Source organism: Delphinus delphis, chromosome X (assembly GCF_949987515.2).
Source record: "Delphinus delphis chromosome X, mDelDel1.2, whole genome shotgun sequence".
In the NCBI taxonomy this organism is placed as follows: domain Eukaryota; kingdom Metazoa; phylum Chordata; class Mammalia; order Artiodactyla; family Delphinidae; genus Delphinus; species Delphinus delphis.
In genome coordinates, this window is record NC_082704.1 from 102,462,245 (window position 1) to 102,534,333 (window position 72,089).

General features: G+C 37.0%; 1 pseudogene; it reads right to left on the reverse strand.

The window, feature by feature from the left end:
• Positions 1 to 3,734: 3,734 nt before the first annotated feature.
• On the reverse strand, positions 3,735 to 47,898 carry LOC132418237 (programmed cell death protein 7 pseudogene; annotated as a pseudogene).
• Between the last annotated feature and the right edge of the window lie 24,191 nt (positions 47,899 to 72,089).

The window sequence follows — 72,089 nt, forward strand, 5'->3', positions numbered from 1 at the left end:
AAGAATCCAAGGCTCACAGAATTTGGTAATGTGCTGAGTTCACATAGCTAGTGACAGGGCAAAACTAAAGCCCTGGTCGAAATTCCTCCAGAGCCCATACTGTTCCACTCCTCCCAGCCTGAGGCAGCCCTTCTGTCTCTTAATTCATTTCTCTTCTCACTGCTCCATGATGTCTCTCAGGCAATAAGAAAGAGGAACTTGTAGCCAAAATATTAAAAGCAGGCCTAAAGAAGGAAGGTGAACATGAGAATCAGACACCATTTGGGGATTGTCTGTGGGCTTCGTTTACCTAGGATCCTCCTGCCCCTTGCCCTAGGCTTCCCTGAGAGCTGATTGCCCCGGTCCCGGCACGGGGGTCCAGTCCCAGCACTTTGCGGCATCACAGCGCCCTGCCCCTGGGTCTTCCCCAGTGTGCCCTCGTGTCCAGACTGGAAGCTGACCTGCTGGCCAGCTCTTCTCTGCATCTTCCTCTGGAGGCTGCACTCAGCTCCCGGAGGAACGGACAGCCCATATGCCCTGCCCTCCCCTGACTCGGAGCATCCCGACTCCCCGCAGATCCCGTTCGTCACCGTGGACCCCTGGGACAGCAGCTGCCCTTTCCATGTATCTGTTCACTTCAGACAGTGACGTTTACACACCTCCTCATCCCCACTGGGTGCCTCCACCACATTCTCAGTGTTTGCAAACCTGCTGGTGATGAGACTCTGATTTGGCTCAGAATCTACTGGTTGTTAGGGTAATAACCCTGAAGTTAGAGAGGAGGTTTTGGAAACCACCCTGGCATTTGCAGTAGAATTTTAATGGGCTGAATTATTTGAGATTGGCCACTGACCACATACCAATGGTTGAGTTTACCTTTTTGGTCAAAACCAAAGCCTCCTCCATAAGAAGTAGATGAGAAAAGATCATCTACATAGACAGAACTCCTAAAAACTCAGGTGTACTTCTAGGAGGTGGAAAATGGTTCTGTGGCAGATGTGCCATCCTTGATAAGAAAAGAAAAAGTCAACATTCTTCCACTGCCTCTTGTCTCTATGTTTGCCCCTGAGGAAAATTTTGGTTTTAAGTAATAGTACAAATGCTCTTACTGCCCCCAGATTCTAATAGTATGGATAACTCACAATTCCCCTTCCCTATCACATTCCTCTAGAAGTCATCCCTCTCCTCAGAAGCAACCACAATTAAAATTTTGTGTTATTTTAAAATTGATTCTAGACTTTTCCTTACATAGATGTGTTATAAAAATACATTGTGAGTTTCTTAATATACATGGATAACAGTGTACATATTGTCCTGTCTCCTGCCCTTGTCACTTACTAAAACGAATGCAGGGTCTTTCCCTGAGAGCACATATAGATTCATCTCACTCTTTTAACTGCTCCTAAGTATTCTGAAGTGTGTATGTGCCATAATTAATTTAAACATTCTCCTCCTGATGGACACATAAATTATTTCCCATTTGTTGCTATGATTAATAGAACTTGTATCAACATTACTGAGCATGAATTCTTGGGCAAATATGTGTGTTTTCTTATAGGAAATACATAGCAAAGTGCAAACTGGATTGAATTGGAAAGAATGTGATGATTGTAAATTTTTATGAATATTGCTGATACTCTGTTCAAATAAAGCTGTACTGATTCATATTCTCACATATTAACGTATGTAATTTGCACTCTCACAGGCATTTTATTGTATCAACCTTTTAAATTTTGGCCAAACTTTTAGGTGAAAACATATTGTCTCACTGTTATTTTAATTTCCAGGTTTTCTAAGTAGGCTGAGCAGAAAATTAACTTAAGCCCTCATCCATAGAAAGTGGGATCTCTTCAGTGATGCTTTGAGTATCAGAATTCCTCTGGGCATGCTTTAAAATTCTGAAATGTCAATAAGATTTTTCTCTTTACTTTGAGAAAGAAGAATTTGATCAGACCGACCAGGTGTCAGTGAAAGGGTTCAGACAGAACACCCCCAGCCAGTGAGGAACATTAGAAAGAACCGGGGAGAGAGCAGTGACCAGAGTCCATGAGAGGGAATATGAAGTCCAGAGAGGCCAGAATTTCACGACACAACCTGTTATCTAACTGGTCTATAGCAGCTATAAACATTTTAGACTTAGGGCCTCTTATTCCAACTTAAGCCTTCCCCAGAAATCCAATCTGTGATTTGAAGGCAGTTAGGATGCTGTTATGGTAGCCATTATTTTTGGACTACATTCATCCTATTCCTACAGCTTAGACTTGTCTGAAACTGTACCAAATTACTTGGGGTGTTCAAAGAGGATGCTCCCCTCTGGCTGTTCAATATTTAAAAGTCTCCCAGCCATGTTTGTCTTCCAATAGTTGTTCAGCTCACTGCTCTCCAGTATTTTTTTTAACTCCCCTGGTAGTTGCCCTTTGCCCAGTCCCATGGAGTCCTGCCCTTTACGTGAGCAGCTTAATGTTCAGTGAAAGACCCAAGGGGACCTTCTACAGATTTCTGGAGCATTAACTCCACCCAGCTCTCTTCTCTCCACCAACTTGCTCTGCAAATTTCAGCAGCTTTACTATTCCCAAACTCTACTTACTGTATCCTCAGTTCAATGAGTCCACCACGCTCTGTTGTGGCTTATCCTCCTTGCACTACAGTCTACACATTGCCTCTAAGCAGAAATGCGGGGTCATTTGGGGAGCCTACCTCATCTGTTTTCCTACTTTTTGGGATCATAATCTTGTGCTGACTGTTTTCCAGTCACTTCATATATTCTGCCTATTTTGAAAGTTGTTTACAGCAACTAACGTGGAAGTCCTCCTGAATTTTTTATAATGGCAATTTTTTTAATGAGTATAAAAAAATAAATTTTATTATTTTTATCTGCTTTTCCTCCAGCTTAAACTACATGTATATTTTTGGAAGCTTGAGTTCCTAAGAAAATTCCACAATTTCCACTATACCAGCTCCCACAATGTGACTGAGTGAGGTTAATCAACGTCCTACTCCCATAAGGAAATTAATTTTTATCCTTGCGGATTCTGAACAAGCAGACCTCTAGGAACTTAAAAAGCAGGTGCTTTCATTAGGATCCTTCTAATATGGGGAAAATGCAGCCATCATCCATTAAAACACAATCCAGTTTGGGTACAGGTACTCTTCAGGCTTTCCAAGTTCTCCACTTGACTACCAGACAACGCCACCAGCTTTTCTGGCAACCCAGCCTCTCCAGCTGCACCAAAAGTGGGATTCACAAAACTGAAGATAAAGCATTTCTGACCTTTCTTCCTGGAAGTTAGGAGGCTCTCTGGGTAAGAAAGGTAAGGAGGTTTTGCATCAAGCTTGCCTTAACAAGGAGTACTGGGGGAGGGACTGCTAAATCTACCCAGTGCACACTTGTGTCGATGGTATGAGTGTATAGCGTATACTTATCCATCACCACACAAGAAAGATAAGAGTAAACTTATAAATCAATCTGGACCAAGCCCCTCAAAACAGAGGCGAATTTCATGAACCAAGGCCACTGCCTGTCGTAAAAACCTCAGTTCACCTAGGTCCTTTCCTGAGGAACCATATTAATCTCCTGATTCAAGAGGCACCTTGGCCAGGACAGAGGACAGAGGGGAAACGTAACTTCTGGGTAGGGCAATGCCACATGGAGTTTAGAGGTTGTGATTTACACTACAGTACAAGAAGATGGCAGGGTCACTAATACTTAGAGCTGGAAAGAGCCTTGGCTGGACGACACTCCTGGAGCATCTTTACTAATGCAGCTTAATGGCGGTTGCCCAGATGTCGTTGCTGGGGAGCGGGGGAAGAACCCATCCTTGGGGAATGGGGTTGCCTTTGGGATGATCAGATGGCACCAGGTACTGATCCCAATCATGTCTTATCTGGATGAGCGCTGGCAGCGAGTGCTTAGCCTGGAGGTAATACTGCCGGAAAGGCTGCAAGAGGTGAGCAAGTGGGAACTCATCTGGATCCCCAAATAACTTGGACTCAATTTCACGCTTCTGTAGTAAAAATTTCTCTTTTTCTTTCCTCTGTTTCTTCTCTAATTCTCTTTTCCTCTCTTCCTCTTGTTCTCCTTCCAACATAACTCTGAGGGCTCTCTCTTCAGCTTCATATAATTCAGAGCGTTTTTTAATGAGTTTTCTCAGTCGCTGAAGGTGATGCTCAAAGGTCTCATCTGCTGAGGCTGGAGGAGAGACCCCTTTCCTTGCTGCAGCCTCTTTCCTGAGTTTCCTCAATTTCTCCAAGGCCCGAAGAATGTCCACCATTCTTTTGGTGTCTGCTTGTTTTTTCCTCACTTCAGATAGGACACCAGCAGCAGCAGCAGCTTTAAGTTCCTGCTCCCGCTTCTTCTCCTCCACCTCCTGCACGCACTTGACCCTCCAGCGGTCAATCTGCTGCTCGCGCTCCGCTGCCCGCGTGGCCTCCCCCTCCAGCTCGGCCTCGCGTTCCCGGGCCCTCTCGCGAAGCCGCAGCCGGCGGCGCCGGACCCTCTCCAGCCTGCGCCGCGCCTCGCCCACATAGGCTGCCTGGGTCAGGAGCTGAAGTCGCTCGGCCAGCTCGGCGCGTAGCGGCTGTGCCTCCGCATGCAGCTGTGCCCAGGCCACGCCGTCAGCCTCGGCCTCGCGCAGCGCATGGCCCAGGTCGCGCAGCCGCCGCACCAGGCGCAGGGACCCGCGCAACCGGGCCCGCACCTCGCCCAGGTTGGGGCCGGCGGGCGCGCGCGGAGGCACCGGGCAGCCGGCCCGCCGCGGGGTTCCGAACACCGCCTCTAGCCACTGCCGGTCGCGCAGGCGCTGCAGGGCCGCGTCCCCAAGCACGTCGTACGGCGGCGGTGCTTCAGGCCAGCGCGGGCTCCAGGGCGGCCCCGGGCCTGGAGGCGGCGGCCGCGGGCGCTCACCGGCGTCGTTCCCTAGGAAGGGCCGGCACTGGGGCGGCGGGGGTATAATGACAATTTTTAAAAACGTTTTATTTGAAACTACTTTTAGACTTATAGAAAAGTTGCAAAAATAGTGCAGGGAGTTTATCCCTCATCCAGCCTTGTCCAATGTTAACATCTTAGGTAACCATCATACGAGTACTAGAACAAGGTAATTATTTTTGTCTTAGTAGCATTAACCAAACTAACTACCTCATTTAAACTTCATAATTTTTTCCACTATTATCCTTTCTAAAGATCCTAATCAGTGTCCCACATTGCGTTTAGTTGTTATTTCTCCCTGGACTCCTACAATCTACAATAGTTCCTCAGTCTTTCCTGCTTTTTCAATACACCGTCAGCCCTGAAGAGTATTGATCAGTTATTTTGCTGAATGTCCATCACTTTAGGCCTATCTGGTATCTTCTCGTTACTGGACTGAGGTCATAGTTCCTTGAAAAGAGAACCACAAAGGGTCTTCCTTGGTGGCACAGTGGTTAAGAATCCGCCTGCCAATGCAGGGGACACGGGTTCGAGCCCTGGTCCAGGAAGATCCCACATGCCACGGAGAAGTTAAACCTGCGTGCCACTACTGGGCCTGCGCTCTAGAGCCCACGATCCACAACTACTGAAGCCCGTGTGCCTAGAGCCCGTGCTCTGCAACAAGAGAAGCCACCGCAATGAGAAGTCCATGCACCGCAACAAAGAGTAGCCCCCGCTCCCTGCAACTAGGGAGAAGTCCGCGTGCAGCAACGAACACCCAACGCAGCCAAAAATAAAATAATTTATTTTTTTAAAAAAAGGAGAACCACAGAAATGGTGCCATTTCTTTCAACAGTGCACCAATATCACAGGGTTCCTGATTTCAATGCATCTTACTACTGGCAACAATGACCTTGATCACCTGGTCAAAATGATCTCTGCTGGGCATTTCCACTGTAAAGTTACTATGATTTCTCCTGTAGTCAACAAATATCTTGCAGGGAGATAATTTGAGACAGTGCAAATATGTTCTCTCCTCAGATGCACTGATTGTATCACCCATTAGTAGATTAAGTATGCAGTAATCACCACTGTGATATATGCCTAATAGTGGCTTCCATTTCCCTTTTTTAAATACTTATTAATTGCAATTCCACTATGAGGAGGAGCTGTCGTGTCTCTTCCATCTACATATTTAATTATTTATATTGTTATGGACTCAGGAATTTTTTTTATTCTTTGGGTTATAATCCAATATTAGCATTATTTATTTTGTTGCTCAAAGCTTTGGCCATTAAGAGGTCCTTCTCCTAATGTTGTCTTCTTTCAACAATGCTCTCTTCCCTGTATCTTTTGAGAATATTCTTTTTTTTTTTCTGGTTCTACAAGATGTTCCAAGCTCATTTTGATTTTTTCCATCTCAGCCCTGAAAGAACCACCTTTCCAAGGATGCTTGGTTCCTTTTATAGAAGAATGATGCTTAAGAAACCAAGATCTTGTCTCTAGGTATGCTGATTACTACTGGAATCTCATTGTTTCTAGGCTCTCTCAGCAGCCAGGACTGGGAAATATTTGTGTATTAATCCATGTATACACACATATCTATTTTTATATCTGTGTGTGTGTGTATGTGTGTGTCTGTAATGAGTTTATACTAATACCTCAGATTCCAATTTAACACCATAGGAATCTTTTTAATCTCCCCAGTTTATTTAATTGTAATTTCTTTCTCCAATTGTAAGAAATCTTAGTTTTATTGTTAACAACTTATTTACTTATTTGTTCAATTCTAGTATTCACATAAATTAGTTTCAGAATGTCTTATCAATGCCTCTATGAGAAACATATTTACTGACTACATAACATTTGTGCACAGTTCTTTTCATTTTTATCCTTTTAGCATCCAGTCAAGTTATTGTTTTCTAAGGTTATTTGGGTTAGTTCTTTCCCCCTTACCTTCAGTATAGTTATGTTATTGATTTTTATTACCAGTAGTTTCATTTGTTAGTGTTTGTATCTCATGTTGGGTTTCTCCCACATCCTGATTGGTTTTAAATATTCATTTATTAATGGCAGCATTTCTTAACCAAGTATTTATTTCTATTGATTAATGCTTTACCAACAGACATCATCATACACACAGTAGATGACCTCATAATATCCATATCAGCTGGCCGTGATCATAAGGATGTGCCAAAAATATGCATCCAGATATTTAAATTAGAAAAATCTGTTTGTCTTGTGCATTCCAGGGGTACTTTGTTTATTCAGGTGAATGCCTCATGTTTATTCACTTTTTTCACATACTAATTCACATACAACGGCTAAAATGTTTTACATTGCTGCACATACCAGAGCTCAATCTGATCTTATGCACTGGGCTTAATTCTTGAAGGCAAGAAATTTAATGTCTCCATATGGCCATTAAAACCAGCTGAGGAACTACTATTTGTCATGATGTTGATGATGGGTCCTTTACTGCTTGTGTTTTTTTTTTATTATTATTGTTGCCAAGTAACTGAAAAACTCATGCAGCAATGCTGAGGATAAGACCTTTCCCTATTAAGAAGAAAAAGATGACAGCCTGCTGTGTGAACAATAGGGAAACTACCCTTATCATTCCCAGCACAAACACTTCATCAGTAGGGGTGCATCTTTACAAAAAAAAACTCTTTTAAATTTTTCTGTAAAATATTCTGTTCCTGTTCACTGACATGAAACTTTTAGAGCTTTTAAAGAAAAAATAATATGTTAACTGGCAGGAAAAAAAAGGAGATAAAAATCCAGAAAATGTATTACACATCTGTCTTTACCAAATAGTTGGTATCTTAAAACTTCACATTAGGAGAGATAGAAGCAGTTATTATTATCACATGGCATCTTGCCCCACTTAATTCCAGCAGAATAAGCCGCCTCCCACTGTGCTGTAGAGAAGGATAGTCTCAAGTCAGATCAAGGGCCAAGCTGTGATTATTGTGAAAAGAAGAGAAGAGGATTGCATACTCTTTTTTTAGCTATCTATCCTCTCAAGATATAATTTCCCATTTGAAATATTTCTACATGAATGTCAAAAAAGTATCAGATGGTAAAACAGTATCAATAGCTCAACTTTGTGAAAAATAGCCTTTGAAAATGGAGGTCCATGGAAACACAGTTACTAAGCTCTTTCAAACCAAATCTTCTTAGCATTCCACAGTGATTCCTTCAAGAATAAAATTACAGACTTAAACTCTCATCTGACATTTAATCCCTTTTTTATAAATAAGAATTAATTTTTTTCATATAACATGGAAATGTAGAAAATTTATGCTTTTAGATTTATCTTCATGACTTGGATATTATTAAAAGTTAGAGATTAATCTTGCTCTATCCTCGAATGGACAATATGATGCATATGTTTAACTGTATTATAAACAAGAATACTATAGGAATTTAATATGTATAGCAAAATTGATGTGTGCCTCTTTAAAGCAGATATTCACCTTTAAATGTTCCCATGTGCTAAAAAATACTGACATCTTTATTCATACAGCCTTTCCCAGGAATAACTAAAATTCTCCCTTTTCCATGCCCTCTAAAGAGGCAGTTGAATACCATGTGCTGGTTTATTATCAAACAAATGAACAAATATATGATACTGTATTTCGAAAAGTAACCCAAACTACTTATTGTACATATGATGAATAGAAATTAATTCTCCCCTCCTTCTGGGTATCTAAGTACATATTCTTTTACATAAATCACATATTAAAATATACAAGATAAAAATCTTTGAAAAGTTCTAACCTCAAATAAACAAAAATTAATAAATCCAGTATATATATATATATATATATATATATATATATATATATATTTTTTTTTTTTTTTTTTTTTTTTTTTTTTTTTGGCCACTCCGTGTGGCATGCGGGATCATACTTCTCGGACCAGAGATTGAATCCACATCCCCTACAGTGCAAACACAGTCTTAACCACTGGACTGCCAGGGAAGTCCCAAAAATAAATCCTGTATTAAGACCAGTAACAAAACATATTCAAGTCACGTGATCAATGACAGAATAAATGAGCTTATATTCATCTGTGATCCAATATTTCATTTCTCCAACCCAATTTTCAAACCAAGAACTGGAATTTTTTAAAGCACTTTATTGTGGTATGACTGACATACAAAAAACTGTGCACTTTTAATGTATACAACTTGATGAATGTAGAGGTAAGAATATATCAATGAAACCATCACCATGATTTATGCCATAAAGCTATCCATGACCTCCAAAAGTTTCCTACTGCCTTTTTATTTATAATAATTATTATTTTGTGATAAAATGCTTAATATAAGATTTACCCTCTTAACACACTTATAAGTATACAGTACAGCATTATTAACTATGCTGTACAGTAGATCTCTAGGTCTTATTCATCTTACATAAACAAAACTTTGTGCCCTCTAATATCTCCCAGTTTCCTTCTCCCTCCAGGCCCTGGCAAACATCATTCTTTTCTCTGCTTCTATGAGTTTGACTATTTTAGATTGCTCTTATAAGTAGTATCGTGTAGTATTTGTTCTTCTATGTCTGGCTTATTTAACTTAGCATAATGTCCTCCAGATCCATCCATGTTGTCACAAATGGCAGGATTTCCTTCCTTTTTAAACTTGAATAGTATACCATTTTATGTGTATACTTTATGTGTACATTTCTTCAAACCAAACTTGAAAACAGATTCTCCCTCACTAAAGAATAAGGATATCTGTTAGACCCTTTAAAATTGGGGGGGGGGGGGTGCTTCAAGATGGTGGACGAGTAAAACATGGAGATCACCCTTCTCCGCACAAATACATCAAAAATACATCTATGTGCGGAACAACTCCTAAAGAATACCTACTGAATGCTGGCAGAAGACCTCAGACCTCCCAAAAGGCAAGAAACTCCCCACGTACCTGGGTAGGGCAAAAGAAAAAAGGAAAAACAGAGACAAAAGAATAGGAATGGGATCTGCGCCTCTGAGAGGGAGCTGTGAAGGAGGAAAAGTTTCCACACACTAGGAAGCCCCTTCACTGGCGGAAACGGGGGTTGGGTGGGTGGGAAGCTTTGAAGCCATGGAGGAGAGCGCAGCAACAGGGGTGCAGAGAGGGCAAAGCAGAGAGATTCCCGCACAGAGGATCCGTGCCGACCAGCACTCACCAGCCCCAGAGGCTTGTCTGCTCACCCGCAGGGACGGGCGGGGGCTGGGAGCTGAGGCTCGGGCTTCGGAGGTCAGATCCCAGGGAGAGGACTGGGGTTGGCTGTATGAACACAGCCTGAAGGGGGCTAGTGCACCACAGCTAGCCGGGAGGGAGTCCGGGAAAAGTTTGGAGCTGCCGAAGAGGCAAGAGACCATTGTTTCAGGGTGCACGAGGAGAGGGGATTCAGAGCACCGCCTAAAAGAGCTTCAGAGATGGGTGCGAGTCACGGCTATCAGCGTGGACACCAGAGGCAGGCATGAAATGCTAAGGCTGCTGCTGCTGCCACCAAGAAGCCTGTGTGCAAGCACAGGTCACTATCCACACCTCCCCTCCCGGAGCCTGTGCAGCCGACCACTGCCAGGTCCCGTGATCCAGGGACAACTTCTCCGGGAGAACACATGGCACTCCCCAGGCTGTTGCAGCATTAAGCTGGCCTCTGCCGCCGCAGGCTCGCCCCGCATCCTCACCCTTCCTTCTCCATGGCCTGAGTGAGCCAGCGCCCCCTAATCAGCTGCTACTTTAACCCCCTCCTGTCTGGGCAGTGAATAGACGCCCTCAGGAGACCTACACACAGAGGCAGGGCCAAAACCAAAGCAGAACCACAGGAGCTGTGCAGAAAAAGAAGAGAAAGGGAAATTTCTCCCAGCAGCCTCAGGAGCAGTGGATTAAATCCCCACAGTCAACTTGATGTACCCTGCATCTGTGGAATACCTGAATAGACAATGAATCATACCAAAATTCAGGAAGTGGACTTTGGGAGCAAATGTAGACTTGGGGTTTGCTATCTGTGACTGACCTGTTTCTGATTTTTATGTTTACCATAGTATAGATTTTAGTACTTGATATCTTTGGTGGATTTGTTTATTGGTTTGGTTGCTCTCTTTTATTTTTATTACTTAAAAAAGTTTTTTTATTTTAATGATTTTTTAATTTTAATTATTTTACTTTATTTTATATTTTTATTTTTTAAAATTTATTTTCTTTCTTTTTTTCTACCTCTTCTTCTGAGCCATGTGGCTGAGAGGGTCTTAGTGTTCTGGGCTGGTGTCAGGCCTGAGCCTCTGATGTGGGAGAGCCGAGTTCAGGACATTGGACCACCAGAGACCTCCTGACCCCATGTAATACCAATAGGCAAGAGCTCTCCCAAGATCTCCATCTCAAAGCTAAGACCCAGCTCCACTCAACAGCCAGCAAGCTCTAGTGCTAGACACCCCATGCCAATCAACTCACAAGACAAGAACACAACCCCACCCATTGGCAGATGGGATGCCTAAAATCATACTAAGTTCACAGACACTCCAAAACACACCACTGTCTTTCTGGTGGGCCCTGCCCAGCAGAAAGACAAGATCCAGCCCTACCCACCAGAACATAGGCACTGGTCCCATCCAACAGGAAGCCTACACAAGTTCCTGAACCAACTTTACCCACTGGGGGCAGACACTAAAAACAATGGGAACTACGAACCTGTAGACTGTGAAAAGGAGACCCTAAACACAGTAAGTTAAGCAAAATGAGAAGACAGAGGAATATGCAGCAGATTGAAGAGCAAGATAAAAACCCACCAGACCAAACAAATGAAGAGGAAATAGGCAGTCTACCTGAAAAATAATTCAGAGTAATGACAGTAAAGATGATCCAAAATCTTGGAAATAGAATGGAGAAAATTCAAGAAACTTTTAAAAAAGACCTAGAAGAACTAAAGAGCAATCAAACAATGATGGACAGCACAATAAATGAAATTAAAAATTCTCTAGAAGGAATCAATAGCAGAATAAATGAGCCAGAAGAACGGATAAGTGACTTGGAAGATAAAATAGTGGAAATAACTACAGCAGAGCAGAATAAAGCAAAAAGAATGAAAAGAATTGAGGACAGTCTCAGAGACATCTGGGACAACATTGAACATACCAACATTCAAATTACAGAGGTCCCAGAAGAAGAAGAGAAAAAAAGGGTCTGGGAAAATATTTGAAGAAATTATAGTTGAAAACTCCCCTAACATGGTAAAGGAAATAGTCAATCAAGTCCAGGAAACACAGAGAGTCCCATACAGGATAAATACAAGGAGAAACACGCCAACACCTATGTTAATTAAAATTTCTAAAACTAAATACAAAGAAAAAATATTCAGAGCAGAAAGGGAAAAGCAACAAATAACACACAAGAGAATGCACATAAGGTTAACAGCTGATCTTTCAGCAGAAACTCTGCAAGCCAGAAGGGAGTGGCAGGACATATTTAAAGTGATGCAAGGGAAAAACCTACAACCAAGATTACTCTACCCAGCAAGGATCTCATTCAGCTTTGATGGAGAAATTAAAACCTTTTCAGACAAGCAAAAGTTAAGAGAATTCAGCACTACCAAACCAGCTCTACAACAAATGCTAAAGGAACTTCTCAGGTAGAAGCCACAAGAGAAGGAAAAGACCTACAATAACAAACCCAAAACAGTTAAGAAAGTGGTAATAGGAACATACATATTGATAATTACCTTAAATGTAAGTGGATTAAATGCTCCAACCGAAAGACATTGACTGGCTGAATGTATACAAAAACAAGACCTGTACATATGCTGTCTACAAGAAACGCACTTCAGACCTAGGGAAACATACAGACTGAAAGTGAGGGGATGGAAAAAGATATTCCATGCAAATGGAAATCAAAAGAAAGCTGGAGTAGCAATTATCATATCAGACAAAATAGACGTTAAAATAAAGACTATTACAAGAGACAAAGGAGGATACTACATAACGATCAAGGGATCAATCCAAGAAGAAGATATAACAATTGTAAATATTTATGCACCCAACATAGGAGCACCTCAATACATAAGGCAAATGCTAACAGCCATAAAAGGGGAAATCGACAGTAACACAATCATAGTAGGGGACTTTAAAACCCCACTTTCACCAATGGACAGATCATCCAAAACGAAAATAAATAAGGAAACATAAGCTTTAAATGACACATTAAACAAGATGGACTTAATTGATATTTATAGGACATTCCATCCAAAAACAACAGAATACACTTTCTTCTTAAATGCTTATGGAACATTCTCCAGAACAGATCATATCCTGGGACACAAATCAGGCCTTGGTAAATTTAAGAAAATTGAAATCGTATCAAGTATCTTTTCCAACCACAATGCTATGAGACTAGATATCAATTACAGGGAAAAAACTGTAAAAAATACAAACACATGGAGGATAAACAATGTGCTGCTAAATATCTAAGAGATCACTGAAGAACTCAGAGAGGAAATAAAAAAATACCTAGAAACAAATGACAATGAAAACACGATCACCCAAAACCCATGGGATTCAGTAAAAGCAGTTCTAAGAGGGAAGTTTATAGCAATACAATCCTACCTCAGGACACAAGAGAATTCTCAAATAAACAACCTAACCTTACACCTAAAGCAATTAGAGAAAGAAGAACAAAAAAACCCCAAAGTTAGCAGAAGGAACAAAATCACAAAGATCAGATCAGAAATAAATGAAAAAGAAATGAAGGAAACCATAGCAAAGATCAATAAAACTAAAAGCTGCTTCTTTGAGAAGATAAAGAACAGTGATAAACTATTAGCCAGACTCATCAAGAAAAATGGGAGAAGACTCAAATCAACAGAATTAGAAATGAAAAAGGAGAAGTAACAACTGACATTGTAGAAATACAAAGGAACATGAGAGATTACTATAAGCAACTATATGCCAATAAAATGGACAACCTGGAAGAAATGGACAAACGCTTAGAAAGGCACAACCTTCTGAGACTGAACCAGGAAGAAATAGAAAATATAAACAGACCAATCACAAGCACTGAACTTGAGACTGTGATTAAAAATCTTCCAGCAGCTCTCTTAGGCTCCAGCGGCCGCCTTGAGTGCCGCCACCCGCAGTCTCTCCCACGAAGTTGCCTGTGTCTGCCGCTTCCAGCACGCTCTGCTCACCTCCTGCACCACTGTGAAGAGTAACCGATCATTTGCTCAGGCAGAAGCACTTATCAGCGTCCAAAGAAGTCCAGACAACCTTATACAGGTTCCATGTCACAAGGAATTGAGATCCCTACAAAAACCAGTGCTTACTGACCAGATTTATGCCCAGGAGTGGGATTGCTGGATCATATGCTTTCCCAGCACCACTTCCTGAAGAGACTGTCTTTTCTCCATTCTGTGTTCTTGCATCCTTTATCAAAGATTAATTGAGAAGATGGAGGAAGAGTAAGACGCGGAGATCACCTTCCTCTCCACAGATACACCAGAAATACATCTACACGTGGAACAACTCCTGCAGAACACCTACTGAAGGCTGGCAGAAGACCTCAGACCTCCCAAAAGGCAAGAAACTCCCCACGTACCTGGGTAGGGCAAAAGGAAAAAAGAATAAACAGAGACAAAAGAATAGGGACGGCACCTGCACCAGTGGGAGGGAGCTGTGAAGGAGGAAAAGTTTCCACACACTAGGAAGCCCCTTCGCGGGCGGAGACTGCGGGAGGCGGAGGGGGGAGCTTCGAAGCCGCGGAGGAGTGCACAGCAACGGTTGCGGAGGGCAAAGCGGGGAGATTCCCGCACAGAGGATCGGTGCCGACCGGCACTCACCAGCCCGAGAGGCTTGTCTGCTCACCCGCCGGGACGGGCGGGGCTGCGAGCTGAGGCTCTGAGGCTAGGGTTTCGGTTTCGGACGGAGCGCAGGGAGAGGACTGGGGTTGGCGGCTTGAACATAGCCTGAAGGGGTTAGTGCACCACAGCTAGCCGGGAGGGAGTCCGGGGAAAAGCCGGCACCTGCCGAAGAGGCAAGAGACTTTTTCTTCCCTCTTTGTTTCCTGGTGCGTGAGGAGAGGGGTTTAAGAACGCTGCTTAAAGGAACTCCAGAGACGGGCGCGAGCCGCGGCTAAAAGCGCGAACCCCAGTGACGGGCACGAGCCGCGGCTGAAAGCGCGGACCCCAGAGACGGGCGCGAGCCGTGGCTGAAAGCTCGGACCCCAGAGACGGGCGCGAGCCGCGGCTGAAAGCGCGGACCCCAGAGACGGGCGCGAGCCGCGGCTGAGGGCGCGGACCCCCAGAGACGGGCGCGAGCCGCGGCTGAGGGCGCTGACTCCAGAGACGGGCGCAAGCCGCGGCTGGAGGCGCGGACCCCAAGGCGGGCGGGAGACGTTGGGGCTGCTGCTGCCGCCACCAAGGGGCCTGTGCGCGAGCGCAGGTCGCTCTCCACTCCCCTCTTCCGCGGAGCCTGTGCAGCCCGCCACTGCCGGGTTCCCGGGATCCGGAGACGACTTCCCCGGGAGAGCGCACGGCGGGCCTCGGGCTGGTGCAGAGTCACGCCGGACTTTGCCGCCGCAGGCCCGCCCCGCATTCCGTGCCCCTCCCTCCCCGCCGGCCGGAGTGCGCCAGAGCCCCCGAATCAGCGGCTCCTTTAACCCCGTCCTGTCTGAGCAAAAAACAGACGCCCTCCAGCGACCTACACGCAGAGGCAGGGCCAAATCCAAAGCTGAGCCCCTGGGAGCTGTGAGAACAAAGAAGAGAAAGGGAAATCTCTCCCAGCAGCCTCAGAAGCAGCGGATTAAAGCTCCACAATCAACTTGATGTACCCTGCATCTGTGGAAAACATGAATAGACAGCCAATCATCCCAAATTAAGGAGGTGGACTTTGGGAGCAAGATCTATGATTTTTCTCCCTATTCCTCTTTTTGTGAATGTGTATGTGTATGCTTCTGTGTGAGATCTTGTCTGTATAGTCTTGCTTCCACCATTTGTCCTAGGTTCTATCCGTCCATGGTTTTTTCTTAAAATTTTTTTTCTTAATAATCAATTTTAATTTTAAGAACGTTATTATACTTTACCTTCGTCCTTTCTTTCTTTCTTTCTTTCCTTCCTTCCTTCCCTCCTTTAGACAACGAATCATCCCAAATTGAGGAGGTGGTCTCTGACAGCAAGATTTATGATTTTTCCCCCTTTACCTCTTTTTGTGAGGGTGTATGTGTATGCTTCTGTGTAAGACTTTGTCTGTACAGCTTTGCTTCCAACATTTGTCCTAAGGTTCTATCCGTCCTTTTTTTTTTTTTTTCTAATTAAGAATTTTTTAATTCAATAACTTTATTATACTTTATTTTATTTTTACTGTATCTTCTTTCTTTTTGTTTTTCCTTCTTTCCCTCCTTCCTTCCTCCCTCCCTCCCTCCCTCCTTTCGTTCCTTCTTGCCTTCTTTCCTTCTTTGCTTCTTTCTTTCTTTCTTCCTTCCTTCCTTCCTTCCTTCCCTCCTTCCTTCCCTCCTTTCCTTCTTTCTTTCCTCATACGTCTACTAATTCCCTCTACTTTTTCTCCCTTTTATTCTGAGCCGTGTGGATGAAAGGCTCTTGGTGCTCCAGCCAGGAGGCAGGGCTCTCCCTCTGAGGTAGGAGAGCCAACTTCAAGACACTGGTTCACAAGAGACCTCCCAGCTCCAGATAATATCAAACGGCGAAAATCTCCCAGAGACCTCCATCTTAACACCAGCACCCAGCTTCACTCAACGACCAGCAAGCCACAGTGCTGGACAACCTGTGCCAAACAATTAGCAAAACAGGAACACAACCCCACCCATTAGCAGAGAGGCTGCCTAAAATCATAATAAGGCCACAGACACCCCAAAACACACCACCAGACGTGAACCTGCCCACTAGAGAGACAAGATCCAGCCTCTTCCACCACAACACAGGCACTAGTCCCCTCCACCAGGAAGCCTACACAACCCACTGAACAAACCTTAGCCACTGGAGACAGACATCAAAAACAGGAGGAACTACGAACCTGCAGCCTGCAAAAAGGAGACCCCAAACACAGAAAGATAAGCAAAATGAGAAAACAGAAAAACACACAGCAGATAAAGGAGCAAGATAAAAATGCACCAGACCTAACAAATGAAGAGGAAATAGGCAGTCTACCTGAAAAAGAATTCAGAATAATGATAGTAAGGTTGATCCGAAATCTTGGAGATAGAATGGACAATAGAATGGACAAAATGCAAGAATCAGTTAACAAGGACCTAGAAGAACTAAAGATGAAACAAGCAATGATGAACAACACAATAAATGAAATTAAAAATACTCTAGATGGGATCAATAGCAGAATAACTGAGGCAGAAGAACGGATAAGTGACCTGGAAGATAAAATAGTGGAAATAACTACTGCAGAGCAGAATAAAGAAAAAAGAATGAAAAGAACTGAGGACAGTCTCAGAGACCTCTGGGACAACATTAAACGCACCAACATTCGAATTATAGGGGTTCCAGAAGAAGAAGAGAAAAAGAAAGGGACTGAGAAAATATTTGAAGAGATTATAGTTGAAAACTTCCCTAATATGGGAAAGGAAATAGTTAATCAAGTCCAGGAAGCACAGAGAGTCCCATACAGGATAAATACAAGGAGAAATACGCCAAGACACATATTAATCAAACTGTCAAAAATTAAATACAAAGAAAGCATATTAAAAGCAGCAAGGGAAAAACAACAAATAACACATAAGGGAATCCCCATAAGGTTAACAGCTGATCTTTCAGCAGAAACCCTACAAGCCAGAAGGGAGTGGCAGGACATACTGAAAGTGATGAAGGAGAAAAACCTGCAACCAAGACTACTCTACCCAGCAAGGATCTCATTCAGATTTGATGGAGAAATTAAAACCTTTACAGACAAGCAAAAGCTGAGAGAGTTCAGCACCACCAAACCAGCTTTACAACAAATGCTAAAGGATCTTCTCTAGGCAAGAAACACAAGAGAAGGAAAAGACCTATAATAACGAACCCAAAACAATATAGAAAATGGGAATAGGAACATACATATCGATAATTACCTTAAATGTAAATGGACTAAATGCTCCCACCAAAAGACACAGATTAGCTGAATGGATACAAAAACAAGACCCTTACATATGCTGTCTACAAGAGACCCACTTCAGACCTAGAGACACATACAGACTAAAAGTAAGGGGATGGAAAAAGATATTCCATGCAAATGGAAACCAAAAGAAAGCTGGAGTAGCAATTCTCATATCAGACAAAATAGACTTTAAAATAAGGACTATTAAAAGAGACAAAGAAGGACACTACATAATGATCAAGGGATCGATCCAAGAAGAAGATATAACAATTGTAAATATTTATGCACCCAACATAGGAGCACCTCAATACATAAGGCAAATACTAACAGCCATAAAAGGGGAAATTGACAGTAACACATTCATAGTAGGGGACTTAAACACCCCACTTTCACCCATGGACAGATCATCCAAAATGAAAATAAATAAGGAAACACAAGCTTTAAATGATACATTAAACAAGATGGACTTAATTGATATTTATAGGACACTCCATCCAAAAACAACAGAATACACATTTTTCTCAAGTGCTCACGGAACATTCTCCAGGATAGATCATATCTTGGGTCACAAATCAAGCCTTGGCAAATTTAAGAAAATTGAAATTGTATCAAGTATCTTTTCTGACCACAACGCCATGAGACTAGATATCAATTACAGGAAAAGATCTGTAAAAAATACAAACACATGGAGGCTAAACAATACACTACTTAATAATGAAGTGATCACTGAAGAAATCAAAGAGGAAATCAAAAAATACCTAGAAACAAATGACAATGGAGACACAACGACCCAAAACCTGTGGGATGCAGCAAAAGCAGTTCTAAGGGGGAAGTTTATAGCAATACAAGCCCACCTTAAGAAGCAGGAAACATCTAGAATAAACAACCTAACCTTGCACCTCAAGCAATTAGAGAAAGAAGAACAAAAAAACCCCAAAGCTAGCAGAAGGAAAGAAATCATAAAAATCAGATCAGAAATAAATGAAAAAGAAATGAAGGAAACAATAGCAAAGATCAATGAAACTAAAAGCTGGTTCTTTGAGAAGATAAACAAAATAGATAAACCACTAGCCAGACTTATCAAGAAAAAAAGGGAGAAGACTCAAATCAATAGAATTAGAAATGAAAAAGGAGAGGTAACAACTGACACTGCAGAAATAAAAGAGATCATGAGAGACTACTACAAGCAACTCTATGCCAATAAAATGGACAGTCTGGAAGAAATGGACAAATTCTTAGAAATGCACAACCTGCCAAGACTGAATCAGGAAGAAATAGAAAATATGAACAGACCAATCACAAGCACTGAAATTGAAACTGTGATTAAAAATCTTCCAACAAAGAAAAGCCCAGGACCAGATGGCTTCACAGGCGAATTCTATCAAACATTTAGAGAAGAGCTAACACCTATCCTTCTCAAACTCTTCCAAAATATAGCAGAGGGAGGAACACTCCCAAACTCATTCTACGAGGCCACCATCACCTTGATACCAAAACCAGGCAAGGATGTCACAAAGAAAGAAAACTACAGACCAATATCACTGATGAACATAGATGCAAAAATCCTCAACAAAATACTAGCAAACAGAATCCAACAGCACATTAAAAGGATCATACACCATGATCAGGTGGGGTTTGTTCCAGGAATGCAAGGATTCTTCAATATACGCAAATCTATCAATGTGATAAACCATATTAACAAACTGAAGGAGAAAAACCATATGATCATCTCAATAGATGCAGAGAAAGCTTTTGACAAAATTCAACACCCATTTATGATAAAAACCCTGCAGAAAGTAGGCATAGAGGGAACTTTCCTCAACATAATAAAGGCCATATACGACAAGCCCACAGCAAACATCATCCTCAATGGTGAAAAACTGAAAGCATTTCCACTAAGATCAGGAACAAGACAAGGGTGCCCACTCTCACCACTCTTATTCAACATAGTTTTGGAAGTTTTAGCCACAGCAATCAGAGAAGAGAAGGAAATAAAAGGAATACAAATCGGAAAAGAAGAAGTAAAGCTGTCACTGTTTGCAGATGACATGATCCTATACATAGAGAATCCTAAAGATGCTACCAGAAAACTACTAGAGCTAATCAATGAATTTGGTAAAGTAGCAGGATACAAAATTAATGCACAGAAATCTCTGGCATTCCTATATACTAATGATGAAAAATCTGAAAGTGAAATCAAGAAAACACTCCCATTTACCATTGCAACAAAAAGAATAAAATATCTAGGAATAAACCTACCTAAGGAGACAAAAGACCTGTATGCAGAAAACTATAAGACACTGATGAAAGAAATTAAAGATGATACAAATAGATGGAGACATATACCATGTTCTTGGATTGGAAGAATCAACATTGTGAAAATGACTCTACTACCCAAAGCAATCTATAGATTCAATGCAATCCCTATCAAACTACCACTGGCATTTTTCACAGAACTAGAACAAAAAATTTCGCAATTTGTATGGAAACACAAAAGACCCCGAATAGCCAAAGCAATCTTGAGAACAAAAAAAGGAACTGGAGGAATCAGGCTCCCTGACTTCAGACTATACTACAAAGCTACAGTTATCAAGACAGTATGGTACTGGCACAAAAACAGAAAGATAGATCAATGGAACAGGATAGAAAGCCCAGAGATAAACCCATGCACATATGGACACCTTATCTTTGATAAAGGTGGCAGGAATGTACAGTGGAAAAAGGACAGCCTCTTCAATAAATGGTGCTGGGAAAACTGGACAGGTACATGTAAAAGAATGAAATTAGAACACTCCCTAACACCATACACAAAAATAAGCTCAAAATGGATTAAAGACCTAAATATAAGGCCAGAAACTATCAAACTATTAGAGGAAAACATAGGCAGAACACTCTATGACATAAATCACAGCAAGATTCTTTCTGACCCACCCCCTAGAGTAATGGAAATAAAAACAAAAATAAACAAATGGGACCTAATGAAACTTCAAAGCTTTTGCACAGCAAAGGAAACCATAAACAAGACCAAAAGACAACCCTCAGAATGGGAGAAAATATTTGCAAATGAAGCAACTGACAAAGGATTAATCTCCAAAATTTACAAGCAGCTCATGCAGCTCAACAACAAAAAAACAAACAACCCAATCCAAAAATGGGCAGAAGACCTAAATAGACATTTCTCCAAAGAAGATATACAGACTGCCAACAAACACATGAAAGAATGCTCAACATCATTAATCATTAGAGAAATGCAAATCAAAACTACAATGAGATATCATCTCACACCAGTCAGAATGGCCATCATCAATAAATCTAGAAACAATAAATGCTGGAGAGGGTGTGGAGAAAAGGGAACCCTCTTGCACTGCTGGTGGGAATGTGAATTGGTTCAGCCACTATGGAGAACAGTATGGAGGTTCCTTAAAAAACTACAAATAGAACTACCATATGACCCAGCAATCCCACTACTGGGCATATACCCTGAGAAAACCAAAATTCAAAAAGAGTCATGTACCAAAATGTTCATCGCAGCTCTATTTACAATAGCCCGGAGATGGAAACAACCTAAGTGCCCATCATCGGATGAATGGATAAAGAAGATGTGGCACATATATACAATGGAATATTACTCAGCCGTAAAAAGAAACGAAATTGAGCTATTTGTAATGAGGTGGATAGACCTAGAGTCTGTCATACACAGTGAAGTAAGTCAGAACGAAAAAGACAAATACAGTATGCTAACACATATATATGGAATTTAAGAAAAAAAAAATGTCATGAAGAACCTAGGGGTAAGGCAGGAATAAAGACGCAGACCTCCTAGAGAACGGACTTGAGGTTATGGGGAGGGGGAAGGGTGAGCTGTGACGGGGCGAGAGAGAGTCATGGACATATACACACTAACAAACGTAGTAAGGTAGATAGCTAGAGGGAAGCAGCCGCATGGCACGGGGATATTGGCTCGGTGCTCTGTGACAGCCTGGAGGGGTGGGATAGGGAGGGTGGGAGGGAGGGAGACGCAAGAGGGAAGAGATATGGGAACATATGTATATGTATAACTGATTCACTTTGTTATAAAGCAGAAACTAACACACCATTGTAAAGTAATTATACCCCAATAAAGATGTTAAAAAAAAAAAAAAAAAATCTTCCAGCAAACAAAAGCCCAGGACCAGATGGCTTCACAGGCGAATTCTCTCACACATTTAGAGAAGAGCTTACACCTATCCTTCTCAAACTCATCCAAAATATAGCAGAGGGAGGAACGCTCCCAAACTCATTCTACGAGGCCACCATCACCCTGATACCAAAACCAGACAAAGATGTCCCAAAGAAAGAAAACTACAGGCCAATATCACTGACGAACATAGATGCAAAAATCCTCAACAAAATAAGAGCAAACAGAATCCAACAGCACATTAAAAGGATCATACACCATGATCAAGTGCAGTTTATCCCAGGAATGCAAGGATTCTTCAATATACGCAAATCAATCAACGTGATACACCATATTAACAAACTGAAAGATAAAAACCATATGATAATCTCAACAGACGCAGAAAAAGCTTTTGACAAAATTCAACATCCATTTATGATAAAAACTCTCTAGAAAGTAGGCATAGAGGGAACCTACCTCAACATAACAAAGGCCATATATGACAAACCCACAGCCAACATCATTCTCAATGGTGCAAAACTGAAACCATTTCCACTAAGATCAAGAACACGACAAGGTTGCCCGCTCTCACCACTATTATTCAACATAGTTTTGGAAGTTTTAGCCACAGCAGTCAGAGATGAGCAAGAAATAAAAGGAATCCAAATTGGAAAAGAAGAAGTAAAACTGTCACTGTTTGCCAATGACAATATACTATACATAGAAAATCCTAAAGATGCCACCAGAAAACTACTAGAACTAGTCAATGAATTTGGTAAGGTTGCAGGATGCAAAATTAATCACAGAAATCTCTGGCATTCCTATACACCAACAACGAAAAATCAGAAAGAGAAATTAAGGAAACACTCCCATTTACCATTGCAACAAAAAGAAGAAAATACCTAGGAATAAATCTGCCTAAGGAGACGAAAGGCTTGTAGTCAGAAAACTATAAAACACTGATGAAAGAAATGAAAGATGACATAAACAGATGGAGAAATATACCATGTTCTTGGATTGGAAGGATCGGTATTGTGAAAATGACTATACTACCCAAAGCAATCTACAGATTCAATGCAATCTCTATCAAACTACAATGGTGTTTTTCACAGAACTAGAACAAAAAATATCACAATTTGCATGGAAACACAAAGACCCTGAATAGCCAAAGCAATCTTGAGAAAGAAAAACGGAGCTGGAAGAATCAGGCTCCCTGACTTCAGACTATACTACAAAGCTACAGTAATCAAGACGGTCTGGTACTGGCACAAAAATAGAAATATAGATCACTGGAACAGGATGGAAAGCCCAGAGATAAACCCACGAACCTATGGTCACCTGATCTTTGATAAAGGAGGCAAGAATATACAATGCAGAAAAGACAGCCTCTTCAACAAGTGGTGCTGGGAAAACTGGACAGCTACATGTAAAAGAATGAAATTAGAACACTCCCTCATACCATATACAAAAATAAGCTCAAAATGGATTAAAGACCTAAATGTAAGGCCACACACAATAAAACTCTTAAAGGAAAACATAGGCAGAACACTCTATGACATAAATCACAGCAAGATCCTTTTTGACCCACCTCCTAGAGAAATGGAAATAAAAACAAAAATAAACAAATGGGACCTAATGAAATTTAAAAGCTTTGGCACAGCAAAGGAAACCATAAACAAGATGAAAAGAGAACCCTCAGAATGGGAGAAAATATTTGCAAATGAAGCAACTGACAAAGAATTAATGTCCAAAATATACAGGCAGCTCATGCAGCTCAACATCAAAGAAACAAGCCAATCCAAAAATGGGCAGAGACATTTCTCCAAAGAAGATATACAGATTGCCAACAAACACATGAAAGGATGCTCAAAATCAGTAAGTATTAGAGAAATGCAAGTCAAAACTGCAATGAGGTATCACCACACACCGGTCAGAATGGCCATCATCAAAAAATCTACAAACAATAAATGCTGGGAGGGTGTGCAGAAAAGGAAACCCTCTTACACTGTCGGTGGGAATGTAAATTGATACAGCCACTATGGAGAACAGTATGGAGATTTCTTAAAAAACTAAAAATAGAACTACCATATGACCCAGCAATCCCACTACTGGGCATATACCCTGAGAAAATCATAATTCAAAAAGAGACATGTACCACTATGCTTATTGCAGCACTTTTTACAATAGCCAGGAAATGGACGCTACCTAAATGTCCATTGATAGACAAATGGATAAAGATGTGGCACATATATACAATGGAATATTACTCAGCCATAAAAGGAATGAAACTGAGTTATTTGTAGTGAGGTGGATGGACCTAGAGTGTGTCATATAGAGTGAAGTAAGTCAGAAAGAGAGAAAACAAATACTGTATGCTAACACATATATATGGAATCTAAAAAAAGAAAAATAAATAGTTCTGATGAACCTAGAAGCAGGACAGGAATAAAGACGCAGATGTAGAGAATGGACTTGAGGACATGGGGAGGGGGAAGGGTAAGATGGGACGAAGAGAGTAGCATGGACATATAGACACTACCAAATGTAAAATAGATAGCTAGTGGGAAACAGCCACATAGCACAGGGAGATCAGCTTGGTGCTTTGTGACCACCTAGAGGGGTAGGATTGGGAGGGTGGGAGGGAGATGCAAGAGGGAGGAGATATGGGGATATATGTATACGTATAGCTGATTCACTTTGTTATACAGCAGAAACTAACACAACATTGTAAAGCAATTATAGCCCAATAAAGATGTAAAAAAAATAAAATTTTATAAATCATGTGCATTAACAATTTTTTTTTTCTTAAACCATATCTTGCCGTATCACTCAGTCTGAGAATCCACTATAGTGTATGCAAGCTTTTGTATGTATTGATGCATTGTACAGTTTTCCTTCATGGGAGGGATTCAGTGCCTGTCATTATATTTTTTTAAAGTGTTAATGATTCCAAGATAGTTGAAAACTTCTTTTCCAGTATCTATCACACTACTGGAATTTTAAGTTAAATTCTAAAATTTATTAATTTTATTTTTTTAATGGCTCTGCAAGCAGAAGTTGACTCATTTGTATATGGTTAGGAGAATTGATAAAGAGGCAGAAAGGGTCAATTCAAGTGTAAAGAAGCATTTGATTTTGGATATTAAAATATGAAATGAAAGAACGCAAATACTTTTATTGAGTTAAAATGATTAAGTTCCAAAAGAATATTGTCAGATATAATTGTCACCTGAGCTGATAAATAGATATAGCATATAGATTATTATGCGGGAATTTTCAAAATATTTATTAGTATTTCAAATGTTTAAAATTATATATATATATATGAATAGAATATATATAAGAATCAAGTATAAATATAGTAAGGTTGGGAACTAGTTATATATATGTATATATGCATATTTACACACACACCCCCAACATTTTGTATATTGATTTAAGATGTTTCTGGCAGCCAGTGAAAGAAAACACAACTTAAACTGACCTAAACAATAAAGAATTTTATTTGCCCATATAACTGGCAGTGAAATTGTAAGTTAGGTTTCAGGTTTGGCTTATGCCAATAACTTCTGCTTTATTTTATTGAAATAATCTTGACACTAGCCAACCCCCTTCTCCGTCTTTAGTCTGCTAGCAAGATAGCTGTAGCAGTTCTGGGCTCCACAACGGCATATAACAATTTGCAGAGGATAAGAAAGAACTCTGGTGTTCCGGCACTCGAAGAGACGTTTTTATCACCCCCCCCCCCATTACCCATTTATCTCATTTGCCCACTTCTGTCCAGTTTCTAGGAGGTAGTATGTGCTAATTAACTTAAGCCAATCAGACTCTCACACCAACGAGATTTGTAGGGTCAGATTCCTCTGAGGCACATGGAATGAGAGTACTAAATGTTTGACCTACATCAAGATTCTGTTAGGATTCAAAAGAGAGGAAAGGATGTTGTGAGAGCTTCAACAATGCCCACTACTGTTGAATACTGCTGCATATTTTACCAGATCAATAATATTTAACATTTTGATGGACGAGTATCTATAACGTGATAAAATTATATTTTACTTGCTGTTGCTGTTCTGTCATAGCTGTGGTGGTTCTAAATACATCTCATTCTATTACTATTTCATACCTTTAAAGACTGAAAAACCTCACTGAATCAAAAAAAGGAAATATTTAATTAGAAATAAAATGTATTCTGAATATTTCATGACTGTATTCTGTGCAGGGAATTCTTGATAATTTCCTGTATTATGAGAGATAATGTCAAGCTCAATTATTTTCGATCAGGCTAAATCTTTCTACATTAAAAGTGCTGAGATAAAAGCTCTTCAATTTACGGGTATTTTACTTAGAGCATAGGCCTCAGTCTTTGAAACATTTTAAGTGAAGTTCATTTTTCATTATGCATTAAAGTTCTACAAAGTTTCTCACATGGGACCTCAAATTTGGTTTGTCTTTAATGAGGCTGGCAGGTTTTTAAAAATGTGTCCGTTGTTCCTCTGTTTGTTCTCAACTACATTCCTCTCCTTTTTTCCATTTTATATCATTGGGGCTGACCCCAGGAGAAATATTTCTCCTAGATTCCTGGGTCAGCTGACTTCACCTGTAGTCTGCCAATGGGAGGCACTATCAGAAGGAGGGAGTATAATGGGTATTTCTCACTCTCTCTGCCTGCCAATGGGGCATTTTTGGCATCAGCTGCTTCTCCTCTGTGGCTTCAGTTCTTACAAGAATTGAATCCAACTTTAACCAGGAGGACCCCCTGGTTTCTGGGCTTCTCCTCCCTTCGTTCCTTTAGCAAAGGCACTGCAGCAGCTTTTGAGATTGCTAATCTCTGAGTTGCCTCATTATCTCCTATTAGGTTTTTCACCTATCACCTATGTAATCACTTCCAATATTAAATTCCCTCTGTCTTAAATATTCTGAAATATTTCTGTTTCCAGAATGGAACGTAACGTGTGCATACTTAAACACAGTTTTATTTAATTTACCTGTACTTAACCCTCTGTTATATGTTTTCTGCTTCCATGCTCCCACACTTGAAATTGCTCTGGCAACATCATTAGTGGCAAAAAATATTGCTAAATCCAATGGACAAATTTTAGATTTGGATATTTCTGCTTTGTTTGACACTTCTGACTATTTACTTTCTTAAACTATTTGTTTCCTTTATTTCTACAGTGCTAATCTTTATTATTTCTACCTCTCTGATCATCTTGCTTAATTTCTTTCATGACCTTCTAATCCCTTTCTCATTTTTTTTTAAAAAATGTTGTTTCCTTTCATCTCATTTTTATCCTCTACTTGGATGAACTTTCCTAATCTTAAAATATAAAGTACCATTTAAATGCTGATGATTCTCAAATCTATTTCTCCATCATTAACATATTAATGTACCTCAGAAGCATATTATTTGGTACTTGCTGATAATTTCCAAAAGTGAATTTATTACCTTCTAACTTTCTAGAAACACACACCAAACAAAGCAAGCACCCACAATAACTCTGCTCCTCTTCTATTGCTTATCTTGTAGATGTCACTATAATCCAACTGAACACTGAAGACAAAAATGTGGGCTCTATTATTGACCACCGTGTCTGCAATGAGTCTTGCCTCAGGTTATTCATGCCTATGTGTAGTCATCTTGCACGTATGCAACTAATAGGATATTGCCCAAATGACTGTGCTTGACTTCAAACACAAAAAGATTTGCAGCTTATACCTTTTCCTTTTTCTTGGATAACTGGTTGTTAGGGAAAGTGAGCTGCCATTTCATGAGGATACTCAAGCAACTCTATGTAGATATTTATTGGCAAGGAAATTAGTCCTCCTGCCATGAGCCAGCAAGGCACAGGCTTCCTGCCAACAGCCATGTGAGTGAGCTATCTTGAAAGCAGATCCTTCAGCACTAGCTGACATCATGACTGCAACCACATGAGAAGACCCAAGCCAGAACCATGTAGGTAAAGCTGCTCCAGATTCCTGACTCACAGAAACTGAAATAATAAATGTTATTGTTTCTAGCTGCTAAGTTTGGGGGTAATTTGTTGTGTGGCACTGAATAACCAATACAACTATTCTGTCTCTCCTTACTAATCATCAAGTTCTGTCAATGTCATTGCACAAATATTAATGAAATCCACTTTTCATCTTCAAATACTATTGTCCTAGTCAGGTCTTCATCAACTCTGGATTGGATTTAGCCCTCAAAATTATCTCTTCTCCTAGCACGATACTTTTCAAATCCATTCCCCATTCCACTTTCTAAGTGATTTACAGAGAATTCAAATTAACCATTCCACTTTTATGCAATAAAGATGTTAAAAAAACCAAAAAACTCCAGTGGTTCTTCTGCATTAATATGAAAGTAAAGTATTTGCCATGATGTAAAAAGTCTTAGGTAACCTGAAAGCTTTTATTTTCCTATCCAGTTTTATTTCTCACTACTTCTCAGAACTCACTTTGTACAATAGAAATAAATACTGGACTGTTTTTTGACCTTGACACACAGCAGCTACATACCTCTATGTCATTTCTCCTAAGTTTCCTCTTCTTATAAATCCTTCTATCATCTTCTTCCTGACCACTTCATTATCAACTTTTGAGACCTAACTCAAGAATCATTTCCTCCAGGTAAACTTCTATAACTCCTGGAGGTCCGATGAAATAAACTCCTTTTGTTAACCTATAGGACTATTTAAATCCCTCTATCATAGCACTTACCACGTCATAATAAAATTCTTTGAGCATCTGTTTCTCCTACTACTATGTGTGTGCAATGAACTGAATGCTTGTGTCTCCCTAAAATTCATATGTTGAAATCCTAACCCCGTAGGTAATGGTATTAGGTCGTGGGACCTTTGGGAGGTAATTAGGTCATGAGAGTGGGTCTCTCATGAGTGGGATTAGTGTACTTGTAACAGAGACCCCAGTGAGCTCTCTAGCTCTCTTTCCACCATGTGAGAATAAAAGGAGAAGTCAGGAGTCTGAAACCTCACCAGAACCCAACCATACTGGTACCATGATCTCAGACTTCCAAGAGTGTAAGAAATAAATGTATGTTGTTTAAGACACCCAATTTATATTTTTGTTATAGCAGACCAAACTGATGAAGACAGTGTGGAAGAACAAATCTTCACATTGATTTTGAATAGAAATCTACTGATTGCATATTTTATTTACTTGTAGTTTGCAAGTCTGCAAATGGAACAAAGAGACTCAGGGGATTGAGGTTTTCTGACTAGCAGAAGGAGTTATATGAGAGAGAGAGAGAGAGAGAGAGAGAGAGAGAGAGACTAGACAAATTTAGATAGAAATAGTGGTGGATCAAATTAGTACAAGGACAGTGGGTTATTTTATGTGCTAAGTGATCAATTTACATTTCTAAAAGAAATATTTAACAATATAAGTAAACAATATATCCTGCAACAAACATGATTTACAAGTTTACATGGATAAACTATTACATTTATAAATCTTGCTTCTTTTTACTACTTATTATGCATAAGAAGAGGTTCTTGTAACTCAGACAACAGATTATGCATAGTTTGATCTTAAATAGATTTTTCTTACATAGTCCTTTCTTTACAGTATTCTGAGTTAATCAGAATATGTTATCTAAAATTTACTTCCTTATTTTTAATGAGATATGTTGTACCAATTCCAGCATTTTAAGTCAAATAATAAATATAATTGTAATTCCCCTTTTCTTTAATTATAGGTGTAAAATAAAAACAGTTTATAATTGTTAATGTCCAAAATAGGAAACATCTGAATATCAGGGATTATGTCAATCATTTCTATACATTCAGTACGTAGATAATACCTAGCCTATATCAGATACTCCATAAATATTGTTTATATAAGAGTGAATTGGATCAAATGATGGATCAATGATATCACTAATATATTAACACATCATATATGGGATAATATGAGTAGATTATCATTTATTTAAGGCTTGAGTTTTGATCCAATTATCTGAGAAAATAATCATTAAAGACTAAAACATATTTTAATAAACTGTACACTGTAACTTAGATTTGCAACAAATTTTAATAATATTGATTAGGGTCACACACATGGTAGTTAGTGACATCAACTCTAGGAAGTGAGAGAATAAGTGTAACTGATCCCATGATACACTTTTCGGGGGTTGGGGAATGAAAGATATATGCAGGTGTAATGAGGTCATTAATTTAGGATGATGTCTAAAATATTAAGTAGGATTGTTGATCTGTTCATTTCCTATCAACCGTAATATCTTGCTATGATAATGAGAACATTATAGGTGTAGATGAAAGGGAAATAAAAGAAGCCTCCTACCGAGAGTGACAGTTGACAAGAATGGAGAAAGCAGAGATAACAACAACTATGTCAAAAAACATTACAATTGGGAGAATTCAGAGAGTAATTTAAACTCTGAAAAATTTAATAATGCCAGGGAATATTATTGATTTCTAGCACAATAAAATAAATCATTTTCATAATATTTTCTTCTGTCATTAATAAAAAGTAAAATTAGGTTTAGTATACCCAGTTATAAAGTAATTGAAAATCAAGAGAATGCACTGAAAATAGCTTATTTCTAGAAAATGTTGAAGACTTAATTATGCAATGAATTCATCAAATAATGTGTTATTTCTAAATTACATAATATAATGTCCTTCTAAAACAAATATAATAATTTAAAATAGATGCATAGTATAAAACATAAGACAAAGATAAAATGTATTTACCTGCTTTATCTTTTAAGGATATAAAATATGCACAACTCAAGTTTCACCTTTTATCCCCTTACCATTTCTGCCTCCAAAAGTAGCCTTTATATTGCAATTGGTATGTACCCATCCCATGCAGGCTTTTAAATTTTTCATAAGCATGAACATACATACAACTATAATAATTGTAGTAAATAAAATTGACATTTATTGAGCATAAATCTGTGAGAAGCACCATTCTATGTACTTTACAAGCATTCATTTATTTAAGCTATGTAAGTAACTCCTTATGAGATAAATTTTATTATTCCTATTTTATTTACTTATTGAAGTATAGTTAGCTTACAATATTATATTAGTTTCAGGTGTACAACATAGTGATTTGATATTTTAATACATTATAAAATGTTCACCACTATGAGTCTGGTTACCGTCTGTCACCACATAAAATATTACAATGTTATTGCCTATATTCCCTAGGCTGTACATTACATCCCCACGACTTATTTATTTTACAACTGGAAGTTTGTACTTCTTAATCCCCTTTACCTATTTCACCCACCATTATTCCTATTTTAAGCATGAGGAAAGTAAGATACAGAGAGGATAAATAGATTTACCCAAGATGACAGGATGTAGTCTCAGGATTTGAACCAGATAGTCTCTATCTAGAGTCTGAAATTTTAACCATTAATTGCACTTATTTTTTAAATTAAAAATTTTATTTTGAGATAATTATAGGTTCATCTGTAGCTATAAGAAACAATATAGAGAGATCCTGTGTCCCCTTTACCCAGTTTTCCCCAATGGTAACACTTGTAGAACATTACTACTCTATGAAACAGGATACTGAAATTAATAAAGTCAAGATACAGAATAATTTTATCACCACAAGGATCCCTCATGATGACTTTTATAGCTACTATCTGCCTGTCCCTGGCCAACTGAAACCACCAGTCTCATCTTCATTTCTATAATTCTGTCATTTCAAGAATGTAATATAAATGGAATAATATAGTTTGTAATATTTAGGGGGATTGCTTTTTGTTAATCAGCATAATTCCCTGGAGATCATCCAGTTGTTTTGCATATCAATATTTCATTCTTTTTCATGCTGAATAGTATTCCATGATATGGATTACCACAGTTTGTTTAACTATTCACCGTTTGAGGGACATCTGGGTTGTTTCTAGTTTTGGCTATTACAAATAAAACTGCTATGAGCAGTTAATTAGTGTACAAACTTTTGTGTAAACATAAGTTTTCACTGCTCTGGGATATATATGGCTGGGTTGTACAGTAATTACATGTTTAGTTTTATAAGAAACTGCCAAACTGTTTTCCAGAATGGCTGCACCATTTTTACATCCCCACCAGCAACCTATGAGTGATCTAATTTCTCCACATCCTCACCAGCATTTGATGTTGTCATTATTTTTTATTTTAGCCATTCTGATAGTTGTGTAGTGATATCTCATTGTGGTTTTAATTTGCATTCCCCTAATGGTTAATGAGGTTGAACATCTTTCCATGTAACTATTTGCCATCCATATATCCTCCTCAGTGAAACATCACTTCATATCTTTTGCCCATTTTATGATTGGATCTATTGGCTTTTCGCTGTTGAGTTTTGCAAGTCTTTATATAGTATATATAGTATGCTAGATATTAGTCCTTTATTGGATAGCTTGTCTTTTCGTCCTCTGAATAGGATATTTCACAGAGCAAAAGTTTTTAATTCTTATGAGACCCAATTTATCAGTCTTTCCTTTTATGGAACATGGTTTTGGTCTACAGTCTAAGAACTCTTATCTAGACCTAGATTCCAAAGATTTTTTCCTATTTTTTCAAAGTTTTATAGTTTTCCTTTAACATTTCAGTATCTGTTTTTAAGTTAATTTTTGTGTAATGTGTGAGGTTTAGGTCAAGATTCTTTGTTGTTCTTATTGTTTTGCCCAGGGATGTCCATTTGCTATAGCACTATTTGTTGAAAAGGTTATGCTTCCTCCATTAAATTCCTTTTGCATATTTGTAAAAAAAAAATCAGTTGAGCATATTATGTGAACTGCCTCTGGGTCCTCTATTCTGTTCCTCTGATAATACAACACTGTCTTGATTACTGTAATTATATAGTAGGAGTTAATATTGGGTAGAAAGATTTCTCTCATTTTATTCTTTTTCATTGTTTTAGCTATTCAAAAGCCTATGCCTTTCCATATAAATTTTACCATAACATTTTCTATATCTACAAAAATCCTTGTTGGGATTTTCATAGTAACCACACCAAACCTATAGATCAATTTGGGGAGAACTGACATTTTTACTATATTGAGTCCTCTAATCCATGAAGACAGTATGTATCCCCATTTATTGAAGTCTTCCTTGGTTTATTTCATTAGTAAGATATTGTAACTATTTTGTGAAGACAATGATCATTTCTCCCCACTGTCTCATCTGAACAACCTCAATATCCATTATGCTGGTCACTCTGCAATCACCATGCTAAGTAAAAACTAAAAGAGCACCTATAGCTGGCTGTTGCTAAAACTCAAAAAGATATCACACTTCATTAAGCTTCACACACACACACACAGACACACACAGACACACACACACACACACACACACACACACACACACACGGTACACTAAGAAATCTCCAAACACCTATCCGGGGGATCACGGCCATTATGAAACACACAAACACTCTCCCATACACTCAGCAGGGAGGAGACCCTAACAAGGAGGGATCACAGGGGTAACAGTGAGACTGGCATTTTATCTGCCTAGGCATTCTGGCGCTATTGACCAGGATGGATGCAGACTTCTCACAGGAATTTTCAGCATACATATTCTGTACATGATTTGTTAGATTTATACCTAAATATTTCATATTCTTTGTTAATGTAAATGGTATTGTTTTTTTAATTTCATTTTCCACATGCTGATAGCTAATATATAGATATGCAATTGATTTTTATGTGTTAATTTTGTATTCTAAAACATTGCTAATCTCACTTATTAGTTCTAGTTTTTTTGTTTTTTCTTTTGGATTCTTTAATATTTTCAATATAGACAAGGATGTCATCTGCAAATAGTGAAAACTTTATTTCTTCCTTTCTAACCAATCGGTATGCCTTTTATTTATTAATTATCATCATCATCATCATCATGCTTTATTTCAGTGGTCAGAATGCCGAGTTCTATGTTGATTAAGAGTGGTGAGAGTGGGCATCCTTGTCTTGTTCCTGATATTAGGGGGAAAAATAATGTCTTTCACCTTTAAAGATGATGTTAGCTGTAGGTTTTTTGTAGGTGCTCTTTATCAAATTGAAGAAGTTCCACTCTGTTCTCAGTCTGCTGAGAGTTTTCATCATGAATAGATGTTGGATTTTGTCATATGCCTTATGTGTCAATTGGTATCATGATATGATGTTTATTCTTTAGCCTGTTGAACTGTGGATTAAATTCACTTTCAAATGTTGGACCAAAGTAGTTGCATCAACATGCATGTCCATTAATGTTCTTAACCAATACTAGGCCTTTCACACTTTATAGTTTTTGGCCTTCAGAGGGGAGTGAAATTGTATCTAGTTGTATCAATTTGTGTTTTCCAAATTTCTGGTAAGAATATATTTTTATGTTAAATTCAAGTTTCCTATTCTGTGAAATTCCTGTCTGTGTCCTTATCTGTATTAGGTTTTTGTTAACGATTTACAGGAGTTATTTGCTTTGGTACCCCTAACATATATATGATATTTTTGCATATAATATCTGTTGTATATGATATTATACTTCATAAATTCTGCTATAAGTGGCAAATTTTTTCAACATTATATTTCTGAGATTCAGCCATACTGAAACATTTGGCTTAATTTCACCTTTCACATTTTATGAAAATAACACATTCCATACATCCATTATCTTGTTAATAAGTATATACAGTAAGATTGTTTCCATTTTTTTCCATTTTTATGAACATTTTTCTACATGGGTTTTTGGAATATTTGTAAGAGTTCCTCTAGGAGAAAAATTATTGACTTATAGACTAAAGGCATTGTGATAGAGTACTAACATGTCTTCCCAAGATTCTTATCCCCGGTATACACACACTTTCTCCCAGCTTCTCAATAAAACACTAATCTAGGTACTGGTGTGAAGAGATTTTGCAGATGTCAAATAGTCCCAAATCATTTGACCAAGTGTTGTCTTGAAATCAGTCAATTGAGCATGGTATAACTGACTGTGGTCTCTGCAATTTCTACCCCAGGGGTAGTAATTCTAAATTTTTGCCTCCTCATCTTTATTGTATCAGCCATTCCAATTGGTGTATTAGCCTCTAATCTTTCTTTAATAGGAGGTGTTTTGGTTTTCTGATTAATTATGACTGATACACTTTTTCTTGCAGTATTTATCTTTGTTTTTAAAATGTTCATATAATGTCTTATTCTTGCTTGAGATATGATGTGACTGTGTATTTCCATTGCTACAAAAAAAATAATTTCCATTTTCTTTAACTCTCTCTTGTACATCATATGCCATCTATTTTTAAATCGATAGGATACAAACAAAAAACAGCATATTTTTTACAGGTAAAGAAATAAAATGATTGTGAGAAGAATTCACTACATATCACTCCTATTGTTACTAAAATGACATAGTACCTAATGTCAGGGAACATAACACTTTTCTTCACTGAATACCCTTATGTGTATCCTCAAGAATATTGGAAACTGAGAGAACTTGATCTACCTTGCTGGAGTGTATTACATTTAAAGTGTACCTGAGTATTTTTAAAGAAAAGACTGCAAAATTCTTCTATAAAGCAATTCATCTTCGAGTTCCTCCTCCTCCTTCTCTTTCTTCTCCTTCTTTATCTCTTCCCTTCACCTTCACCTTCCCTTTCTTTTTCTTACGTGTCCCATCTTAATTATGCAAATATGAAGAAAGGAGGCGCCTGTTGCCTTGGGAGATGTATATATCTGCAGTATAATTAGCCTAGCAAAGAAGGCTCCTCTTAATATCCCTTGGTTGCAGATTCTGTTTACTGGGAGGAGATGGATAAATGTGCCTGAGAGCCAATGAGTCACATGGGAGGAAAGGATTAAAACTCTTGCAAATCCCTTTGGAGGTCAAACATTATTAAAAACTCACTGATGTTTTGTGATGGTTCTAGGCAAGATCTGCTGACATGAAAGGCCACCAAGCACAAGCTATGTGCTATGTAGAAATGGGTAAAGCAGTTGAAGATCTAGACTCTTTATTAAGAGGACTATTCAACTCAAGAAACAGAAACTGGATTCCTGCTGATATAATCATTCGAGGATGCGAGCATTTGATTTGATTTCAAGTTAAAAAAGCAAATCACACTTAAACTTTAAATAAAGCAGTGCATGTAAAGTACCTCTGTAGTCTCTGACAGTAAGTGGCTACTCAGTAAATAACAGTTATTTATTCTATAACTCCTCCTCTACCCACACTGGGGGGAAGAAATAGAATATGTATCATTTGGTTGGAATTTGCAGATTTCTTTTGGGCTTCTGTTCACTGCAAAGCACAAACTCCCAATTGATCCTCCCTTCATCTCTAGAAAGTCCTCTTACCATTATTATTAACAGCTCTTCTATAAAACTGCCACAATTCAAGTAACTTCGTGTCTTAGACCTCTTTTCTGTCCTTACAACATATGAAGGGACTTCCTGTGGCTGATCAACATTTATTGATCCAAATATTTGCTGTCTTCCAATAGCATTGAATTAAAATTATTCTTAATTATATCAATCCCAAAATTTTAAGATTATCCCATTATAGATGTACTTTATTGAATTTAAATAATCTAATTATCAAAATATTTATATATTAGGATTTCTAAATTCTTTAACACTAATAAATATTAACACTGTGGGAAATATTTCATCTTCTGACGTTGTTTATTAACAAACTCAGTTTGTGTGTGCATCACAGTAGTACACTTAATCAAGCCAAACTATTTTTATCCAAATAGATGGAGAAAATTATTAGGTCAACTCTTTTGCTTAGTAAATCTACACTCATTTCAAAAAATTATTCATGGAGATCCCCACCTTCTATATGCTGCCAATATTATCAATGAAAAAAATAGTGCTATTTTTGAAATGGCAGTTATATAAACTTACCTTTCCACATTTTCTTAAAAGTGACCTACCTTTTAAAGATTCAAGGCATGTATTTTATTTCAAATAGCATGTTTTACTACTGTAACAATTTAATCTACTTGCCTACTCCTTCAAAACATAAGTTCTTGATTTTTTTAAACTCATCACATTTTTTTACAATCCTTTCTCCCTCTTCATAGACAGCATTCTTGATTTTTAATAGAAATTGCATATATTTAAGGTGTACAACATGATGTTTGATATACAATACATAGTGAAATGATTACTACAGTCAAGTTAATTAACACATCCAGCATTCTTGTTTTTACTTAAAAGCATCACAATTTTCAAAATTGTATTCCTCCACTTGTCATAGAGTAAAAACCTCCTTTTGGCTTAAGTTATGGGTGTTTTCCTATCTCATATTTTGCTCTGGAAATAGAGGAACAACTAACTTTAAATCTAAAACGTATTTATAAATTTACATCAAGAATTTTAAAGTCTTTTTAATAGAATTATGGCATGTTTTATACTGTTTTGTTAACAACCACTTGCAAATAAGAGGCATTTGGCAATTGTTAAACTGAATTATATTCTCCTTATTATCATATGTAGATCTATATCTAAGATGAACCCCAACAAAACATAGCGGCATCTTGGTACACTCAATAGGAATAAATACAATGAAATGTTTGCTCAGGTTATTAGTAAACACATGCTGATTTGTTTCCAGAAAAACTTCAAATGTTGTATTTAAAAAATACTAGAGATATTTTATACTTTAGCTTAAAAAACAAAGACACTAGTGTATTGATAAATGGTAGTTTGTGCAATCACTTCTGATTTGGTATACTGGGGTAGAAATTTTCAGAAAAGTGAGAAATAACTTACTAAAAGTGAGTATGTACTATGTATTTTGTAAAAGTACAGGTAGTTATTATATTGCTGTAGCCCTTCATTATGAAGATAACTATATGTTATTGCAGCCCAGACCATATTCGCAAGTTTGTAAAGAGATACCTAACTAGCTGTGTTCACAAAACTGCTACAAACCAAACACTCACAGCATTTCATTTCATTCTCAGTGCCAAATCAAAGATGAAGTACCTGGATAGGGTATGCCTTTGTACAATTAAATGGGAACATTCAGGATGAAGGAGCAAAATTGCCCAAGTTCACACAGTTTGAATATGTCAGATCAAGAAATAGAACTCACATCTTGTGCGTCCAGAGACATTTCTAAGACTGTTTCTATATGACTGTTGCTTCTAGACTATCTGTATCCAGAACTATGTCCATAGATGATGTTCTCTTCCCCCTTCCTAGATGCCTCTATACACATCCCTTCTTCACCTGTACTGAGCTAATTGGCTTTCATTTGAGGTAGGAAATATGACTCTGACCCTTGACAGATTTAGAACAGATTTTTATTTCTATTCTTGTTTCACAGGGGTGAGATTTATGAATGCTATTTAAATACTTCTTAATTTAAATGTGCTAAAATAATATGAAGTTAGAAACTCTTTAAATGGGTGGTAATTCCAAGTATTCAAACACATTAGGAAATGTAGACGAGGTCATTTTGCAAAGTTAAAAGTGCAAGAACTCAAAGTATCTAATTTAAAAATTAATTTATTCTTGTATCTGTTATGGAATTAGTTCTCCTCTTCCTTTTTTTTCCTGTACTATTTTTCTCTCCTCCTCTTACTTCACAGGCATATATTCAGATATCCAGCCCCTGTCAATGAGCCTCCTTAATTGAGCCAGGTGGTCTTGGAGGCAGAATTTCACCAGGAATACTAAAGGTAGTGCTTATGTGGATGCTCTTTAAAGCCCCAGAGGACATTTGGCAATGACTGAAGACGTTTTTGGTGTCATAACTAGAGTACAGGTGCTTCTGTCATCTAGGGGATAAAGACCAGGGATCCTGCTAAACATCCTTTATGCACAAGACACCCCCCAACACACACACACACACACACACACACACACACACACACACCCCAAAGAATTATCTGACCCAAAATATCAATAGTGCTGAGACTGAGCAACTCTGACCTAGGTAGGCATGGATCTCATTTTCTACTACGGAAATCTTGTAAAAAGTTTTTTATGATTAACCTCTTAGCAAGCTCTATCTAACTCACTGGCAGAGATTATATTTATGATTGATATGATCTAGTGCACTATCCAGTATAGCAGTCACTAGCCACATGTGATTATTTACATTTAAATTAAATTTGTCATTGAATAAAGTGAAAATTTCAGTTTCTTGGTCATACTAGCCAGATTTTGAGTGCTCGATAACCACATGTGGCTAGAGGTTTCTTTATTAGAACATTTCCATCATTGTAGAAAGTTCTATTGCACAATGCTAATCTAGAGACTCCACATATGAACCACAGTGAAAGTGAAATATCTGATAGACACCATGAATGATATATCATGTGTGTGAAGGAAATGGGGGTGGGAAATGTTATCTATTCTGAAGTTTATATTTTTACTTTTAATGATCAGTCATGTACCTACAACAATATCTAGAGAGGTTAAGGACTGAGCAAGATAACCAAAAATAAAGTAAAATAAAAATAAATTTTTCTTGAGAACGATTGAGGCCATGCTCTAGAATTTTAACTATACACATATAATATGCAAATATGTGTTCAACAGCCTATACGATGGGTTTTAAACATTGATTTCCATTTCTTTTTCAATCAATGAAATAGGATAATAGTTAAGCAACTGTTTTCCTCTTCTGTGTCAAAAGCTGCCTTGGGCCTACCTCACACTATTTGCACTGGGATATATGTCTCTGCTTCATAGCTCTGATTGTGTAAACCTTACTGGGTTTGCTAAGAACAGACTGTAATCATAAAGTCTGTGTAATTTCCCTCTGAAAAATTATTGCATTCCTCTCATATGTTTGGTTTAACCCAGATTGTGGTCCTTAGTATAGCTGCAATATCTGATCTTATTCCACATAAAATTAGAAGGAAACAGAATTCTCTATGCTCTAAAAGAAAAATTGCACCAGATCGGTTCAACAGCCAAAGGAAAACATATTCAAGACTATTGCAATAGGGGAGAGAGATATAACTCAGCTTCACTGAAACAAAAAGCAGGAAAATTTTAAAGGCTGAGGTGAGCTAATGGAAAAATACTGGAGGATGTTGGAGGGAAGTGTGTCAGTGTGATTAGGCTATCTGTGTTTGCTAACTGGTGCTTATTTAAGTTAGTCTTCAACTATCACAGAGTCTGGGAAACATTTCTGATAATTACATTTCAAAGGGATGGCTCCCAGGTCTTTGAAAAAGACATTCCTAGGTTGTAGAAGACTTACATCTCAAAGAGACAGAGAAAAAATATTATCATTGCCAGTTTTCTTAAATAAATGTTCTACAAAAAGGAAGTCAGGGGTCTGTAGTTAGGAAGAAGCCTGGCTAAAGTTTAGTCAAGCTGAGGGGAATGTTAAGGCTGTCTTGGTCAGTGCACAATGAACTGTGACATTTTAACCCTAAGTTGCTGGGAAGAATAATTACTGATTTGAGTTTAGGTCAGAAAATGGAATCTTCCATTGAGCAATATCACACCGCCCCTCATACAACACAATTTACACATTTTATCACCCTGAATGAGGACTAAGACAGTGCTATTTAGTTTTGTTTTGTTTTCAGGTAAGCAGCTTCAAGAAAACCAGTACTGAGTAATGGAAGGAAGAAAGAGTCTGAAACAGTAAGGGCAATTGTACCTAATTATCAACTTGATGACAAATTGAAATTATAATGGAGTTAATCACAGTTAAGGCATACAAAACTGGAGTTGGGCAGCCATTAAGGATCTGGTTTCAGACACATCTTTGCACCACTGAGAACTTGAATTTTCTTTGAACTCTACCAGAACCAAGGACATCACCAGCCAGCTGCAACCTTATGGTCTCAAGGTTGCTTGTAACTAAGCAACCATTTCGGACCCCAACCAACCATTACTTAACAAGCACCCTTACTTCTTGCCAGCTCCAATTATAATTCTTGATAAACAACTTACGTAAATAACTGTAACCTTGAGGATTTTGCCTTTATCAGCCTCCCCCATGTTGTAGTCGGGCGGAACACAATTCAAGTGCTTCTTGAAGCTGTGTCTCCCAAGGTGCAGTACTAACAAACCCGAAATAAGCACTAAAAAGAAAAAAAATCCAATCAGTTCTCTATTTCTGAAATTTTGTTTAACAAGCTGAACCGAATTAGGACACAAAATTCATTCATTTTCAGAGTTTCTAAGACTATCTTCTAAGTCCATAGCTATACTATAGTGAATCAGATTTGAGGACAAAGTCTCCATTTCAGAAGCTCACAGAGTAGGAGAGATAAGCTCCTGGCCAATTGGTCATCTCAAAGAGAATTTGCATGGGGCAGACGTGCAGAGTTTCCTGGTTTCTGAGCAATATTTTAATTTTAACCTCATAAGACTATTGTGCTGCTTTTACCCCAAACAGTGTGGGTTCTAACTTCTCCTTCATCTCCAGAATAAGGCAAGTCTCCCAGTCTCATTTGTCCATAACATTGCCTTTGAAAGCATTTATCACAATTGCAAATATTTAATTATTTGTGTAATCACTTAGTTTTAAAATTACCTGCCCTAGTAGCCTGTGAACTCCATGAGAGCATGTATACTCATAGCTTCCTTTTCCATTGCTGTGTCTCTAGCCTCTAGCTTAGCACATGGCCAAGAGTAGGTATTAAATGATTATTTTCAATGTAGTGATATTGTGTGATAAACTCTTTGCTTCTTAAGAAACTTACAGGTAAATTCCTTTTACTCTGCATCAGACTTCTTAAGGAAATTTTCTAAAATGTACTATTTGTTCCTTTAAAAATAATATTGCATATTCAAAACAATTCAGAGCACAATGAAGCATTTCATAAGTTATGAGCACAGATTTGTCTCCATATGTTATATGTCATAATATATATGTTATTAATTTTCAAGATAGAGAGAAACCCAATCTCCTCACATACTTCAAAATAAACATTTTATAGATAAAAGTGGCATAACCGAAGTGAACCATATCAGTTTTTAAAAATGTACAAAGAGTATGTGGCCAGTAGGGTTGGTGTGTATTTCCACTGATGGTCAGAAACAATTTTAGACTAAAAAAATAATGATGTAGTCATGAAAAACAAAGGACACAAATGAGACACAATAAGGGCAATGAGATTATGCTACTTAAATGTAACTCAAATATATTGTATGCCTAATATATCTTAGATACTTTATAAATTGCATTTAACAAAGTAAAATAAATTTTTTGTTGAGGAAATATTACCCTAAGAAGGTTAGCTAGAAAATAGCAACAGAAGCTAAAAGAATGGAAAAAATGATAGTTTAAACCTTATCCCTAAAACCTAACTCCAGTATTTAAGTTTGAATTAGATGATTTTCCCAACTGAGATTCTTCATGTATTTAGTAAGCTTGACTGGACTGATTCTAATTCATTTTCATACACAATGAGGCCTGCTCTTTAGAAACTCTACACTATGTAATGTTTCACGTCACCCTTACATTTTTAAATAGTTCACTGCCAACCAACATTTGCTCATAAGGGTTCAATAAAAATGATGAGGATATAAAGAATGAATGATATTTTAACCTTGTTCTTTTCTCTTCCCATTGGGCATATTACATTATCACAGTGTTCAAATCTGCATCAAATCTTATAATCCTGGGTTATTTGTAAATGTTTTAGAGATAGTTGAATTTTTTGGAAAGAACATTTTAAATTAAATTTATGTATTTAATTTTCTGATAGACAATCAGAGCCTTTTGATCTAAAAATTATTCCTCAAATGTCTTGTAGAAAAAGTGACTCAAGAATAAACTCATGCAGAAAATATTTTCTCATGCAGAAAATATTGCCTGAGCTTTATTGAGATATAACTGACACATTGTGTAAGTTTAAGGTGTACAATGAGATGATTTGATACATTTATATATTGTGAAATGATTACAACAATAAGGTTAGTTAACATATCCTTCACCTCACATAGTTACCATTTTTTAACTATTTTAGATGGCCAATTACTTTTCCAAGTTATATGTCAATATATGTAAAGAGAGAGGTTTTCTCTGAAAAGTCCTACTTTTTGTTTAATATTTCTGTTATATAACATATTGTATTATATGTTGGGGTTAATTTTTTCCAAAACAAAAATGAATGTTTAATACTTTGTTCTTAAAAAATAAAGTATATGATATGTTGATTTTAAATTTTGAAGAAAACTGTGATATTCTTATAAATTAACCAACTACTTTCCCTCCCCCTCTCCCTCTTTTCCAGATGCCTCCCTTATCCAGATGTCCAGGACTTCCAACCAACTTCCAAAGGCTTTACGTTTTTCTCATCTTAAAAAATTTCCCTATTATTTGATTCCTATGATTGTATTGGCTTACTATATACCATTAAGTGTCGATCATGTTGTCTAGGGCTCAGCAAACTACCTCCCCTTGGACAAATCCAGCCCACCACCTGTTTTTGTTAATAAAATTTTATTGAAAGAAAGCCATGCCCGTTCATTTGCATGTTATCTTTGGCTGATTTTATACTACAAGGACAAAGTTGAATAGCTGTAACAAAGATCATATGGCCTGCAGAGCTTAAAGTATTTACTATCTGGCCCTTTGCAGCAAAAGTTTGCTGTCTCCTATCCATTGCCTGATATATAGCAGGTGCTGAATATATACTCATACATTAATTACATTAATAGATGATGGATGGCAAATGATAGGGAGATGCAGGCTTTATGTAAGAGGAGACCACTTCCTTCATTCCGGGTGTTGAGATCCAAATTGGCTTCTGGAGTATGAGTGGGTTTTATTATGGTTAGAGAGAAAGAAAAATGTAACTCTTCACAGAAACAATAAATATTGGGACCAGGTGGTGAAGTGAACTAAAAGATTTAGTTCTTGGCTGTTGTAAAAAACATATAATTTCATATCAGAAGAGTATACGAATATCTGATTGCCTCCAATTCTCAAAAATTGGATGCTCAGTAAGAACACTAAGTGTGGTAGAGTTCACTATTACCTAATTTAAGAAATTTTCACAGCCTATTGTGTTTCTTATCTTGAGGTACTTTCATTGCTACTTCTACCTTTGCTGTGGAACTGTTAACTAGTCAAAAGTGAAAATAAACAGTCAATGAATTTCTTTCTAAAGATTGCTATAAAATACTTACAGTATAAGTTAGGAGTTTGGAATTAACCTATTCACACTACTATATGTAAAACAGATAACCAACAAGAACCTACTGTATAGCACAGGGAACTATATTCAATATTTTGTAATAACCTATGAGGGAAAAGAATCTGAAAAAAATAGATATATATGTATATATAACTGAATCACTTTGCTGTACACCTGAAATTAATATAACATTGTAAATCAACTATACTTCAATAAAAATAAGTAAATAATTTTTTTTAAAAAAATGCTTAAAGTAGAAGAGCTTGTAATATTTAGGGTTTTTAGTTATCGGAGTTATATTACAGTCCTTTGAAATATGGATAAATAAGAGCTGGCTTGAAAAAAAAGTTTAATAGAAATTATGCAGCAGAAATCCAGAGAAGGAGAAAGAATATAGTTTCTTCAGTTAGTGAAACTTGATTTCTTAGATTTCTCAAGTAGTTACTGGACTATGGAATCTCCAGAGAAGTGACTGAACACAAGAAATTTTCACGGTTGATAGAAATACATTTTCTTTGGTCATATACGAAGCAATCTTGAGGATGGGCAAACATACTATATAAAGAGACTGTCAAACGTTGTTGTTTAAATTGTATTGCTTTTGTGGATTTAAAGTGGGTTTATAATTGTATATTATAATATATTTAGTATAAAATAGAATGTATAATTGGATTCTTCAAAATATAGAAATGATATTTATGTCTCATTTCTACTTTCAGAATTCCTTATTTCATTTTTTCCATTTAAATTATCTCTGTCGTGCTGTTTTACATTCTTTTTATCTGCTGTTTTATTTATATTTATATTTGTTTATGAAGATAGAAAAATTCATAATAAAGGATATGGTTGGCAATAAATAAGCTGTGAGACTGCATATTTTGTAACAGAGGAAGCTTGGGACATGAAACAGAAGCCCTGAGCGTTAAACTTTCACTCTCTGTGGACGCAGGGGGCTGCGGCATTACTCCTGAATAAAAGAAGACCTGGCTGTGGAGCTGTGAGGACTTGAAAAATCTGTTTACAAGCATGGTGCCCAATTTGCAAGTTAAAGTGGAATATAGCTGGAAATAAATTTAAGAAGCAAATCCACCTGCCATAAAGAGCACTGCTTTTCAACCAAGAGGCCAAAGAAAAGTAATAGTTGGGAAAGTCCTGATCTTAGAACCAGGCACTTTGAATAAAAATTATTAACACTGGAGAGGGAACTGCCATATAAAATGCTTGTATCAGACCATCTAGTTTGGTGGATGAGGAAATCCGGCATATCTAGTCATGAGGTATTTGCAGGACAAAAAGCAAAATATCAATCCATTGTTAGAATATCTTCCATCCTCCTCCAAATGGTAGAATTCAAGAATGAAAAAGAGACCTTACAAATGAAGAAGAGATGAAATGTCAATAACAGCCTACAAAAGAACTGACTTTTCTTTTCTTTCCTTTTTCTCTTTCTTTTCCCCTTTCTTTCTTTCTCTCTCTCTCTCTCTTTCTGTTTTTTCATTTATCAATGTTTTATACAATCAACAAGCATTGAGTGGCAATTATAATTTATTGTGATAAACACTGACGATAAAAAATAAAGCAATATAGTAAATGGATTAATAGAAATGTGCACATAGTATTATTGGGCACCTAGAGGAAGAATGTAACACCATTTAAGATGAGGAATTCAGGAAAGAAATAACCTCAATATTGAGTCATTGGTATGAGTATGAATATTGAATATTGAGTCATTGGTATGAGTATGAATTGGCTGCAGGAATAGGGACAGGAAAGAAGTGAGGTAGAGATTGAGCAGAAGATATTTTTGGCAATTAGTATGTTATAAGGAAAGTCTTTGAAAAGCAAAACTACACAGTGTATGAAGGAAACAAGTACCATTCTGGGTTATTGAAGCCAGAAATTTGAGGCAGGGAAATGGTCAGTGATAAGAAAAAGGGTCAGGTCATAGAGAGCCTTGTACAAGTCTTTTAGAAATGTTGGAATCCATACTATAAGTAACTAGGACCCATGGAAACATTTTAAGCAGCTGAATTATTTGAAATATTGCTTTTTAAATAATGTTGGTGGCTTTTTACAGGGTTTCCACATTTTTAGTGGGGGTTACTGAATATTGATTAGTCACCCAAGCAGATTTAGGAAGTTGTGAGATGTTAGATTTAAACTTGAAATATTGAAGTTGTTATGAGAATGAATAGAAGGGAGCTTACTAAAAATATTTAGAGGGTAAAACTGACAGACTATTATAACGAATTTGATGTCAGGGTTGAGAGAAAAAAGAGATTTAAAAATGATACCTAGCTGGAATGGTTGGGTGGATGGTGGTATAACTAAGTAAGATATAAAATAATCTAGAAGGAAATAAAAATCTGGTGGAGGAAAGAATAGTGCAGTATTCTTATATGCTATATTTAAGGTGTCTGCAGACAGCTGGATTTAGTGTATAACTCCAGCAGAGATCTGGACAGCATAATGGTAAGGATGAGACAATGACAATGACTGGGATCTCACATATAGAGCAGTGGGTGAAAGGTAGACCATTACAAATTTTCAAGGTTGACAGATATATCCAGATTTGGAAAAACAATGGGTGAAGAATGGGAACCAATATTAGAGGCATAGGTTCAAGGAAGTAGATCATTGAAATAAGGAAACAAAACATTTGCGGCAATGTGTACGTCAATCCAGGCTAGCTCCATCATGTCATGCTCTGTCCACTCCTAACCAAAACTTGGCTGACTCAGATGGAAGGTCCACTTTTCATTTCATTTCTCTTTACTTTCTCACTTCTATCTTGAATTTAATTCTTTGCTATATTCCTTTTGGGTTCCAAAAAAGCTCCAGATTGGAGCATTTTCATGCTTCCTCTCCCATAGGCTCAACTTTCCCCGTCCCCACACCCTTGTATGTATGCTTTTCAAAATCATGCCAGTATCCTGGCAGTCTCATTGTAAGGTGATTTTGTTATTGCTTTTGTTGTTGCTTACTCGCCTTCACCATATTTGTGCCAAACAGTGTGATGGATGTTGAAGAAAGCAAAAATAAGAGGATGTTAATTCCAGTTCTTTGGGGGTTTGTAATCTAGGTATTAAGATATGCTTAAAAATCACTATCATTTGCTGTAGGAATTAGAGTGAGGTAAGCAAAAAAAAAAATGTAATATAATATGATCCCAGTATTTTTAGTTTCCTTCCTTTTTCCCACTTTAGAAGTGTTAAAACTGAAACCCAGAAAGCTGATCTTGACTTTCCCAAGATCACGGTACTGGCTAATGTTTAAATGAATAGTTCTTTGGTGAACAAATGGATATTGTGGGGGCTGAAGATTCAGATTTAGGGGTTGACTGCAGGATTAACTATGCCCGCACAAAGTGCACGTTATCATAGAGAGCTATCTATTTAACTGCGTTTCTAGAAAAGGCATATTACTTAATGGAAAATTCAAAATACATGACATGTTCATTTCCATTCAGTATATCTTGCTACAATAATTCCATGTGCTTAGTAAAAAGAAAGAAAGCTCTCTAAAAACAGCAGGCCACAGTCTTTCCTTGTTGAAAATCTTACTCTTCTTTGTCATATTGGCTGATGTTCAGCTGCACACAAAGAAGCAGGTTGTTCCTGCTGGGATTCACAAGGAGGAGGTGACAGAAGCCCAGGTATGAGCTCATAGCCATGGTCCCCGACATGGTAGGGTACAGCAGTCCCTCCATTCTGCACAGAGCCACATGTTAATTGTATATCTGTTGAAATGCTGCTCCCTCCAATCCTGATCTACAGAACACTGTGATGAGAGCTCTAGGGAAGCCCTGTTCCAGAACCAAGGAATTTTTATGGCAGTGATATAGGAAGATGAAAACATCTCATCCACAACTTCCATTAAGTTGGCTACAGTAACCAGGCCAGGGGACCTAGGCTCCTGGTGGGAGAACTCACAGATCTTTGTGGCATGCCTATAAATGTCCAGATAGCCATCATGGATCCCCAGAGAGAGTTACTATCTTCCTGGCTACCAAGCAGATGGCACCATCCTCAAAGGCTTTTAAGTACTTGAGTCAGGACACTAAAATACGCTGTAATTGGCTGTTAAGTATAGCAATGGAAGGACATATTTGGAAGACACAGTCAGCTAGATATTGGTTCATAATTATTTGTTCTGGAAGATTCATTGTGCTGGCAAAGGTCAGGATCACAAACCGGGCCTCCTTGTGATTGGGCCAAAGAAATTGTATACTATATCTTATTTTGACTCCACAGTTTGAATTCATCCACAAGCAGCAAGACAGTCTCCAGAGATGGTTCAAAGCTATGTGATAGCAGTTTTACTATTAACTACATATGTTGGCCTTTACACATTGGAATAGGAAGCTTCTCTAGAGGAAGGTTTCTGAACCCTGGCACTATTAACATTTTGGGTTGAATAATTATTTGTTGTTGGGAAACTGTCTTGTGCACTGTAGAATGTTTAGTAAGGTCATGATCTCTGCCTACTAGATGCCAGCAGTAACACCTCATCAGTTCTGACAACCAAAAATGTCTCCAGATATTTCCAAATGTCCCCTGGTGGAAACCACTGCTCTAGAATTTTATTGGTAAATATATTCGTATGGCTATGTTTTGTTTTTTCATTAAATCAACTCACACTTTAAGTTATTTAATAGATTTTATAATACTGATATTTAAAAAATGTTTTTGATTGTCTATTTACATAATAATTATTTATCCAAATTTAGCAAAAATATAAGGAAGAATTCCATGGATACCAACTTTAACCAAAATTCTTTGTCTAGAGAGGAAGGTATGAGCAAACACAGAAGGACCCAGGTAACAGCAGTGGCATTATGTAAAGAAGTGTGTGTTGTTACATATGTAACCATCACTAAAGTACTGTAGAAGAACAGAAACCATTCAAAATTTACTAATTTTAGCATGACTTTGAAAACTACTTAGTCTTTTAGAAATGTTGGAATTTTTTAAGACTGGAATTTACGAGTATCACCTTAACATTTTTCTTCTGCTTTCCTTTAATTTCTCACATACGTAGTGTCATTTCTTAATGGTGACAGAGGCTTTTGGTACCAACAAGCTTTTTACCAGGGAGTAGTATGTTTTTTTCTGCAAGATAACCAGCCTACGTTTTGGCATTAGAATTTTCTAAAAATAATAAATATCTCACTTTTTCCCTCAAATATTATCCCAATCCTAAATAAAATTAATTTAGTAAGATGCTTAACATTTAAATGGCAATGGTCTTCAGAGCTGTTTCATTGGATAATTTTTCACTAGGATTTTTTCAGAATCTCTGGTATCAGAGAAAGCTTATAGTAAAGGAACAGATAATTTTATTTTTAAAATATGCTTTAAAATTACTTAAGCCTTCGGTGGGAATGTAAAGTGATACAGCCACTATGGAGAACAGTATGGAAGTTCCTTAAAAAACTAAAAATAGAACTACCATACGACCCAGCAATCCCACTACTGGGCATATAACCTGAGAAAACCATAAGTCAAAATGAGTCATGTACCACAATGTTCATTGCAGCTCTATTTACAATAGCCAGGACATGGAAGCTACCTAAGTGTCCATCAACAGATGAATGGATAAAGAAGATGTGGCACATGTACACAATGGAATATAACTCAGCCAGTAAAAGGAACAAAATTGAGTTATTTGTAGTGAGGTGGATGGACCTAGAGTCTGTCAGAAAGAGTGAAGTAAGTCAGAAAGAGAAAAACAAATACCGTATGCTAACACATATATATGGAAATCTAAAAAAAAAAAATGGTTATGAAGAACCTAGGGGCAGGACGGGAATAAAGACGCAGACCTACTAGAGAATGGACTTGAGGACATGGGGAGGGGGAAGGGTAAGCTGGGACAGAGTGAGAGAGTGCTATGGACATATATACACTACCAAATGTAAAACAGATAGCTAGTGGGAAGCAGCCACATAGCACAGGGAGATCAGCTCAGTGCTTCGTGACCACCTAGAGGGGTGGGATAGGGAGGGTGGGAGGGAGACGCAAGAGGGAGGGGATATGGGGATATATGTATAGGTATAGCTGATTCACTTTGTTATACAGCAGAAACTAACACACCATTGTAAAGCAATTATACTCCTATCAAGATGTTAAAAAAAAAGATACACTTATGCTGCAACCAGGAAACATACTACTAGCTATTTACCCAAGTTATATGCAAACATGTATGTTTGCACAAAGCCTTTTACAAGAATGTACATAGAGCTTTATTCATAAAATCCAAAACTGGAAACACAGCTCAAGTGTTAATCAATAGAAGAATAAATAAAGTGTAGTATATTCATATAATGAACTACTTAGGACTACAAAGTAGCAAGTTCCTTGCACAGAAAGTGACATGGATGAATGTCAAAAACATGCTGAGTGAAAAAAGCCTCACACAAAAGAGTACATAGTGTATAAACAAATCATAGAAAGTCCTAGAACAAGCAGAGAAAAATTAATTTATGGTTGAAAAAAGTCAGAATAGTGGTTACCTCTGAAAGCAGGGATGAAGTGAAAATGGACTGGAAAGGAACATTTGAAAACTTTTCTGGGGTGATGACAACATTCTATATTGTGATAGGAATTTGGGTTATTTGTCAAAATTCATCAAAATGCCTGCTTAAGCTCATGCAGCTCAATATGAAAAAAAACAAACAACCCAATCCAAAAATGGGCAGAAGGCCTAAATAGACATTTCTCCAAAGAAGATATACAGACTGCCAACAGACACATGAAAGAATGCTCAACATCATTAATCATTAGAGAAATGCAAATCAGAAGTACAATGAGGTATCATCTCACACCAGTCAGAATGGCCATCATCAAAAAATCTAGAAACAATAAATGCTGGAGAGGGTGTGGAGAAAAGGGAACCCTCTTGCACTGCTGGTGGGAATGTAAACTGATACAGCCACTATGGAGAACAGTATGGACGTTCATGAAAAAACTAAAAATAGAACTACCATACGACCCAGCAATCCCACTACTGGGCATATACCCTGAGAAAACCATAATTCAAAAAGAGTCATGTACCACAATGTTCATTGCAGCTCTATTTACAATAGCCAGGACATGGAAGCAACCTAAATGTCCATCAACAGATGAATGGATGAAGAAGATGTGGCACATATATACAATGGAATATTACTCAGCCATAAAAAGGAACAAAACTGAGGTATTTGTAGTGAGGTGGATGGACCTAGAGACTGTCATACAGAGTGAAGTAAGTCAGAAAGAGAAAAACAAATACCATATGATAACACATATGTATGGAATCTAAAAAAAAAAAATGGTCATGAAGAACCTAGGGGCAAGACGGGAATAAAGATGTAGACCTACTAGAGAATGGACTTGAGGATACGGGGAGGGGGAAGGGTAAGCTGGGATGACGTGAGAGAGTGGCATGGACATATATACACTACTAAATGTAAAATCAATAGCTAGTGGGAAGCAGCCGCATAGCACAGGAAAATCAGCTTGGTGCTTTGTGACCACCTAGAGAGGTGGGATAGGGAGGGTGGGAGGGAGGGAGACGCAAGAGGGAAGAAATATGGGGACATATGTATATGTATAACTGATTCACTATGTTATAAAGCAGAAACTAACACACCACTGTAAAGCAATTATACTCCAATAAAGATGTTAAAAAAAATATGCCTGCTTAAAATTTGTACATATTGTTATAAGTAGATTTTACCTCAAATTAAAAAAAAACTGTATAAAAATACTGACCTCTAGCTTATGAGTTGCATACTAAAATGTTTATCACAAGTATACTGATGTGTGCAAATTATGATAAAATGCCTACAAAAAATACGATGGGTAGAAGGATAGCTAGACAAAGAAACGTGATAAAACAGGTAGAGCAAAATGTTGTGTTGAGTATTGATGTTGGGTATATGAATGTTCACTGTAAAATTCTTTCACATTTTCTGCACACTGGAGATATTCTATAATATATTATATATATATTTATATATATATTTAACACCAGAAAGTGGCAACAACATTTTCTCTGGCTTTCTGACTAGATCTGTGTTACCCACCATTTCTGCAGAGGCAGGAACACTGAAATCGTCAGTACGATGGAAGATTCCTGAGGAGGCTCTGAGGTAGCAACTACAAATGCTCTAGAAGGCAAAAGAGAAAAAGAAGGAAAAAATATTATTCAAAATGAGACTCTTAATCAAATGCAAAACATGAATAAATGGTTTTTTACAAAAGAAAACCATCAAAATTCACCATTGAAAATATTAGTGCAATAAATCCCATGAAGGAGGCTGCACAGCCCTAATGAAATATAATCAGGTACTCTAGATGGTGTTAACTGCTTCTAAGAAAAAGAAAGTATAATTAAAACATCAAATTGTCATTTTACAGCATAACATTTCCCTGATGGGACTTTGGATTGGTACATGCTATTTTAAGTATATAAAGAAAGGTGTCAGAGAAACAAATATATCCAATTATGACTTGGTCTTGGAATGCTCAGAAACAATTCAACTCAATGTATTAAATTAATGCATGCACTCATTCATTCAACAAATGTTTATTAAACACTTAGAACAATCCAGGTACTATCTCTGTAAAAAACAGCTAATTACAAGGCCCATGAAGAGTATACTTTTGACCTTTTTTTTAGTGTTATTGATATAACTGACATACATCACTGTATAAGTTTAAGGTGTACAGCATAATGGTGTATATAGTGAAATGATTACCACGGTAAGTTTAGTTAACATAACTCTTCTCATATATATACAATAAAAAGGAAAAGCAAAAAAGAAAAGAAAAAATATTTTCTTCTTGTGATGAGAACTCTTAGCTCCTCAGGGTTTACTCTCTTAAGAACTTCATCTTTACCTCTAAAGCATTAAGGGATGACAATGGTAAGCCTAGAAATAAAAGCTATATTGGGCATCCAATATAGCAAAATAATTAGCAAAAATAATATATGCAAACTACACTTATTAGATGTTCTTTTTCATTTTGTCTCTACTTGAGGCTAACAAGATATTGGGGTGGGCTCCTGGTTGCCAATGAATGCAAAACACATTTTTACTGGGAGATCTTAAGTTGGCTTTCTTATATGTGGTCAGGAAGAATTTTAGGGGTCGAGTATATGATTTCTCAAATACTTAAAAAGCTATTATGTTGACAAAACCCAGAAATTTTATTAACTGAACTGAATTGTATTTAGCTGAATTGTTGGTTAAGAATTCTAATCTATATGTTTGTTGAAAGAGACATGTAATGCTATTTCCTCAATTAGCTTCAATACAGACCTCAGCATATCCACATGTTCTCCCCAAATAATATACACATGTCAAAACTATTATCCATTTATCTATTCAAAAATATTATTGATCAGCAACCATTTTCTCTGCTAAGGTTTCTCTGCTAACTGATAGGAACACACCTGTGGTCAAAATAGATATGATTCCTGACTTCATGGGGCTTATGCTCTTGAGAGGAAGACTGACAATAATTAAAGAGAAAAAAAGCCAAGATAATTATACGATCTTTTCTCTATAATAAATAATGGAGTGCCTATTGAATCTAAGAGCCTCTTACCTTGATTCAGAATTAATCCAGTGGGGGATTTTTGAAGTCCTTAATTTAAAGAAAAGTTTATGTCAACTCAATTGTATTCTTTACATCCTTGATGGAACTTAGTAACGTCATTTTTTTCTAAGCATAATGGACACTGAAATAGTATTTCACTGTGCTTTTAATTTGCATTTTATTGGGGCTTAATTCACATTTCCCCAGTAACTAGTGAGTTTGAACATCATGTTTATTGACTGTTTGAGTTTCTATTCTGTGAACTCTCCCATCTGAGTTTCTATTCTGTGAACTCTCCCATCATGTGGTTTATACTTAATTTTGTTTATGGACTTTTTGTACATTTTAAATTTTTTAATGACAAAGAATTTTTTTCTCATCATGTTCATACACATAAATTTTGACCTTGTCCAATATTCTCAAATCTTACATATACAAACCCAGGTTATCAGTAGACAAAAGGTATTCCAGTCTTTAGAACCTATACATTTTAGAAAGTGGTCAGAGTTTTAAAATTTAAAACAAAACTTTCTACATAGCAAAATTTTATAATTTAGATAGATGGATAGATGACTGATGATAGATAGATAGATTTTTATCAAGTGTAATTGGTTTCAATTTACTCACACAGGGACAGACAATGTGCAGTGTTCGATAGAAGACAAAATGTGGGAGGTTGAAGCTTCTGTTGGAGCAACTATGGAGAGACTTTTTTAAAGAGCAGATATTCCATTATTTGCTTTTACTTTTACATTTCAGCTCTGTAAATCCCCCCATCTGTCCCATATTTCAATAAATTTTGCTACACAACAGCCTTTTGTATGGATAAAGGAAATGAACAGAATTCTATATCTAAGCTAGCATGATGTAGAACAGGGAAAGTGTGAATGACTCTTTAGATCATCATCATCTGGACCGATTTAGAGGGGAAATGGAATTTAGGGTCAGAAGTGAACATGAGAACCCAATCTGAGGAGCTTCACACAAATGGAAATTGGACTTTCTGCATACCACGGAATGGCATCTTGAGCTAATGTTCATTATATTTAAAGGAACAGGGCAATTCCAGATTTGGTTTTCTATGGTTTTCTACTTCCAAGATGAGAGAAGAGAGACCCAAGTAATGCAGCAGAGAAGCTGAGTGTATTAAGGCCATACAAATAAAGATTTTTTTGTATATAGTTAGGCATCAAACCAATCCTTTCACCTTCTCTTAGTACAGTTTACTTTAATTTAATAAAGTTTTATTGAGAAAAGTGAGGAAATAGGTTGAATTCCACATTTAATTTGGATTCCTAGAAACACAAAAGGAAAAACTTTAAAGCTGAGAATAGAGAACAAAATGTCAGTAAAGGGGAAATTATAATCAAAGGTGACGAAGAAGAAATTAAGTCCAAACCATCCCATCTACCGCACACAACACAAATGAAAGTATACATTATGGGAGAAGAATGGGTTTGGAATTTGAGCTATTTTCTTTTAGATCTTGTGGGACACATAGATTGTGCTAACCCCATTCTCTTTAAGAAGCACAATACTCGCTAAAATTGCAACTGCCTACTGTATAACTCAATCTCAGTACTTCTCAAATCTGGTTTCATTTTAGAACCACATAGGAAGCCTTAAAAAATAAAAATATCGAGGCCCTATGACATACCAATTAAATAATACCCTCTGGGCTGCTTGGTCTTCTGCCCTGGTAGTTTTCAAGCTACCCAGGTGATTGTTAATACGTAAGAGTTGAGAACTACCACATCCTGAGTCTGTCAGGCTGAGCAAACCTGGGCAGGAATATAAGCATTCTAGCTATTTCTTTGCAGTTGGATATTTTGTAGACTTTCTGCAGGAGCCACGTCCCAGAAGCAGAGCTCACTGGTGGCATTAAAAATGTGCCTGCATGTTCCATACCTAGTTAAAGTGAAATGTATTACTGTAGAGCAATGTTTCTCAAACTTGGCTTTTCATAAGAATCATCTGAGGAACTTTTAAAAAATACATTAAGGGGCTCACCCACAACCTACTGAGTCAAAATCTTTAGGGATCTCCAGGAGAGGAGCCCAGAGCTTGCGTCTTTAACGAGGTAAATTTTATGGTGAGGCAAATTTGCTAAATACTGCTTTGGAAGAATCACTATTATTGATTAGGATATTGGACCTTCAATATCTCTTGTCTTTCCAAGAAGGCATCCTGTTATCACATAGGAATATGGACGCAGTCTACCTTCCATAAAATCTGGTAACTTTCTGAGGTAGGGCTAAGACATACAGTCAAAAGGAAAGTGGGATGCCACATTTTGATTAGGCTTTAGCCATCTTCGCAGAACTGGGATAATAAGTATGACTAATTCTTTTAGGGGACCTATTCTAAAGAGAAAGACCAAGCTAATTTCATTTTTAGACACTACTTAAAACTTTATGTATATACTTAATGATTTGTGCACTCTCTGTACCAATTAATAGTTAAAAAACAACAGTGCCAGGAAACCCCAACAATTATCAATTTTTCCTAATTCCCCAAAATAAAAGTGGGGTGATTTGCATAGTCACACATCCAGAAATCTTCTTTCAAGGCTGAAGTTTTAAATAGGTCTAACTTCAGATTAATATGTGAGACCTGGGCTTGTGAGGAAATGATGCTGAACACCCAATTGGGAATAACCCCCTAACTGAGTAATTACAACTAGCCAATGGGCAGACTCACCTGGGGCAGTTTTAAATATACAGACCCCTGAGCTATGAAAGGATAAATAAAACTCAACAGTAACAACAAGAACAACGAAACTAAAATTAAAACGGCAAAAACAATATTACAAATTTACTATAGAAATTTTCAAGCATACACAAAGTTAGAGAAACTAGTATACTAAACCCAGTCCCGTGATTAGTACTAGCCCACTTTTTGATCTTCTCCAAAATTTTGGGAGGTAGAAATTTATAAATACCGGACTTTATGTCGTTTTACAAATAAATACTTTGCTATAATGCATAAATGATAGATATATTGATTTTTAACATAATGATTATGCTATTTTTATACATATCAGAATTTACAATAGTTTCTTAATGCTATCTAAATAACCAGACAATATTCATATGCTCTGATTCTCTCAAAGAGTATTTTTACAGTTAGTTTTTTTCATTTTAATTAGGTTCCAAACAAGATCTGCTTATCATGTTTGGCTCTTTTGTCCTTTAAATCTCTTTTATTCTGTAAGAGCTGCGTATCCCCACTCCTTTTTCCCCTTGCAATTGATTTTCTGGAAAAACTAGGTCATTTGTCCTATAAAGCTTCTTACATTTTTTTTTTTTTTACTTCCATGCTTTCTGGTAGTATCGTTTAACTTGTTCCTTAAAGCCATGTATTTTGTATAAACTCTACATTAAATCTAGAGGCTGATTTGATTTAGATTCAATTTTTTTAAGAATACTTCATTACATCACATCATGAGACACATGACGTCTGGTTGTACTACTTGTAGTGATGTTAAGATTGATCTTAGTGGGTCCAGGTGAAGCAATGAAGGAAATAATGTGAGAATGTATTCCATTATAAATGTGGAATGTATTCGATCTCATTCCATCATAAAAGTGAGTTAAATAATAGAGGAGGAATAGATTTCTTTGGAGATTTGCAATTCATCACCTTCCCCTCCTTTGTCATGGGTCTAGTAATGGGAACTTCCATACCTACACTCAATTGTGTAGTCCTGAGATATGGAGAACCTGTGCTTGATTCCTGCTTGAGAAAGCTTAAAGTGTCTCTAACCACAGGATTTGGGTGGCTGTGTTAGGATCAGCCTATAATCTTTGGGGCATGAAATGTTCAAGAGAGTCCTGTGGACTAGATATAAGAAAGAGCCAATATGACATTGTATTGAGTCCTCTTCAGAGGTAGCATTACATTTTGCCACTGAATAAAATGGGCAAGGTGAGGACAAAACAAAATTGTATTGTGCTCACATCCCCTGAGTTGTGTGTTCTATATTCTAGTAACACATGAAGATACAGATTGAATAGAAATACAGCTGTTGAAGATGACTGCAGATGAGTAAGTGGAGAGACATTTCTCAGAAATTTGGCTGTGATGGGGCCAGAATAATGGAGTGTTCACTGGAGGAAAATGCAAGGAGGATTTTATTTAATGTAATAAAGAGATCAGGAGACCATCCAATAGGGCCATCTAGAGGGAGGCAGACACCACCATCAAGTAATGGGATGTACTTTCGATACTAGGGCTTTGAAAAGAGCTGCAAGTGATGATCTGGGAGAGAAATCCACTTGGATCAAGGGAAATGCAGAAGTGACCCCTAATAATAGGAATTTCCAAAGAATTCAGGAAATTGTCCCAAGAGAGAAGTTAAAGTTAAAAGGTAGGCAACCTAGTGATAACCTTTTGGGATACATGCAGAGTATTAGCAGCCATCATTCTGGAAGGCTGCACAGTGGAATCACTTGATCCACAACCCAGAATAATTCAATCAGAATCTCTGGGGGCAACCCAGATATTGGTATTTTATTAAAGATCCCCAGTGGTTCCAATAGGCAGTGAAGTTTGAGAACCACCATCATAACTGATATGCTCACTTTCAAGGAGAATCAAGTTTCACTAAAGGTAAAGACATGATACAGAGATTTCAGAGGATGGAGTAGAAAGCGCAAAAGAGGAAGGCTGCAGTGGGGAAAAGTTTCAAAGATCATAATAAGCATAACAGCACGGGGAGGATGGCAGGCTTAAAGTTTGGGCTTTGGGGTACCATAATCTTGGACTCTAATTCAGGCTCTACCACCTTTTAGCTTTGAGATCTTGAGCAAATTACATGCCTTAGTTCAAATTAAATTTCTTCATTTGTAAAATGATTTTATTACTAGAACCTATCTTGTTTGTTTTATCTATTTATTGCTTGTCATCTCTCACTGAAATGTCAAGTCCTCGAGAATAGGAACCTTACCTGTCTCGTTCAAAACTGAATTCCCAGTCCCTATAGATCAGTGCTTGAACATGCAGTAGATGTTTATTACATGCTTTTGAATGTATGAATGGAAATACTTTATATTTTTTGTTTACATATGATGCACACTTTTTTCTAAGCAGTTTACACCCATCATTTTCTTCAATTCATAAAACAACCCCAGGAGATCAGTACTATGATAATTTCCAATGTTCAGACGAAGACAATTAAGCAGAGGTCAGCTAATTAGTAGACAGTACACATGACATGATGCATGTAAAGAATTTAGCTAATCTAAAAAATTCTCACTAAATGTCAGCTAATAATGAGAAAAGGATAAAAGGCATCATGGAATTAACTGCTGTTAAGATTCCGAGAGGAACTCAGGTGTTAGGTTTTGTCCATAAAGTCTTATACATGGGAACTGAACATTAGGATATCAAAAGCAAGATGATGTTTAGAAGTATGCAACCTTTGTTCACATTCTAGATGAAACATGAGTTAAAAAGGCATTTCATGCTTCTCCAAAGCTAGCCGAAGGTGATGTAGTAGCAAGTCCCATATACCAAGAGAGATTATTGCCCACCTTGGATTTTGGCTCAACCTCTTGTATCTATCATTGAGGAACCAGTGGGTCTCTGTAAAAATTTACTTTTGATTATTATTACGTAAGGGGAAGCATTGAAGGAAGTGATTTTTTGAGTCAAGAAATATAATATTCTTTGGAAAAGCTTGTAATAGGCAGTTTTTCTCCTGTTAATAGAGTACAAAAAAATGCTACACCAAACTCAAGTCTACCGGTCCTTACAGAAGGTGTGATGTGAACTCTCAGTACTTTCTAGCTTTAATATTACTAACTACAGGAGTGAAAGGTATTTCTCTCCTCAAACCCATCTTAAATCTAGCCATTCTGTTGAGATTGTCAACAATACAGAAAATTATTCCTCAGAACATTTTCATGGGCAGAATTTATTAAGTGGATAATAAATTATTTATTTAATAATTTTTCATACTATTTTTAAAGTGTCAAACTTCATTGTAAATCACAGCCTATTTTATTCTGAATTGTAACATTTTCCTTACCGTGCCCTTAACTTGACAATTTAGTCAGATGATCTCTTTGCAGTTCATCTATGTAATCACAGCATAACAGATGACCATTAGAGGATCAGAGCTGAAATGTACGGGAACGCAAAAGCAATCTCTAGACAGGATTAAAACCAAATTGCCTGCCAACTTGGTACCAATAGGGAGAGCTTTGCTTTATGCACTGCCCAGTAAACTGCTGCCCTATTTAGCAAAGGAAGTATGTAAAACTAAATTAAAAATCATGTGTCTACTCATACAATCCCTTAGCTTCTGTAAGATTTCTATTTCTTGAAATAATGTAAATAAAATGACAGTGTAGAAGAAATGAATAATTAATGTTATCAGAGCCTCATAGTATGTGTTTAAAATTTAATCCTCTAAAAGCAAACATATTTTTCTAATGTGAATTTTTTCATTAGCCTATAAACAACATACCATAATTCTACTAAAGTATCCTTACATATATACACCATTTCTAAAGCTACATGGAAATATGTAGCACCTTAAAATAAAGTTGGTTGGAACAGTCTTGTTTAACAAAGCACAGCAACACTTCTGACGACTAAAGAGGAATGGGGTAGATTTAATTATTGTTCCTAATTCTTCACTCCCTCCCTTAACAGAACTCTGCACACATTCCCTTTGCTGTGCAACTTTGTAGAGCCTATTAACAGAATAGGTGGATTTTACATCTCTGCCCTATTAACTTTGAGCTTCACCGTACGACTAGCTTTGGACAATAAATAGTAGATATGAAGCAAGTGGAAGCTTTAACTGGGCTGGTGTGGTCTGGCTTGGCCTCTTGTCCTTCTGTGCATGTGCCACAAAAATAACTGCTCCTCTCAGGAAGAAAGACTTGTGGAGCAGACCTAGACCCAACCCACAGCCTGAAACAAAGCCACCCTGACTGACCTGCAAACTTGTCAGCAAGAAAAAAGAATGTTTATTGTTTCAAACCACTGAGATTTGGAGCTATTTGCTTTGCAGCATCATTGTACAGAGACCTGAGGGACACAAGGAGAAATGCGGAAACTGAGGCTCAGAGGATGAAAAAGGCCTTTCTCAAGGTTATATAGCAAGTCACAAGACACTCAAGGTAAAACCTAGCTAGTCTCATTTAATCCAAGTACTTTATAACCTTGACTAATATATTATATTTTTGCTAGGTACAGTAACTTACTTTCCTATATATATATCTGCATATATATGGCATCCACAAATTACAACTTAAAGTTTTGGGAAGAAAGAAAAGTTAAACTTTGAATATCCATTGAAAATAACAGAGGCAGCTCTGAGTATACCAGAACTCAGAAACTCTGGGTTAGCTATCCACATAGTGTTTTATCATGTATTTGATCACTGCTCTGCTCTTTATTTTCTCTGAACCTCAGTTCGTTTAATTGCTAAAAAGAGTTAACATGATTTTTTCAGAAGGTCTGTGAAAAAAAGATATTTTAAGTAATGGTCTTGTAAGTGACAGGCAAATGGTATGTAATCAATATTTTGTATCAAATATAATTTTATTTTTAACATCCTAAGATACTGTGTGAGTTAAAATATCTTATTGCTCATTTATACTTAGAACGTTGTTGATTTCGGTACATCATAGTTGATCACGTCTTCCTCTCTAGAGCTTGTAATCTAAGGGATGTGTCATCAATTTAAAAGTGAATAAAATTTTATATTCCCAAATATCCATCTACTGCTAACAGAGAGAGAAAAAATTCTCTTAGGAAGCATTATTGAAAATGCTTTGATATTACAAAACAATTGTGTAGAATGGAGAACAAATGACAAAATATGTCTTAAAAAACAAATTGTAAAGAATTTGTCCTTTAAAGCATTTTCAGAGTTTTGCTATTCCTGGAATCAATAATAGAAGTAGTAGAAATGCAACTGTTCTTTAACAATTTTTGAAAGGAAAATTTCCTTTACTGTATTTAAGTATAATTAATAGAAAACACCACAAAAACGTTGTTTTTCCTGGTCAACAAACTTGATAAAACTCAAAATGAAATACTTTCACAGTTATTTAAAGGAATCTTCTGCTGAGATGCAAATTAATAATTGACACAACTTTTTAACCTGTAGACTACAATACAAATGTCTTTCTTAAAGTTAAAGTAAAATTTATGGAACCTCATTATTATGTAGAATATTTAGAGTTGGTTACTATTACTTTCAATGTACCTGAAAATCAGAAATAATCAGTAGTGGATATTTTCCTAATAGGGTATATATAATTCCTCTCCAATACAAACACAGGAAAGAATTGATGTTGTTGACCAGCCAATCAAAAGATTAGGGCAACTTATGTCTTAATCCTATTATTACTTTGTACTTTCTAGTTCAGTTTCCAAGCCCGGAGGTCTGCAACTAGTGAAGGGGAAAAAAAGAGAACTGTAATCGTGTTTCTTATAATACTTAGAGTCTGGCAGAAGACAGTTAACCATCTAGTGCCCTTATGCCTTGAATAAACTCAAGTATGTCAGATGAGTAAGCAATATATTCCCAGGGAAATATTTATTTCCTGTGAGATCATTCAAACATACATCTATATTGAAATTTCCCTGATTTTCACAATATTTCTTAATCAAAAAATTCTGGGAAAAAAATAATAGCATCTATGTTTAATCAGACACAATTGTTAAATTAATGAATTTAATAGTAATTAATTAAATTAATAGGTTAATAAAATTATACTTTATTGGTATATGCTGGAATACTTGTTGGTATCATAAACATTCAAATATTTTCCTTGAATACACTGAGAAAGTGTTGTAGAAAAATAATAATTTTACCTTTTTATCCTGAGAAAAATCAGGGTCATAATCCTAAGTTATTTATTTTTCTTTAAATACTAGGATTAAAAAATAATAAATAAAAGGAAGGTAAAAATTAAAATAAAGCTAAACACTAGAAATTAGAAAGATCAACTATGATGTCTACTGCTTAGAATAGGTCAATGTTTGGAAGCATTTGGAAAAGTCCTGGAGATTCTCAGAGGTCTTAAGTTTTCTTTAATGTTTGCACTTAACTTGAACTAGCTTAATAAAACATGGAAACCTACAAAATTATCAAAGTGTTCCTTTTCTCTGTGTAATAATTTTGGAATGAGTCAGATTATTAAAAAGAAAGATATATAACAGCAATTTTTAAAAATAATATTTAAAAAACAATTAATTTTGGCAAAAAGAAAAAGGTAGCATAGCTGAAGCACTTTGAGGAACATTTTAAAATGAAAACTTCCCTTTATTCTGGAAAGCCATATACATATACATATATGTTTGTGGCTTATGTCCTCCTCTTCATCCTTGTCTCTTACCCCTCCTTGACATATAATGTAACTTCCAGCCACGTGGAACCAGTTGTGGTTCCTACATTTTTCATGCTGGTTAGTGCACATCATTGCACATGCCATTGATTCTGCCCAGACTACCTTTGCTTCTCACTTTGACGATTCATTTCAAGTAGCACATCTTCTGAAAAGCTGCCCTGCCCCTGCCCCCCACTCACGGTTATGTGCTCCATTTTGTGCACTTATTGAATCCTATATTCTCATTAAAGCAGTTCTCTCTCACACACACATACTGTATTATTATTTTCCTATCTCTTCTCTAGACAACTGCTCTCCAAACTTCTACGATTACTCACTCCAAAACTATAAAATTATCTGAACATGCACTACCAATAAATCTGTGCATTATGATGTGTATGTTTGCATGTATACTTAACTTATTGATAAACATATTTCTTGACAATATTTCATTCATAAATATGCTTACTACTGATAATCCATACATCAAATTCTTCCAAGGCTTTTTTTTTTTTGGTACGCGGGCCTCTCCCTGCCGTGGCCTCTCCCGCTGCGGAGCACAGGCTCTGGACGCGCAGGCTCAGCGGCCATGGCTCATGGGCCCAGCCGCTCTGCGGCATGTGGGATCTTCCCCGACCGGGGCACGAACCCGTGTCCCCTGCACCCGCAGGCGGACTCTCAACCACTGCGCCACCAGGGAAGCCCCCAAGGCTTATTTTAAATAAACAATGAATATAGAAAATTTTAACATATCATTCCTTTAGTTTTGAGAATCAACTTGGTCTCTTCTGAGGTAAAGCACTCCACTTTATAGGCTACTCCTCTAGATTATTACTTCCTTGAAAGCAGATCCTTAAAAAAACTATCTGTAACCCCAGCACTTGTGCTTGATAATATCAAATGTGCATCCCTCATTAAATGCTATCCATAGGTTGATACCCACTGGGTTGATTTCAAGTGTCTAATTCATGGAACTAAGAATTATAGAAACAGATGGGAAACTTAAGACCACCAAACAGAATATCCTTATTGTGTAGATAAATAAACTAAAACTCGGACAGGTCAAGTGATTTACCCAGTATCACACATTCAGTGATTGATGGCCAACTGGAGCCTAGGCTCCCATTTCCAAGTAGGATGCTCTTACTATGATCTCCTTATAATGGTAAAGGAATTTAAGGAGAAGAGGCATTTTATACCACCTTTCCTCTCACACTTCTAACCTACATGAAATAGCTTGATATTACAGAAATAGACCAAATACACTGGGAATAATCCCTTGAGTTAACTAGATTTTCTCTTTCAACTGGTTATTCTGGTTCACTAAAGCTGCCAGTCTGATCTGAAGGCTGTTGAAACTGACAGTTTCAAAGCCTAACTTAGAATATAGTCATCTCTAGACAATTGCTGTCCAATAGAACTTTCCCTAATGATGTAAATGGTCAATATCTGTGCTATCTAATACACAGTATGTACTTGAAACGTGACTATAATGACTGAAGAATCAAATATTTAATTTAATTTTTATTTTAATTAATTTGACTCTAAATAGCCACATGTGGCTAATACCTGCTCTATTGGAGGGTGCAGCTCTAGACTCAGAAAATAAAATGTCAAATGTAAATGTAGAAAAAGTACTTTTGTGGAAATGAAGTCTTTCCAATCTAGTGTCCACAAGAAAACTAGCATATTTTTGAGGCAGTTTGAGAACTTAGCATCCAGGCAAAGATGAAAGAGAGTAGTGAGTAGGCAAGAAAAAGAAGTAGTGAGTACATGATATGCAAATGAGAATAACCAGCTGGAATGTTCTTTTTCCTTTCATAAAATATTTTTGAACCATACTTCTCAAACTTAAATGTGCATATGAATCACCTGGGGACAGTCTTTTAAAAATACAGATTCTAGTTCAGTAAGTCTGAGATGAGGTCTGAGATCCTACATTTCTAACAACTTCTAGGAAATGATGATGCTGGTGTGTGGACCACAGTTCAAGTAGTAAGAATTTAGACAAAAGGTAAGAGCTCTGGGGAAAAAAATAATATTTGGTGAACAAAGGGTAAAAAGGCATTCAAAGGTAACGATAAACCATATAAAACTGGATTTAGAAGAGCATCCCATACAAATTCAAATTGAATTCTCTCCACAAACCAATAAATGACTTTCAATTCCCAACATTACATAATCAAATTTCACCTTCTATGAGATGTAACTGCAGCAGAGAAATCCTTTGTCATGTATCCTTGTGTCACTGTGGTCCATAAGAATATTTTTAAAGGGAGAAAGGGGAAGAAAATCGATTGTTCCTTGAAAGGAATTATACTGGAGCTCACTGAAGGAAAATTCCCAAGAAATATTTCAATGTAGAGATAACCAGGGTCATGTCTATGACTGGCCAAAGGATAAAAGTAGAAATCATTAATAACTTGTAGAGTTTGAATGACAATGGTAAGGCTCCTTGCTTGATATGAACTGAATATAGCCACATGACTTTCACAGTTTTGGTTATTTTCACAGACATATACTGGTGTGTGGGGGGAATCTAAACTTATTATTTCTAGTAACAACCCAGACAGACACACCCATTGGTTTGACTGTTCCTATCAAGAACTTTAGGGAACAAAACTAGGTGCAAGTAGTAGATAACTAGCAAAAATGGCTAAGAAGCTTGGGGCTAGGGCAAAAGACAAGGGGCTGGTCTAGATTAAAAAATTTCAAACAATGTTGATTCCAACCAAGTTCAGATTTGCCTTCATTCATATTTACGACTGAGTCCACAAACAAGCAGTTAAATTTGAGGGGATGCAGACACCAAATTTCCGTGTATCCATATTTCTTTTTGGTAGCAAATCTGGAGTTTGAAAATCTATGTACCCCACAGGGAGTGAGGAATCTGTCAAGTTTTAAGAAACAAAGAAACCATGGGCTTAATGCACTTTATACATTGGGTTTAGAGAGGGACCATATCAACATTCAAAGGTCTACATATTACTAGGGAAATTATTTGATGTTCCATAGTTACATAATATCATGTTCTAATCCTTACTCCTTTGTCAGGTCCACAGCTGTCCTAGAAAGGCAACTGGACAGCTAAATCTTCTGATGGTCATATCTTCTTGTGCTTTACAGTAAGAAAAGAAATGATTAACAAACCAATCATTTATCATCATAATGTTGTAAGATGCTGATGACTTCCCCATCTTCAAGTCTGTTAGTGTTTATATCTTTACTGAATTTAAGCTACCAAAGTGATTATCTTTCAATAGTCAGAGACACTACCGTGATAGAGGTCACAATGTGTGCAATGGTATAGACATGTTCAAAAACAGTGTGTTATTTCCCTTTTCACTCAACCACTCAGCACAGACTTGTATGTATCATTTAGGATGCTTGGAGTTGTTTGCAGTATCTACAGTTTAATACCCCAAGTCAGTTCTCAAAATGAGGTCATCTGTAGAACTGCTAAAGGATGTTATTTAGGTAGTAAACCTGTAAGTATGCAGAGAAAGATTTCCTATTTCTGCTATGGGTTAGTAGAAAATGAATTGTTTTGTAGTTGTAAAAGCTCTGAATTACAGATGCAAAGATATTTGGGGAAGAGTTGTAACTACTATTTTTTCCTTATAAATATATAATTGGCATTCAGCAATTTGATAGGATCAATTTCAAGACGTTAAGTTTACTTTGCTCTTTTTCATACTAATATATGAAGCTCCTGAATTTTTACATTGCCAGAAGTAAATACAATTAAAAAGAAAAACAAAATCTCATCTATCACAATAAAGTATTTTTCTTTGGCAGAAGCAAATTGCATATCTTCATTCTAAGTCCCTTTCCTTGCCTTCAGTCCCAAGAAGAGAAAAATCAAGCAATATAGAGATGTCAGAAATTAATTCACTCTTTTATTAAATATCAATAGAAAGTTTTAAATAAATTATAAAGTAAATATAATATAGCAAAATAAATTTTAAACCCTTCCTTCTCTCTCACTTGCTGTGTGTGTGTGTGTGTGTGTGTGTGTGTGTGTGTGTGTGAGAGAGAGAGAGAGAGAGAGAGAGAGAGAGAGTGTGTTCATATACACAGAAATAGATAATGGATAGATGTAAAAAAATATAGACACTATTTACCTATAGATCCAGTGTTTTGTCCTATGTGCTCTTATAGCTCTTCAAAACGAATGTTTATTCATGTTCTTGTCAAGCAATGAGAATGTTGACTATCCCGGAAATTTTGTTTGTTAGTTTGTCGTCTAAAGTAAGAAGGTAACATGGAGTGGCAAAGAAGATGTCTGAAGCATAGGAAAAGCAAAAGTGCAAAGAGAAAAAAATATTTGTATTATATACAAAATTTAAGAGCTGAAAAGTAATCCTTTTCATATACATAAAATTTGTTGTGTCTCAATGAAAAAGGAAACCAAAATTTCTGAACAAACTAAATAGTCCCATTCTTCCAAAATAAATGATCTCTTCATACTTAAGGATTATTTTAAGATCTCTGATTACTGTGGACAACACAGATTAAATAAAATATTAATTCTATTCTACTCTACCACTTGCAAACTCTGTAACCTTTGTGGACAGCAAAGGGCATCTATTATTATTATGGCTTCTTATCCACCCAATAATCATATATTTCTTCCCACTTATCTTGGAGGAAATTGATTTCATACTAGAAAAATACTTTACTTGCCATCATCAGGCCACAGAATGCCTAACAGAGAGATTACTATGTGAAACTGGTTTATGTGTGTGGGAAGGATTCACTTTTACTGGTGACTCTCTATGGCGTAAAGAAAGTATCTATTTTTTAACACCTAACTGCTTTATCTGACACATAACAGGAATTACAGAGGAGTCCAAAATGCTTTTATATTTTACAATTTAAATGACTATTACAAACATCACTCCTACCTCTTCACCTTTGCGGTACCAATTTGATTTATATGGCTAGTTTAGGAAAGCTAAAGCTAAACTGATCCTCATTCTTTGTCCAGAATATATAACTACGTTTTAAGAAGTTGGAAAAACTGCAAACATCAGTCATACATATTAAAAGATAAGATATAGTAAGTTGCATGAATGAAACCAATGTTTTTATTCCTACTTTAATAGGCCAATTGGAATTATAATTAGAGAGTACCCAGGAGTTCCACCAGAATTAAGGACCTGTCAGCATTTTCACTCAATTTTCATCTTTTCCAGGGGTTAACATTTAGCTATTAAAAGAAAATAATCCTTCAGACACATAGTAAATATTCAAAGAGATTTTAAATGACATGTTCTCCTTGACAAATTTGGTTGGTGCCACATTGATCATTTTTAACTTGTAGATAAGTGAGATCAACTTCTATATTAAAGGTTTTTCTTTCTTCTTAAGTGTGGCTAACACGGCCCTCCCTAGGTAATTCCAAAAGTATTCACAGAAAAATATCCCAAATTTATGATTCATTTTGGGAAATACTTGTATTTCATCATAACTAATATATAACCATTATAAAGTACAATATGGAAATACAGACAAAACATATAAGTTTAGTTTTGTTTCCACTTTCCTCATTTTTTATTTGATCATTATCTAGCTTTAATTTGGTATTACATAAACAGATTAAAAATAGAAACTCAATTATTTGCTCCTTCCTGAATACACATTCTTTACAATGTAACTTTGATGTTTCCCCCATTAGAAGATGCAATTTATTATCCCAACTCTAGAATCTGGGCTGCTTTCCTGACTTACTCCTGACTCATGGAATGTGGTGGAAATTACATAGTGCTATTTCCAAGCCTAAGCCTCAAAGAAGCCTTTGGTGCCTCTGCTCTTTCTCTTGGAACCCTGCCCCAGTCACAAGAACAAATCAGAACTAGCCTTCTGGAGAATATGGAACAGAGACATGTCATACTAGCCAAGGCCATTGTAAGCCAGCCAGCCCTCAGCTAATCTGCCAGCTGATCACAAGTCCATGAGAGTTTAAACCAGAACTTTCCAGCTTAGCCCAGCCTAAACTGATGGCCTTACAGAATTGGGAGCTAAGTAAATGGTTCTTGTTTTAAGCCACTAAATTGGAGTGATTTATTATGCAGCAAAAGCTAACTGATACAGATATAAATATTCAAAACAAAGTGCACACAATTTTTTTTAACATCTTTATTGGAGTATAATTGCTTTACAATGGTGTGTTAGCTTCTGCTTTGTAACAAAGTGAATCAGATATACATATACATATATCCCCAACTCTCCTCCCTCTCGAGCCTCGCTCCCACCCTCGCTATGCCACCACTCTAGGTGGTCACACAGCACCGAGCTGATCTCCCTGTGCTAAGTGGCTGCTTCCCACTAGCTATCTATTTTAAATTTGGTAGTGTATATATGTCCATGCCACTCTCTCACCTCATCGCAGTTTACCATTCCCCCTCCTCGTGACCTCAAGTCCATTCTCTACATCTGCTTCTTTATTCCTGTCCTGCCCCTAGGTTCTTCATAAGCATTTTTTATTATATTCCATATATGTGTGTTAGCATATGGCATTTGTTTCTCTTTCTGACTTACTTCTCTCTGTATGACAGACTCTAGGTCCATCCACCTCACTACAAATAACTCAATTTCATTTCTTTTTATGGCTGAGTAATATTCCATTGTATATATGTGCCACATCTTCTTTAACCATTCATCTGTTGATGGACACTTAGGTAGCTTCCATGTTCTGGCTATTGTAAATAGAGCTGCAATGAACATTATGGTACATGACTCTTTTTGAATTATGGTTTCCTCAGGGTATATGCCTGGTAGTGGGATTGCTGAGTCATATGGTAGTTCTATTTTTAGTTTTTTAAGGAACCTCCATACTGTTCTCCATAGTGACTGTATCAATTTACATTCCCATCAACAGTGCAAGCGGGTTCCCACACCCTCTTGTTTTCTCCACACCCTCTCCAGTATTTATTGTTTGTAGATTTTTTGATGATGGCCATTCTGACTGGTGTGAGGTGACACTTCATTGTAGTTTTGATTTGCATTTCTCTAATGATTAATGATGTTGAGCATCTTTTCATACGTTTGTTGGCAATCTGTATATCTTCTTTGGAGAAAGGTCTATTTAGCTCTTCTGTCCTTTTTTGGATTGGGTTGTGTGTTTTTTTGATATTTAGCTGCATGAGCTGCTTGTAAATTTTGAAGATTAATCATTTGTCAGTTGCTTCATTTGCAAATATTTTCTCCCATTCTGAGGGTTGTCTTTTCATCTTGTTTATGGTTTCCTTTGTTGTGCAAAAGCTTTTAAGTTTCATTAGGTCCCATTTGTTTATATATGTTTTTATTTCCATTTCTCTAGGAGGTGGGTCAAAAAGGATCTTGCTGTGATTTATGTCATAGAGTGTTCTGCCTATGTTTTCCTGTAAGAGTTTGATAGTGTGTGGCCTTACATTTAGGTCTTTAATCCATTTTGAGTTTATTTTTGTGTATGGTGTTAGGGAGTGTTCTAATTTCATTCTTTTACATGTAGCTGTCCAGTTTTCCCAGCACCACTTATTGAAGAGGCTGTCTTTTCTCCATTGTATCTTGCCTCCTTTACCAAAAATAAGGTGACCATAGGTGCATGGGTTTATCTCTGGGCTTTCTATCCTGTTCCATTTATCTATATTTCTGTTTTTGTGCCAGTACCATACTGTCTTGATTACTGTAGCTTTGTAGTATAGTCTGAAGTCCAGGAGCCTGATTCCTCCAGCTCCGTTTTCCTTTCTCATGATTGCTTTGGCTATTCAGGGTCTTTTCTGTTTCCATATAAACTGCAAAATTTTTTGTTCTCGTTCTGTGAAAAATGCCAGTGGTAGTTTGATACGGATTGCATTGAATCTGTAGATTGCTTTGGCTAGTATAGTCATTTTCACAATGTTGACTTTTCCAATCCAAGAACATGGTATATCTCCCCATCTGTTTGTATCATCTTTAATTTATTTCATCAGTGTCTTACAGTTTTCTGCATACAGGGCTTTTGTCTCCTTAGGTAGGTTTATTCCTAGGTATTTTATTCTTTTTGTTGCAGTGGTAAATGGGAATGTTTCCTTAATTTCTCTTTCAGATTTTTCATCACTAATGTATAGGAACAGATTTCTGGGCACTAATTTTGTATCCTGCTACTTTACCAAATTCATTGATTAGCTCTAGTACTTTTCTGGTGGCATCTTTAAGATTCTCTATGTATAGTATCATGTCATCTGCAAACAGTGACAGTTTTACTTCTTCTTTTCTGATTTGGATTCCTCTTATTTCTTTTTTTTCTCTCATTGCTGTGGCTGAAACTTCCAAAACTACGTTGAATTATAGTGGTGAGAGTGGACAACCTTGTCTTGTTCCTGTTCTTAGAGGAAATGGTTTCAGTTTTTAGCCATTGCGAACGATGTTGGGTGTAGGTTTGTCATGTATGGCCTTTATTATGTTGAGGTAAGTTCCCACTCTGCCTACTTTCTGGAGGGCTTTTATCATGAATGGGTGTTGAATTTTGTCGAAAGCTTTTTCTGCATCTATTGAGATGATCATATGGTTTTTCTCCTTCAATCTGTTAATATGGTGTATCACATTGACTGATTTGCATATATTGAAGAATCTCTGCGTTCCTGGGATAAACCCCACTTGATCATGGTGTATGATCCTTTTAGTGTGCTGTTGGATTCTGTTAGCTAGTATTTTGTTGAGGATTTTTGCATCTATGTTCATCAGTGATATTGGCCTGTAGTTTTCTTTCTTTGAGACATCTTTGTTTTTGGTATCAGGGTGATGGTGGCCTCATAGAATGAGTTTGGGAGTGTTCGTCCCTCTGCTATATTTTGGATGAGTTTGAGAAGGATAGTTTTAGCTCTTCTCTGTATGTGTGAGAGAATTTGCCTGTGAAGCCATCTGGTCCTGGGCTTTTGTTTGTTGGAAGATTTTTAATCACAGTCTCAATT